Source organism: Oncorhynchus nerka, unplaced genomic scaffold, assembly GCF_034236695.1.
Source record: "Oncorhynchus nerka isolate Pitt River unplaced genomic scaffold, Oner_Uvic_2.0 unplaced_scaffold_1045, whole genome shotgun sequence".
In the NCBI taxonomy this organism is placed as follows: domain Eukaryota; kingdom Metazoa; phylum Chordata; class Actinopteri; order Salmoniformes; family Salmonidae; genus Oncorhynchus; species Oncorhynchus nerka.
Genome location: NW_027040264.1, coordinates 148,417 through 219,359, shown reverse-complemented (window position 1 = coordinate 219,359; position 70,943 = coordinate 148,417). Strand labels below are relative to the sequence as shown.

Below are 70,943 nucleotides of genomic sequence, written 5' to 3'. Positions count from 1 at the left end.
TAAACAGAGCACACACACGCATTCTACTCCATTTAGCTCATACACAGACTAATAACAGACTAATAACAGACTAAAAACATACTAATAACATACTAATAACAGACTAACAACAGACTAATAACAGACTAATAACAGACTAAAAACATACTAATAACATACTAATAACATACTAATAACAGACTAACAACATACTAACAACAGACTAATAACAGAATCATAACAGACTAATAGCAGACTAATAACAGACTAATAACTAATAACAGACTAATAACTAACAACAGACTAATAACAGACTAATAACAGACTAACAACAGACTAATAACAGACTAATAACTAATAACAGACTAATAACAGACTAATACAGACTAATAACAGACTAATAACAGACTAACAACAGACTAATAGCAGACTAATAACAGACTAATAACAGACTAATAACAGACTAATAACAGACTAATAACAGACTAATAACTAATAACAGACTAATAACAGACTAACAACAGACTAATAACAGACTAATAACAGACTAATAACAGACTAATAGCAGACTAATAACAGACTAATAACTAATAACAGACTAATAACAGACTAATAACAGACTAATAACAGACTAATAACAGACTAATAACAGACTAATAACAGACTAATAACAGACTAATAACAGACTAATAACAGACTAATAGACTAATAACAGACTAATAACTAATAACAGACTAATAGCAGACTAATAGCAGACTAATAACAGACTAATAGCAGACTAATAGCAGACTAATAACAGACTAACAACAGACTAATAGCAGACTAACAATAGACTAATAACAGACTAATAACAGACTGATAGCAGACTAATAACATACTAACAACAGACTAATAACAGACTAATAACAGACTAATAGCAGACTAATAACAGACTAAAAGCAGACTAATAACAGACTAACAACAGACTAATAACAGACTAATAACAGACTAATAGCAGACTAACAACAGACTAATAACAGACTAACAACAGACTAATAACAGACTAACAACAGGCTAACAAGTATATTGACACTGTATGCTGAACACTGTATGCTGAACACTGTATGCTGGAAACACTCGGTTTGTTTTTTTACAACAACAAAAATAACCACTCTTCGTTAGATATAAATACTGAGCTTGTTTTTGCATGAATTCCGCGACGCGGTTAGCTTTGAACAACTAGGCCCACTATTTCTTGTCCCGGAATTCCGTTTAACAGACAGCTTGAAGCCTGCTTGACAGAGCCGTTAACCTTAGCTAGCTAGCTAAACTGCTAGCTAAACTGCTAGACATCAAGCTAACAAAGTTAGTTTTCCAATGGAGCCCTCTTTGTCTGGAGAAGTAAATGAATGTTTCCAGAGCTGTAGGAGCTGTGTCTACTATGCTTGTTTCAGGACCAACTGGATCAATCACAGTTCCATTGAGGCAATTGTTTGCTTGCCGAGGATTATACAGTAGGATTGAAGTGGCTTCCTTAGACACTATATAAAGATCCATCATATCTGGCCCTGATCGCTCCCGGAATCGTGGCATTGCACGCTTCCAGCTGATTCTCTCTTCACAACTGGCTATGTGATTATTGTAGCTCAATGGGTGTAACTTTTGTTGACAATTTCAACACCTTGGAAAACAAAACACGTTTTATAAGGACGATGGGAACCACCCAAACTTTGGGTTCCTGGATCCTTTCACAGGCATTATATGGCTGCATTGAGGCAATGACTTATCAATGACCCAAGTCCAGCTCAGTTAATCCCTACCATTGTGATGCAGAGATGTCATAATGCTTCAGCAAATGCACATTAAGCCAGGGGCGTGGTAGACACAATGTAAGTAACTCTAAATGATGTCCCTCTAACTGCCCTGAATGCCTCTTCTGATCCTGCACAACTATTGTCTGCAGTAATCATGAGCCTATGAACCAGAGTTATACTGTTAGCGCTAAACCGGTGCCCTAGTAGGAAGTCCACTGTGTGCAGCTCACCCTGCACTAACAGAAATAACATGAGCATGTGTAACGGCTGTCGTGGTGGAAGCAGGTGAGGACCAAGGTGTAGCGTGGTACGGTTTGGCATTTTATTAAATATAACTGGAACACTAGATAACCAAGTAACAAAAGGCACAACCGAAACAGCTCCGTCAGGTGCAACACACACTAAATAGAAAATTCTGGTGGGAAGCTGCTATAGACCACCAAGTGCTAACAGTCAGTATCTGGATAACATGTGTGAAATGCTTGATAATGTATGTGATATCAACAGAGAGGTATATTTTCTGATTTAAATATTGACTGGCTTTATCAAGCTGCCCACTCAAGAAAAAGCTCAAACTGTAACCAGTGCCTGCAACCTGTTCTGTAGTGATTCATATGTTGTTGATGTAAAGAATATTTGTTGGTCTGTGGTGTAATGAGGAGCAACCAGACGCTGCTGGTCTGTGGTGTGTATGAGGAGCAAACCAGACGCTGCTGGTCTGTGGTGTGTAATGAGGAGCAACCAGCCGCTGCACTTGACGCATTTATGAAATTGCTTATCCCAGTTACTACTAAGCAATAACAACTACAAAAATGACTGTAAAAAACTGTTTTTCCCTGAATTGATGAGGAGTTGAAAATGGTATAGTTGGAGAGGAGAGGTATGGCAAATAAGGTCTGGCAGCCCAACTGATTGGCAAACGTACTACAAATTAAGAAATCATGTGACTAAACTGAATACAAAGAAGAAGAAACTACACTATGAAAAAAGATAAATTATATAAAGAATGATAGTAAAAAGCTCTTAAATTAAATGTTGGGCAGAAAGGTAAACTCCGCTCCATTATGTTTTCATTTGTATTCATTTAACTAGGCAAGTCAGTTAAAACCTCTTCGGGCTAGGGGGCGGTGTTTTCATGTCCGGATGAAAAGCGTGCCCAAAGTAAACAACCTGCTACTCAGGCCCAGAAGCTAGGATATGCATATCATTAGTAGATTTGGATAGAAAACACTCTGGAAGTTTCTCTACAACTGTTTGAATAATATCTGTGAGTATAACAGAACTGATTTGACAGGTGAAACCCCGAGCACAATCCATCCAGGGAAAAAAGTTTTGAGGTCAATCTGTTTTCTATTCAGATTTCTATGGTAAGCCAGTTTTATTAGAAATATGCTTGCAGTTGCTATTGCTTCCACTAGCTGTCAACAGTTTTTTTTTTAAATTGGTTGATGTTTTTCCTTGAGTAATGAATAAGTAGCCCTTTCCTTTTCTGGGTGTATATCCAAGTGGACTGTTTTGTTTGGGGCGTGTGACCTGTGTGGGTCAATCCATTTTTTTATTCGCCATCCACTCATTTTATTCACTATTGAACACAGTTCATCTGCCTTAAATTGTACGATTATTTACGTTTTAAAAATACCTAAAGTTGGATTAGGAAAGTTGTTGGAAATGTTTGGACAAAGTTTACAGGTAACTTATTACCATGTTGGGCGAGTTGGAACTGGTGTTCTTTTTAATCAAACGCGCCACATAAATTGACATTTTGGGGGATATAACGACGGAATTAATTGAACAAAAGGACCATTTGTGATGTTTATGGGACATATTGGAGTGCCAACAGAAGAAGACCTTCAAAGGTAAGGCATGAATTATATCGTTATTTCTGAGTTGTGTCGCGCCTGGAGGGTTGAAATATGAATGTCATGTGTTTGCTTTACGGAGGTGCTGTCCTCAAAAATCGCATGGTCTGCTTTCGCCTGCATCACAGGTAATGTTGTCCAGTCGATCCTGCTAATGGATCCGACCGGGAATGTGGGTGAAGGGATCCATAAGAATTAAGAATAAATTCCTTATTTACAGTGATGGCCTACCAAAAGGCAAAAAGGCTCTCCCTGTGGGGGCGGACTGGGATTTGAAAAGATTTTTAGAAAACATCACCAACAGAGAGACAGACAGAGAGCATGGGCCTCCTGATATAATACCAGTTGGATACATTTAGATAAACTAGAATTCTTTCACAAGGACTTATCAAAACCTTCTTTCCAAATCACAAATCCATACCTGAAACCTCGATTTTGGACAAAATTACCTAAATGGACTGTTACTACCTAATGATTATCAAGAAGAAACCCTTGTAACAACCAAAACCTGCGGGAGAATACAGCGGATTACAAATACCATCCAACACAAAATTTGATATTCAGTCTGAAATAAAAAAATGTAAAGACAATAATCTCTAGGTCATTTTGTTATATAAAGCTTAATAAATAAGGCTACTAAGCTACCAAGCTGCTAGGAAAGAAACAGACTTAAATTAGCATTGAAGTATATTTGTATTTATTATGGATCCACATTAGCTGATGCCAAAGCAGCAGCTACTCTTCCTTGGGTTTATTATGGATCCCCATTAGTTCCTGCCAAGGCAGCAGCTACTCTTCCTGGGGTTTATTATGGATCCCCATTAGTTCCTGCCAAGGTAGCAGCTACTCTTCCTGGGGTTTATTATGGATCCCCATTAGTTCCTGCCAAAGCAGCAGCTACTCTTCCTGGGGTTTATTATGGATCCCCATTAGTTCCTGCCAAAGCAGCAGCTACTCCTCCTGGGGTTTATTATGGATCCACACTAGTTCCTGCCAAAGCAGCAGCTACTCTTCCTGGGGTCCAGCAAAATTACACAGGCTGTAAAACAGTGATCACTAAGGTCATTACAGAAAACACCAGCTTCTAGTGTTAACAAAAAATGTGTGGAGTGAAAAACAAGTTTTAATGACTCCAACCTAAGTGTATGTAAACTGACTCAACCGGCAGATGTTAGTTGAAGGTATTGCCAACAGTTACATTACAGACGGCGGCAACAGCGGCATTACAGATTTGCGGCATGCACAGCGGCACATAGACGTTTGACGGCGGCAACAGCACACCAGCGGCAACACAGACGGCGGCATGGCGCAACAGCGGCATAGACGGCAGTGCACAGCGGCACACAGATTTGGGCATAACAGCGGCATAACAGACGGCGGCGGCAACAGCAACAGCGGCATACAGACGCGGATTTGCAGCATGCAACAGCGGCACACAGACGGCGGCAGACGGCGGCACACAGACGAACAGCGGCACGCACACAGCGGCACCAGACGGCAGACGGCATGCAACAGCGGCACAGAGACGGCGGCATGCAACAGCGGCACATAGACGGGGGATTTATGCAACAGCGGCAATAGACGGTGGCGCACAGACGGGTACAGACGGCGGCAGCATGCACAGCGGCACACAGACGGCGGACGGCGGCAACAGCGGCAGCGGCACAGACGGATTTGGGCGCAACAGCGGCACATAGACGTTAGACGGCGGCACAGCACCAGCGGCACACAGACGGCGGCACAGCAACAGCGGCACACAGACGGCGGCGGCACGCAACAGCGGCACAGACGGCGGCAATGCAACAGCGGCACACAGACGGCGGCACGCACAGCGGCACACAGACGGCGGCGTACAGCGGCGGACGGCGGCATGCAACAGCGGCACATAGACGTCAGACGGCGGCAACAGATTGCATGCAACAGCGGCACATAGACGGCGGTGCGCAACAGCGGCACAGACGGACGGCACAGCATGCACAGCGGCACACAGACGTCAGACAGCGGCACAGCAGACGGTGACGGTGCGCAACAGCGGCACACAGACGGCGGCGCGCAACAGCGGCACAGACGGCGGCATGCACAGCGGCACACAGACGGCGGTGCGCAACAGCGGCACACAGATGCGGCAACAGCATGCAACAGCGGCACACAGACGGCGGACGGCGGCACACACAGCGGCATACAGACGGCAGATCGGCACGCAACAGCGGCACACAGATCGGCGGCGCGCAACAGCGGCACATAGACGGCGGCAGGCAACAGCGGCACACAGACGGCGGCATGCACAGCGGCACACAGACGGCGGCGGCGGCACAGACGGCGGTGCAAACAGCGGCATACAGACGGCGGTAACAGCGGCACAGACGTTAGATTTGGCGCACAGCAGCAGGGCACATAGACGGCATTTGCACGCAATAGCGGCACATAGACGACGGCGGCAACAGCGGCATGACAGACGGCGGCATGCACAGCGGCACACAGACGGCGGCACGCAACAGCGGCACAGAGATTTGGCGGTGCAACAGCGGCACACAGACGGTGGCATGCAACAGCGGCATTACAGACGTTAGATGGCAACAGCATGCAACAGCGGCATAGACAGATTTGCAGGCAACAGCGGCATAAGACGGCGCAACAGCGGCACACAGACGGACGGCATGGCAACAGCGGCATTACAGATTTGGCGGCATGCAACAGCGGCATTAGACGGCGGCATGCACCAGCGGCAACAGCATGCAACAGCGGCATTACAGACGGCGGCACAGCAACAGCGGCACACAGCGGCATAGCGGCATTTTTCAGGTTTATGGCACAGCGGCACACAGACGGACGGCGGCAATAGCGGCATATAGACAGATCGGCGGCAGCATAACACGGCACAGACGGCGGCATAGCATAACAGCGGTATTATGCACAGACGTTAGACGGCGGCACAGCAACAGCGGCACACAGACGGATGGCGGCGGCATGCAACAGCGGCACATAGACGTTAGACGGCGGCAACTGTAACAGCGGCATTAGACGGCATACATAGACGTTGACGGCAACAGCATGCAACAGCGGCATAGACGTTAGACGGCGGCAACAGCATGCAACAGCGGCACAGACGTTGACGGCGGCACAGCGGCATGCACAGACGTTAGCGCGGCACAGGCGGCATGCACATGGCATAGACGGCGGCAGACAGCGGCAACAGCATGCACAGCGGCATATATGGCACATTAGACGGCGGCAGGCAACGGCGGCACAGACGGCGGCACAGCATGCAACAGCGGCATTACATAGACGTTAGATTTGCGGCAACATACGGCATGCACAGCGGCACATAGACGTTGGACGCACACAGCGGCATGCAGACAGCGGCGGCAGTAACAGACGGCACAGACGGCGGCACAGTAACAGCGGCATAGACGTTAGGCACAGCATGGCGGCATAGATTTAGATGGTGGCACAACAGCGGCACATAGACGGCATAGACAGGCACAGATCAACAGGCATGCACCAGCGGCATAGACGGATGGCGTACAGCATAACAGCGGCACATAGACGTCAGACGGCGGCACGCAACAGCGGCATACAGACGGCGGCGCGCAACAGCGGCACACAGACGCATAGACGGCGGCAACAGCAACAGCGGCATACAGACGTTGACGGCGGCAACAGCGCACAGCGGCACACAGACGTTCAGACGGCGGCAGCATACGCAACAGCGGCATAGACGGCGGCAGAACAGCGGCACAGACGCCAGACAGCGGCACATAGACGGCGGCATTAACAGCGGCACATAGACAGCATGCAACAGCGGCATATAGACGTTAGACGGCGGCAACAGCATGCAACAGCGGCATAGAGACGGCGGCAGGCAACAGCGGACGTGGCATATAGACGCCAGACGGCGGCACAGCATGCACAGCGGCGGTGCGCAACAGACGGCATAGATTTGCGGCAACAGCAGCGGCAACAGACGGCGGTGTTATACGGACATTAGACGGCGGCAAACAGCGGCAACAGACGGCACATTTACAGACGTCAGACGGCGGCATGCACAGCGGCATTACAGATATGGCACGTTATGCACAGCGGCATACAGACGGCGGTACATGCACAGCGGCACATAGACGTTTGATTTATACAACAGCACAGCGGCATTACAGACGGCGGCGGCATGCAACAGCGGCACATAGACGTCGGGACGGCGGCACAGCATGGCACAGCGGCACAGACATGACGGCACGACGGCGGCAGAGCATGCACAGCGGCACACAGACGCCAGACGCGGCAGCGCAACAGCGGCATAGACGGCACAGACGGCGGCAGTGCAACAGCGGCACAGACGTAGACGGCGGCACGGCAACAGCGGCACAGACGGCATGCAATAGCGGCACACGCGCAACAGCGGCACAGCATGCAGACGGCGGCATGCAACAGCGGCACATAGACGGCGGCGTAACAGCGGCACACAGACGGCGGCAACAGCGGCACACAGACGGATTTGGCACGAACAGCGGCACAGACGGCGGCATGCAACAGCGGCATATAGAGACGGCAACAGCATGCAACAGCGGCATACAGACGGCGGCAACAGCAACAGCGGCATACAGACGGCGGTACGCAACAGCGGCACACAGACGGCGGCATGCACACAGCGGCACATAGACGTTAGACGGCGGCATACAGACAGCGGCGGCATAGACGTTAGACGGCGGCAACAGCAACAGCGGCACAGACGGCGGCGGCAACAGCGGCACAGACGGCGGCACAACAGCGGCACATAGACGGCGGCAACAGCGGCACATAGACGGCGGCATACAGCGGCATACAGACGGGCGGCATGCATAACAGCGGCATTACAGACGGCGGCGCATGCAACAGCGGCACATAGATTTGTTGGTGCATGAACAGCGGCACACAGACGGCGGCGCAACAGCGGCACATAGACGTCAGACGGCGGCAACAGCATGCAACAGCGGCACATAGACGGGCGGCAACAGCGGCACATTAGACGGTCAGCACAGGGCAGGCAACAGCATGCATACAGACGGCACACAGACGGCGGCACAGCGGCACACAGACGGCAGTGCAACAGCGGCACATAGATCGGGCATACACAGCAACAGTGGCACACAGACGGCGTTTGGGCAACAGCAACAGCGGCACACAGACGGCGGCAATGCGCAACAGCGGCATACAGACGGCGGCACGCAACAGCGGCATAGACGGCGGCGCAACAGCGGCACAGACGTCAGACGGCGGCATGCAACAGCGGCATAGACGTAGACGGCACAGCATGCAACAGCGGCACAGACAGACGGCGGCGCAACAGCGGCACAGAGACGGCGGCACGCAACAGCGGCACATAGACGGCGGCGGCATGCAACAGCGGCACAGACGTTTGGGCATGCAACAGCGGCATTACGTTAGACGGCGGCACGCAACAGCGGCATAGACGGACGGCGGCAACAGCGGCACATAGACGGCGGCACATGACAGCGGCACACAGACGGCGCAACAGCGGCGGCATACAGCGGCACGTTAGACGGCGGCAACAGCAAACAGCGGCACACAGACGGCGGCAGGCAACAGCAGCACACAGACGGATTTGGCGGCACGCAACAGCGGCACATACAGACGGCGGCAGGCAACAGCGGCACACAGACGGCGGCGGCACACAGCGACGGCACAGGCATAGACGTTGACGGCGGCAACAGCGGCACACAGACGGCATGCACAGCGGCACAGACAGCATGCACAGCGGCATAGACAGACGGCGGCAACAGCATGCACATGGACGGCGGCGCAACAGCGGCAGACAGACGGCAACATGCACAGCGGCATAGACGGCGGCGCAACAGCGGCACACAGACGGCAGACGGTGGCACAGCATGCAAACAGACGTCAGATTTGCACGCAACAGCATAACAGCGGCAACAGCGGCAGATTTGCGGCAACAGCGGCATAGACGGCAGTGGCACAGCAGGCACGGACGGCATGCAACAGCGGCACACAGACGGCGGCAACAGCACAGACGGCATAGACGGCGGCACAGCATGCACAGCGGCACAGACGGCGGCGCAGCAACAGTGGCACAGACGCTCAGACGGCGGCATGCAACAGCGGCACAGACGGCGGCATGCAACAGCGGCATTACAGACAGCGGCGCATGCACAGCGGCACACAGACGGCGGCGGCAACAGCGGCATACAGACGGCGGCATGCAGGCATTACAGACGGCGGCATGCACAGCGGCACACAGACGTGCAACAGCGGCATAGACAGACGGCGGCAATGCAACAGCGGCACAGATCGTACAGACGGCGGCAACAGCAACAGCGGCATTACAGACGGCAGAACAGCGGCACAGACAGACGGCAGTGCACAGCGGCACAGACGGCGGCGCAAGCGGCACACAGACAGCGGCACAGACGGCAGTACAGACGGCGGTGCAACAGCGGCACACAGACGGCAGACGGCGGCAACAGCGGCACACAGACGTTAGACGGCGGCAACAACATGCAACAGCGGCACACAGACGGACGGCGGCACGCATGCACAGCGGCACACAGACGGACGGCGGCAACAGCGGCATAGACGGCAGCATGCACAGCGGCAGATTTAGGGCATGCAACAGCGGCACAGACGGCGGCACAGCAACAGCGGCATACAGACGCGTTGACGGCGGTGCGCAACAGCGGCACAGACGTCAGACGGCGGCATGCAACAGCGGCACAGACGTTAGACAGCGGCACACAGACGGCGGTGCGCAACAGCGGCACACAGACGGCGGCACGCAACAGCGGCACACAGACGGCGGCAGGCACAGCGGCACAGACGTTAGACGGCACAGCGGCATAGACAGACAGACGGCGGCATGGCACAGACGGCGGCATAGACAACAGCGGCACAGATTTGCGGCATGCAACAGCGGCACAGACGTTAGACGGCGGCATGCAACAGCGGCACATAGACGGCAGCGGCACAGCATGCACAGCGGCGGCATAGACAGATTACGGCGGCACGCAACAGCGGCATAGACGTTAGACGGCGGCATGCACAGCGGCACATACAGACGGCGGCATGCAACAGCGGCACAGACGTTAGACGGCGGTGCAACAGCGGCACAGAGACGGTGGCAGCAACAGCGGCACAGACGGCATGCAACAGCGGCACATAGACGGCGGATGCGCAACAGCGGCATACAGACGGCGGACGGCGGCAGCGGCACATAGACGGCGGCGGCAACAGCGGCAACAGACGGCATGCACAGACGGCAGATAGACGGCAACAGCATGCAACAGCGGCACACAGACGGCGGATGCATAACAGCGGCACATACAGACGGCATGCAACAGCGGCACACAGACGGCGGTGGCGCAACAGCGGCATAGACAGACGTTGACGGCGGCAACAGCATGCACAGCGGCATAGACGGCGGCGGCGGCAACAGCGGCACATAGACAGACGACGGCACAGCATTACACAGACGGCGGCATGCACAGCGGCATAGACGGCGGCATGCAACAGCGGCACACAGACGGCGGTGGCATGCAGCAAGGGCATAGACGGCGGCAACAGCAACAGCGGCACAGACGGCGGCAACAGCACAGCGGCACATAGACGGCGCAGAACAGCGGCATACAGCATGCAACAGCGGCATACAGACGCCAGACGGCGGCATGCAACAGCGGCACAGACGTTAGACGGCGGCAACAGCAACAGCGGCACAGACGTTTTCAGACGGCGGCAGCGCAACAGCGGCATAGACGTGGACGGCGCAACAGCGGCATACAGACGTTAGACGGCGGCAGACGCAACAGCGGCACACAGACGTTAGACGGCGGCAACAGCGGCACAGACGGCGGCAAGACGTTAGACAGTGGCACAGCATGCAACAGCGGCATTACAGACTGCGGTGCAACAGCGGCAATAGACGGCACATAGACGTTAGACGGCGGCATGCAACAGCGGCATAGACGGCGGTGGTCGCATAGACGGCGGCATGGCACAGCATGCAACAGACGGCATACAGACGTAACAGCGGCATAGACAGATTTGGCGGCAACAGCAACAGCGGCATACAGACGGATTTGGGCATGCAACAGCGGCACATAGACGGCAGCATTTAGACGTAACAGCGGCACACAGACGGCGGCATGCAACAGCGGCACACAGACGGCGGCAACAGCATGCAACAGCGGCACATAGACGGCGGTGCAGACGGCGGCAACAGCGGCAACAGACGGCATAGACGGCAGACGGCGGCATGCAACAGCGGCACATAGACGGCAGATTTGCGCAGCAGCATGCAACAGCGGCATGTAGACGTCAGACATACGGACGGCATGCAACAGCGGCATACAGACGTTGACGGCGGCACGCAACAGCGGCACATAGACGGGGCAGACAGCGGCACATAGACGGCGGCATGCAACAGCGGCACATAGACGGCGGCACAGCGGCAACAGCAGCACAGCGGCATATAGACGGCAGATAGACGGCGGCATGCAACAGCGGCATAGACAGACGTTGGCACAGCATGCAACAGCGGCACAGACGGCGGCAACAGAATTTGCGGCACAGACGTTTAGACGGCGGTAACAGCGGCATACAGACGGATGGCGGCAGCGGCAACAGACGGCATAGACGCAGACAGCGGCACACAGACGGCGGCATGCAATAGCGGCACATAGACGGCGGCGGCATAGCAACAGTACAGCACATATGGCAGACGTTCAGATTTGGCGGCATAGCAGACGTACGGCGGTGCAACATAGACGTTAGACGGCGGCAACAGCATGCACAGCGGCATACAGATTTGCAGCATGCAACAGCGGCACATAGACGGCGGCAGACAGCGGCAACAGCACAGAGCGGCACAGCAGACGCACAGCGGCATGCACAGACGGCATTGCAGACGGCACAGCGGCACACAGACGGCGACATGCACAGCGGCACACAGATTTGACAGCATGCACAGCGGCATATAGACAGACGGTGCGTAACAGCGGCATAGACGGCGGCATGCAACAGCGGCATACAGACGGCGGCAACAGCATGCACAGCGGCACATAGATTTGGCGGCAACAGCATGCACATGACGCATAGACGGCGGTGCGCAACAGCGGCATAGATTTAAGTCGGCATGCAACAGCGGCATTACAGACGGCGGCGGCATGCAACAGCGGCATAGACGGCGGCAACAGCAACAACAGCGGCACAGACGTTGACAGATTTGCGGCACAGCAACAGCGGCATACAGACGCCAGACAGCGGCACAGCACGGCAACAGCGGCACAGACGTTTGGCGGCGGCACATAGACGGCGGCATGACAGCGGCAGACGGCGGCATGCAACAGCGGCATATAGACGGCGGCATGCAACAGCGGCACATAGACGGCGGCACGGCGGCATACAGACGTCGACGGCGGCATGCACAGCGGCATAACATAGACGTTGGCAGACGGCGGCACAGACGGCGGTGCGTACAGCGGCACAGACGCAGACGGCGGCACGCACAGCGGCATACAGACGGCGGCATGCACAGCGGCACAGACGGTGGCGGTGCACACAGCGGCATACAGACGTTAGACGGCGGCATGCAACAGCGGCATAGACGGCGGCACAGCATGCAACAGCGGCACATAGACGTTAGACGGCAGACAGCGGCACATAGACGGGGGCATGCAACAGCGGCATACAGACGGCACAGCATGCAACAGCGGCACATAGACGTTAGATTTGCGGCATGCACAGCGGCATTACAGACGGCGACGGCACAGCGGCATTACAGACGGCGGCATGACGTTAGAGGCGGCAACAGCATGCACAGACGGCACATGCACAGACGGCATAGACGGCGGCAAACAGCGGCATAGACGGCATTACAGACGGCAGACGCAGACGGCGGCGCACAGCGGCATACAGACGGTGCATGACAGTGGCAGGACGCACAGCGGCATACAGACGGCAGACGGCGGCAGAACAGCGGCAGATAGATTTGCAACAGCATGCAACAGCGGCATATAGACGGTGGACAGCGGCACAGACGGCGGTGCAACAGCGGCATACAGACGGTGGCAACAGCAACAGCGGCATAGACGGCGGCAGGCAACAGCGGCACATAGACGGCGGCGGCAACAGCGGCATGCACAGATTTATGGCGGCACGGCATACAGATTTATGGCAACAGCACGCAATAGCGGCATACAGACGGGCGGTACGCATGCACAGCGGCATAGACGGCGGCAACAGCATGCACAAAGACGGCAGACATAGACGGCACATAGACGGCGGCATGCAACAGCGGCATACAGACGGCAGACGGCAGCGGCACATAGACGGCGGCACAACAGCGGCATACAGACGCAGACGGCATGCACAGCGGCACATAGACGGCGGCACAGCAACAGCGGCACATAGACGTTAGACGGCAACAGCACGCAACAGCGGCATACAGACGCGGCACAGCATGCAACAGCGGCATACAGACGGCGGCGGCAACAGCGGCACGGCGACGGCATAAGCGGCACATGACGGCGGCACGCACAGCGGCACATAGACGGTGGTCAGAACAGCGGCACACAGACGGTGGCATGCAACAGCGGCATAGACGCAGACGTTAGACGGCGGCACAGCACAGCGGCATATAGACGGCGCGCAACAGCGGCACACAGACGGCGGTGCACAGCGGCACACAGACGGCGGCATGCAACAGCGGCACACAGGCGGCAGCATGCACAGCGGCACATAGACGGCGGCGGCAACAGCGGCATATAGCATACAGCGCAGCGGCACGAGCATGCACAGCGGCACACAGACGGCGGCATGCAACAGCGGCACATAGACGGCGGCATGCACAGCGGCATACAGACGGCGGCGCGGCAACAGCGGCAACAGCGGCAGATAGACGGCATGCAACAGCGGCATACAGACGGCGGTAACAGCGGCATTACAGACGGCGGCAACAGCATGCAACAGCGGCACACAGACGGCGGTGCATGCACAGCGGCATATAGACGATGGCATGATTTGGCAACAGCGGCATACAGACGGCGGCATGCACAGCGGCACACAGACGGCGGCATGCAACAGCGGCATACAGACGGCAATGCAGCGGCAACAGACGGCGGCATGCAACAGCGGCATAGATTAGACGGCGGCATGCAACAGCGGCACATAGACGGCGGCAGGCAACAGCGGCAACAGACGTTAGACGGCGGCATGCACAGCGGCACATAGACGGCGGTGGCAACAGCGGCACATTAGACGGCGGTGCATGCACAGCGGCACATACGTTAGACGGCGGCAACAGCGGCATACAGACGGTGGTGCAACAGCGGCACATAGACGGCGGCACAGCGGCACATAGACGGCGGTATGCAACAGCGGCATAGACGGCGGCATGCAACAGCGGCACATAGACGTCAGACGGCGCGGCAACAGCGGCATAGACGCATGGCGGCACAGCAACAGCGGCATAGACAGACGGTGGCAGCGCAATAGACGGCGGCATGCAACAGCGGCATACGGCGGCAGCATGCACAGCGGCATAGACGGCGGCACGCAACAGCGGCATACAGACGGCGGCACAGCAACAGCGGCACACAGACGTTAGATGGCGGCACAGCATGCACAGCGGCACAGACGTGACGGCATGGTGCAACAGCGGCACAGACGGTGGCATGCAACAGCGGCATTAGACGGCGGCAGGTAACAGCGGCACACAGACGTTAGACGGCGGCATGCAACAGCGGCACACAGACGGCATGCAACAGACGGCATAGAGATTTATGCACAGCACGCAACAGCGGCACAGACGGGGCATGCAACAGCGGCATATAGACGTTTGGCGGCACGCAACAGCGGCATAGACGGGGCATGCACAGCGGCACATAGACGTTGACGGCATGCAACAGCGGCACACAGACGGCACAGCGGCATAGACGGCGGCGGCATGCACAGCGGCACACAGACGCCAGGTACAGCGGCAACAGACGGCGCACAGTAACAGCGGCATACAGACGTTAGACGGCGGCACAGCACAGTGGGCATAGACGGCGGCACGCACAGCGGCACATAGACGGCGGCGGGCACATGCGGCATTACAGACGGCAGGCATAGCAACAGCGGCGCAGACAGCGGCACATAGACGTTAGACGGCGGCATGCAACAGCGGCACACAGACGGCGGCATGCAACAGCGGCACAGATGCGGCAGCGGCAACAGCGGCATTACAGACGGCGGCACACATGTAACAGCGGGCATACAGACGTTAGGCATGGCACAGCGGCATACAGACGGCGGCAGATTTAGACGGCAGATGCAATACAGCATTAGACGGCGGCGTAACAGCGGCATACAGACGGCGGCACAGCGGCACAGACGGCGGCATGCAATAGCGGCACACAGACGGCGGCATGCACAGCGGCACATAGACGGGCGGCAGCACAGCAAACAGCGGCATACAGACGGCGGCAGCATGCACAGCGGCATAGACGTCAGACGGCGGCACACAGCGGCATAGACGGCATACAGACGGCGGCATAGACGGCGGCATGCACAGCGGCACATAGACGGCGGCATGCAACAGCGGCACACAGACGGCGGCAACACAGCATGCACAGCGGCACACAGACGTTAGACGGCGGCAGGCAACAGCGGCATAGACGGACGGCATGCAACAGCGGCACACAGACGGCGGTGCACAGCGGCACAGACGGCGGCAGGCAACAGCGGCACATACAGACGGCGGCATGCAACAGTGGCATATAGACGTTTGATTTGGCAACAGCAGCATTTTATGGCATGCACAGTGGCATTAGAGACGATTATGATGGCAGCATGCAACAGCGGCATACAGACGGCGGCAGCAACAGCGGCACATGACGACGGCGGCATGCAACAGCGGCACATAGACGACGCAGATTTAAGTGCAACAGCGGCATAGACGTTAGACGGCGGCATGCAACAGCGGCATACAGACGCATAGAGACGGCGGCAACAGCATGCAACAGCGGCACATAGACGTCAGACGGCGGCATGCAACAGCGGCATAGACGTTGACGGCAGGCACAGCGGCACAGACATGGCGGCAACAGCGGCACATACAGCGGCATTAGACGGCGCATACAGACAGCGGCATAGACGACGTGGACAACAGACGGCATTAGACGCGGTACAGCGGCACAGACGCCAGACGGCGGCATAGCAACAGCGGCACAGACGGCGGCAACAGCAACAGCGGCACAACAGCATGCACAGCGGCACACAGACGGCAGACATAGCGGCGTTTAGACGGCGGCATGCACAGCGGCATTACAGATAGACGGCGGCATGCAACAGCGGCATAGACGTTTAGACGGCATTTGCAGACAGCATGCAACAGCGGCACATAGACGGCGGATTTGCGCACAGCGGCATAGACAGACGGCGGCCGCAACAGCGGCATTACAGATTTGGCGGCACAGCGGCATACAGACGGCGGCATACAGCGGCATAACAGACGGCACAGACGCCAGACGGCACATAAACAGCGGCATTACAGACGCCAGAACGGCGGCAACAGACGACACAGCGCACACAGACGTTCAGACGGCGGCAACAGCATGCAGCGGCATACAGACGTTAGATTTATGGCATGCACAGCGGCATAGACGGCGGTATCGGCGGCAACAGACAACAGCGGCACAGAACCAGACGGCGGCAACAGCGGCATACAGACGGCGGTTTATGGCGGCACAGCATGCAACAGCGGCACATAGACGTCAGACGGCGGCACAGCATGCACAGCGGCATAGACGTTAGACGGCGGCACGCAACAGCGGCATAGACGGCGGCATGCACAGCGGCAACAGCATGCATGCAAGATACCTGGCAGATGCACAGCATATGAACAGCGGCACGACGGCACAGACGGCGGCATGCAACAGCGGCATAGACGTTAGGCGGCAGGCACAGCGGCATAGACAGCATGCAACAGCGGCACATAGACGGCATGACAGCGGCATAGAGCATGCACAGCGGCATACAGACGTTGACGGCGGCAACAGCGGCACACAGACATAGACGGCGGCAACAGATGCAACAGCGGCATACAGACGTCAGACGGCACATACAGCGGCAACAGCGGTAGACGGCGGCATGCAACAGCGGCATACAGACGGCAGACAGACGGCATGCACAGCGGCACACAGACGTCAGACGGCGGCATGCAACAGCGGCACATAGACGGCGGCACAGCAACAGCGGCACAGACGGCGGCATAACAGCGGCACAGACGGCAGCGGCAACAGACGCACACAGACGGCGGCATGCAACAGCGGCATAGACGTTAGACGGCGGCATGCATGCACAGCGGCACATAGACGACGGCATGCACAGCGGCATACAGACGGCGGTACGCAACAGCGGCACATAGACGTCAGACGGCATGCACAGCGGCACATAGACGGCGGCATGCAACAGCGGCACAGACGGCGGGCAACAGGCACAGCGGCACATAGACGACAGACGGCGGCAACAGCATGCACAGCGGCATAGACGGCAGACACAGCGGCACAGCATGCACGGCACATAGGCATTTAGCAGCATCAGACGGCGGCATGCACAGCGGCACACAGACGGCGGCATGCAACAGCGGCATACAGACGGCGGCGTTACGTAACAGCGGCATACAGACAGCAGGCGCAACAGACGGCATTACAGACGGCGGCAACAGCAACAGCGGCATACAGACGGCGGCAGGCAAACAGCGGCACAGACGGCAGAACAGCGGCATTACAGATTTACAGGCGCATAGACGACGGACGGCAACAGCATGCAACAGCGGCATTACAGACGTTAGATGGCACACGCAACGGCACACAGACGGCGGCATGCAACAGCGGCATACAGACGGCGGCGGCAACAGCACGCAACAGACGGCACAGCGATCGCCAGACGGCGGCAGGCAACAGCGGCACACAGACGGCAGACGGCAACAGCATGCAACAGCGGCATTACAGACGGACGGCGGCACAGCGGCACACAGGCACGACGCAGACGGCGGCACAGCGGCACAGACGGCAGATTTGCAACAGCGGCACACAGACGTTAGATTTATGGCAGACAGCGGCACACAGACGGCGGCACAGCGGCATTAGACGGCGTGCACAGCGGCACATAGACGGCGGCAGACGTTACGGCGGCAACAGCATGCAGACAGGCGGCAACAGCGGCACAGAGACGGCACGCAACAGCGGCACAGACGTTAGACGGCGGCATGCAACAGCGGCATACAGACGGACGGCGGCACAGCATGCAACAGCGGCATAGACGGCGGCATGCACAGCGGCACATAGACGGCGGCGCGTAACAGCGGCACATAGACGGCGGCGCGCAACAGCGGCATACAGACGGCGGCAGCATGCACAGCGGCATACAGATTTGGGCGTAACAGCGGCAACAGCGGCACAGCGGCACAGATTTGGCGGCAATGCAACAGCGGCACACAGACGGCAGGCATACAGACGGCATGCACAGCGGCACAGACGGCGGGTGCACAGCGGCATACAGACGCGGCATGCACAGCGGCATTAGACGGCGGCATGCAATTTGCGGCATACAGACGGCGGCAGACAGCGGCACACAGACGGCGCATATTACGACAGCGGCACACAGACGGCGGCGTACGCAACAGCGGCACAGAGACGGCGGTAACAGCGGCGACGGTGGGCACGCAACAGCGGCATACAGACGGCGGCAGACGGCGGCACAGCAGACGGCGGCATACAGCGGCACGTTGTGGCGGCAACAGCACAGCGGCAAGAGCGGCATGCACAGCGGCATAGACGGCGGCATGCAACAGCGGCATTACAGACGGCGGTACGCAACAGCGGCATAGACGGCGGCATGCAAGAGCGGCACACAGACGGCGGCATGCACAGCGGCACAGACGGACGGCAGCATGCAACAGCGGCACACAGACGGCGGCAGACGGCGGCATACAGACGGCGGCAACAGCACGCAACAGCGGCACACAGACGGCGGCGGCATGCACAGCGGCACACAGACGGCAGAACGGCGGCAGCATGCAACAGACGGCACATGACGCAACAGCGGCACACAGACGGCGGTGCAACAGCGGCACAGACGGCGGCAGCACAGCGGCACAGACAGACGGCAACAGCAACACGGCATAGATTTGGCGGCAACAGCGGCATACAGACGGCGGCACGTACAGCGGCACAGACGGTCAGATTTATGCAACAGCGGCATGGCACGGCGGTATAGATTTGGCGGCACAGCAACAGCGGCACATAGACGTTAGACGGCGGCATGCAACAGCGGCACATAGACGGCGGCATGCAACAGCGGCATACAGACGGCGGCGGCGGCAACAGCACAGCGGCATACAGACGGCGGCACGCAATAGCGGCACACAGACGGCATGCAACAGCGGCACACAGACGGCATGCAACAGCGGCATACAGACGGCGGCACGCAACAGCGGCATATAGACGGCGGCGGCAACAGCGGCATACAGACGGCGGCATGCACAGCGGCACAGACGGCGGCACAGCAACAGCGGCACAGCGACGATTAGCAACAGCGGCACAGACAGCGGCATACAGACGGCATACAGATCGGCACATAGACGGCGGCAACAGCGGCACAGACGGCGGCATGCACAGCGGCACAGACGGCGGTGCGCAACAGCGGCATACAGACGGCAGACAGCATGCACAGCGGCATACAGACGGCACATAGATCGGCACGACAGCATGCGGCGGCGCACAGCGGCACATAGACGTTACGCATGCAACAGCGGCATACAGACATGCACAGCGGCACATAGACGGCGGCACGTAACAGCGGCACATAGACGGCGGCATGCAGCGGCATACAGACGGCGGCGGTATGCAACAGCGGGCATACAGACGGCGGCAGGCACAGCGGCATACAGACGTCAGACGGCGGCACATAGACAGCGGCATACAGACGGCGGCATGCAACAGCGGCACATAGACGGCGGCATGCAACAGCGGCACATAGAGACGTTAGACGGCGGCGGTGAACAGCGGCATATAGACGGCGGCATGCACAGCGGCATATAGACGGCGGCACAGCATAACAGCGGCATACAGACGTTAGATTGGCGGCACGCAACAGCGGCACACAGACGGCGGACGGCAGCGGCATACAGACGGCGGCATGCAACAGCGGCACAGACGGCGGCATGCATAGACGGCGGCACACAGCGGCATTTACAGAGACGGCGGCATGCAACAGCGGCATACAGACGTCAGACGGCGGCAACAGCGGCACAGACGACAGACGTGCGGTGCAACAGCAGCACATAGACGGCGGCATGCAACAGCGGCATATAGACGGCGGTACAACAGCGGCACATAGACGGCAGATTTAACAGTGGCATACAGACGGCATGCAACAGCGGCACAGCAGACGGCGGCATGCAACAGCGGCATTACAGACGTCAGACGGCGGCACGTAACAGCGGCATACAGACGGCGGTAGGCGGCGCACAGCGGCATAGACGGCGGCGCACAGCGGCACATAGACGGTAGACGGCGGCACGCAACAGCGGCATAGACGACGGCGGCGCACAGCGGCACATAGACGGCGGGCACATAGACGGCATGCAACAGCGGCATACAGACGGTGGCATGCACAGCGGCACATAGACGGCGCACAGCATGCAATAGCGGCATACAGACGGCGGCGGCATGCAACAGCGGCATAGACGGCGGCAACAGCGGCACAGACGGCGGCATGCAACAGCGGCACACAGACGGCAACAGCAACAGCGGCATACGTTAGACGGCGGCACAGCAACAGCGGCACAGACGGTGGCACAACAGCGGCATATAGACGGCGGCAACAGCGGCATTACAGACGGCAGCATGCACAGCGGCACAGACGGCGGCAGCGGCATTACAGACGGCGGGCACAGACGGCATACAGACGGCGGCATGCAACAGCGGCACAGACGGCGGCACAGCATGGCAACAGCGGCATACAGACGTCGGCGGCGGCATAACAGCGGCATACAGACGGCGGCAGCACAGCGGCATACAGACGGTGGCATGCAACAGCGGCACAGACGGCACACAGCGGCACATAGACAGACGGCGGCATGCAACAGCGGCATAGATTGCTAGACGGCGGCATGCAACAGCGGCACAGACGTTAGACGGCGGCATGCAACAGCGGCATATACAGACGGCATACAGATTTGCGGCATGCAACAGCGGCATAACAGACGGCGGCATGCAACAGCGGCACACAGACGGCACAACAGCGGCATAGACGGCGGCAACAGCGGCACGTTACGGCGGCATGCAACAGCGGCACATAGACGCATGACAGCGGCATAGACGTAGACAGCACCTGGCAATGATTTGCGCATGACAGCGGCATACAGACGGCAGCACGGCGGCAACAGGCATAATTTTTTGCGCATGCAACAGCGGCATATGACGGCGGCAGAACAGCGGCATACAGCATGGCAACAGATCGGCATATAGACGTTGACGGCGGCATGCACAGCGGCATATAGACGTTAGACGGAACGGCATGCACAGTGGCATAGACGTTAGACGGCATGCCAGTGGCAATAGACGTTAGATGGTGGTATGTTGGCAAGTGGATATAGATGTTAGATGGTGGACTAGATGGACACAGTACCACACAACACAGCACAGTAGGTGACACAGTACCAACACTGCACAGTAGGTGGCGGCATGCACAAACAACGTGTGAATGCCATGATACCGAAGAAGAAGAAGCAGCAGCTCTGGCAAAGATGTTTATGACTAACCCAAGATAGACCACAGCCTGTTGTTTCCAATGGGGAAAAATTAGTCACAGTGGGCAGGCCATGCATTGAGGGGCAGAGCCAAGAACGACGCAACGAGATCCTATTTGCTGGTTCTAGGAAATATTTGCATATTTCCGTTAGGGAACGCCTACTCTGTGAAGTGCGTGTGTGCAAAATCTCAATTTGCCCATGCGCTCCTTCGAAACAACGCAAATGTTTTTTTAAATGTTGGCAAAGGATAAGGTCTACAAAACTTAGTCCACTTGTATCGTAACAGATTGACGTTTTGGGAACAGAAAACTGTATTGATAATCAATTGTTTCATCGATGAGAACATTTGCAGAATTTCGGCCAAAATCCAACTCTTTCCATCTTCTCCACTACTGGCCACTTTCCTCTCACTACCCTATTTGGTAGTGAGAGGAAACCCCAAGCGGATGCTTCACATTTATACATCCGGTGAAATATCTGTCTCGTTCTATTTGTGGCTCTGCGAAAGGCAAGAACGATGAATACTATGCATCTGCAGAGAGGCATCACCGTAAATACTGTACGGACAATGCAGAAACCAGTTTGACTATAAATCAGCTTTGCTAAAACGCCCAATCAGGAAAAAGCTAAACCCGGAAGTAATTTATCCAGCTGTTGGTGTGTGTGTGTGTGTGTGAGAGAGAAACATAGAGAGAGAAACAGAGAGAGAGGAGATGGTGGTTGTTTGTGGCTTTCTTTGGGATGAAAATAATACACCGTATAAAAATGTAACCGACGACATAAATCCACGTCTGGTCTCGAACAAGGAACATTGTGGTAAGAAGCGACAGATCACGTTAAGTTAGTTTGGCCAGTGAGCTTAGCTATGCTAACAGAATTGGCAGTGTTGTCACAGATACAAACATCGTATAAACATCTTTTGGTATTGTTATGCTAACCGGTTAGCTAGCTTTGATTTAGCTAGAAACAACTGTTGGTCAATTAGGGCAAAAATAACAACCGGTGTAACATGTTGTCAATGTTAACTAACGTTAATCACGACTCGTGAAGAGTGATGACTTTCTTCTTTGTTTGAATGGTTTGCTGTAGTTCATATTTGTAGCTGGGCTTAGCTACTGTATTTGACCATTTTAATCCGTTTAGACACCCGCTGTTGTGTGTCTGTCGCTCAAAACAGATATGGCGAATGTTGTGTGTTCGGGAATAATCACGTTTCACACCATGAGTTACTAGTAACGTTAGCTACTAAAGAAACAATAATAAATATTCCTCAGAAAGTAGTTGATCAAATGAATTGCTAGTAGATCAGATATGACCGGTGTTCTTCTCGTAACACAGTAAATCAAAGAGACGATGTGGACTGGATCAGAACAATGTGGTATGTGTGAGTAGTCAGTGACAGGTTATGACTATCAGAGCATGTAACAGCCTGCTAGTCTTGGCTATTTAAAGAGTGTATGGGTGTGACCGTAGCCAGGCTTTGTAGACAACATACCAGACCGGACTATTAGGAGATGAGTGAGTTTCCTCAACTGCAGAGGAAGGTGGAACTTGACTGAATGATACCTGATACTACATCCACGGTTGTGCTGTTTCTCTACCTTTGTTGTGTGGACAGCTGCACTCTAGACATGACAGCATCCTAAAAGGCTCCCCATTCCCTTTATAGTGTCATTTGGGATGCACACTATGTTATTCAGGGCAAGCTCATTGTGACTCTTGGCGTCTAAATGCTCAGCCTAGTTAACATTAAACCTGGCCTGACCATTATACACAAATGACACATTTGGCCTTTAGACTCAAGTAGTTTAATGTGTCTGTACATCCAGATAGGGGTGTGGGAGAAAGCTACATAGACACATGTGTGTTTGTGTCCCCATCAGGGAAATATGCTCTTGTGGAAGGCATAGACGCCAGTGTGCAGATCTGGGTTGCATCTGTGGTAATACACACACATACACACACACACACACACACACACACTTGGCACTCCACCACCTCACATTGCTGACACACTTCTGTGGCTCGTGGTCTAACATGGTGTGTGTCTGCGCAGGTATTTGGGCCTGGATGAGGTCTTGTAGCCAACCATGTTCCCCTGCTCCACCACAACACAGTAGACCAGAGGAGAGTAGACAGACAGTAGAATTCAATGTCATTGTGAAGAGGTCAAGGTCATTGTGAAGAGGACAAGGTCATTGTGAAGAGGACACTGTGAAGAGGACACTGTGAGGTGAGTTACATATGGTTAGTGTGTTGTGGAGATGGCTATTAGACCTAGTTTAAATACTACTAGTTCTACACACCATACAGACAGAGGCCAGGGCTTCCTGTAAGGCCAGGGCTTCCTGTAAGGCCAGGGCTTCCTGTAAGGCCAGGGCTTCCCTGTAGGGGGCTTCCTGTAAGGCCAGGGCTTCCTGTAGGGCTTCCTGTAAGGCCAGGGCTTCCTGTAAGGCCAGGGCTTCCTGTAAGGCCAGGGCTTCCTGTAGGCCAGGGCTTCCTGTAGGCTAGGGCTTCCTGTAGGCTAGGGCTTCCTGTAGGCTAGGGCTTCCTGTAGGCCAGGGCTTCCTGTAGGCCAGGGCTTCCTGTAGGCTAGGGCTTCCTGTAGCCCAGGTCTGGTGTCTGTCTACTACAGTTATGTTGAGGGTAACCTGTAGCCCAGGTCTGGTGTCTACTACAGTTATGTTGAGGGTAACCTGTAGCCCAGGTCTGGTGTCTACTACAGTTATGTAGGGGGATAACCTGTAGCCCAGGTCTGGTGTCTACTACAGTTATGTAGGGGGTAACCTGTAGCCCAGGTCTGGTGTCTGTCTACTACAGTTATGTAGGGGGTAACCTGTAGCCCAGGTCTGGTGTCTGTCTACTACAGTTATGTAGGGGTAACCTGCAGCCCAGGTCTGGTGTCTGTCTACTACAGTTATGTAGGGGGTAACCTGTAGCCCAGGTCTGGTGTCTGTCTACTACAGTTATGTAGGGGTAACCTGTAGCCCAGGTCTGGTGTCCTGTCTGGTGTCTGTCTACTACAGTTATGTAGGGGTAACCTGTAGCCCAGGTCTGGTGTCTGTCTACTACAGTTATGTAGGGGGTAACCCTGTAGCCCAGGTCTGGTGTCTGTCTACTACAGTTATGTAGGGGGTAACCTGTAGCCCAGGTCTGGTGTCTGTCTACTACAGTTATGTAGGGGGTAACCTGTAGCCCAGGTCTGGTGTCTGTCTACTACAGTTATGTAGGGGGTAACCTGTAGCCCAGGTCTGGTGTCTGTCTACTACAGTTATGTAGGGGTAACCTGTAGCCCAGGTCTGGTGTCTGTCTACTACAGTTATGTAGGGGTAACCTGTAGCCCAGGTCTGGTGTCTGTCTACTACAGTTATGTAGGGGGTAAGGTCTGGTGTCTGTCTACTACAGTTATGTAGGTGGTAACCTGCTGCGCAGATTATTTGGTGTTGGTATTTATCAGGATCCCCATTAGCCACTGCAAAAGCATCAGTTACTCTTCCAAGGATCCACATGAAACATGACATGATGCATAGTACAGAACATTATTAGTCGAGGACTGAAATACATACATTTAAAACATCACACAGTCTACATGTTAGCACACACACACACAATATCTAGGTCCAATACATAACACAGTGTAAATATGTATGAAATGGGACTGTGAAGAGACACGGCCCTATGTGCAGTAAGGTGTTATTTTATCTGGTACCCTGAGTTACCTGGGTTACCTGGGTTACCAGAGAGTTCCATGTAGTCATGGCTCGATTTAATACGGTGTGTTTCCCCGGCCTCTGTTCTGGACCCGGGGACTGTGAAGAGACCTCTGGTTGAATGTCTTGTACCCGATGAGTGTCTGAACTGTGAAGAGACCTCTGGTTGAATGTCTTGTACCTGATGAGTGTCTGAACTGTGAAGAGACCTCTGGTTGAATGTCTTGTACCCGATGAGTGTCTGAACTGTGAAGAGACCTCTGGTTGAATGTCTTGTACCCGATGAGTGTCTGAACTGTGAAGAGACCTCTGGTTGAATGTCTTGTACCTGATGAGTGTCTGAACTGTGAAGAGACCTCTGGTTGAATGTCTTGTACCCGATGAGTGTCTGAACTGTGAAGAGACCTCTGGTTGAATGTCTTGTACCCGATGAGTGTCTGAACTGTGAAGAGACCTCTGGTTGAATGTCTTGTACCCGATGAGTGCTGTACTAGGGGTGATGCTCTGACGAGGTCAGATACCTAGGCTGTACTAGGGGCGATGCTCTGACGAGGTCAGATACCTAGGCTGAACTAGGGGTGATGCTCTGATGAAGTCAGATACCTAGGCTGTACTAGGGGCGATGCTCTGACGAGGTCAGATACCTAGGCTGTACTAGGGATGATGCTCTGACGAGGTCAGATACCTAGGCTGTACTTAACCCACATGACCAGCACTGAAACTAGGCTAGTTGTTGCTGTGGTGACCTGCACGGACACTGGGCTAGTTGTTGCTGTGGTGACCTGCACGGACACTAGGCTAGTCGTTGCTGTGGTGACCTGCACGGACACTAGGCTAGTTGTTGCTGTGGTGACCTGCACTGACACTAGGCTAGTTGTTGCTGTGGTGACCTGCACTGACACTAGGCTAGTTGTTGTTGTGGTGACCTGCACTGACACTAGGCTAGTTGTTGCTGTGGTGACCTGCACTGACACTAGGCTAGTTGTTGCTGTGGTGACCTGCACTGACACTAGGCTAGTTGTTGTTGTGGTGACCTGCACTGACACTAGGCTAGTTGTTGTTGTGGTGACCTGCACTGACACTAGGCTAGTTGTTGTTGTGGTGACCTGCACTGACACTAGGCTAGTTGTTGTTGTGGTGACCTGCACTGACACTGGGCTAGTTGTTGTTGTGGTGACCTGCACTGACACTAGGCTAGTTGTTGCTGTGGTGACCTGCACTGACACTGGGCTAGTTGTTGCTGTGGTGACCTGCACTGACACTGGGCTAGTTGTTGCTGTGGTGACCTGCACTGACACTGGGCTAGTTGTTGCTGTGGTGACCTGCACTGACACTGGGCTAGTTGTTGCTGTGGTGACCTGCACGGACACTAGGCTAGTTGTTGCTGTGGTGACCTGCACTGACACTAGGCTAGTTGTCGCTGTGGTGACCTGCACTGACACTAGGCTAGTTGTTGTTGTGGTGACCTGCACTGACACTAGGCTAGTTGTTGCTGTGGTGACCTGCACGGACACTAGGCTAGTTGTTGCTGTGGTGACCTGCACTGACACTAGGCTAGTTGTTGTTGTGGTGACCTGCACTGACACTAGGCTAGTTGTTGTGGTGACCTGCACTGACACTAGGCTAGTTGTTGCTGTGGTGACCTGCACTGACACTGGGCCTAGTTGTTGTTGTGGTGACCTGCACTGACACTGGGCTAGTTGTTGCTGTGGTGACCTGCACTGACACTAGGCTAGTTGTTGTTGTGGTGACCTGCATTGACACTAGGCTAGTTGTTGTGGTGACCTGCACTGACACTAGGCTAGTTGTTGCTGTGGTGACCTGCACTGACACTAGGCTAGTTGTTGCTGTGGTGACCTGCACTGACACTAGGCTAGTTGTTGCTGTGGTGACCTGCACTGACACTAGGCTAGTTGTTGCTGTGGTGACCTGCACTGACACTGGGCTAGTTGTTGCTGTGGTGACCTGCACTGACACTAGGCTAGTTGTTGTTGTGGTGACCTGCACTGACACTAGGCTAGTTGTTGCTGTGGTGACCTGCACTGACACTGGGCTAGTTGTTGCTGTGGTGACCTGCACTGACACTAGGCTAGGCCTATATATGCTGTCATTGTTCTGAAACATAACTTACCGTGTACAATTGTCCAGACAGCACTTTCACACCCCCATTAAAAATAGCTTTTCTGGGGTTTAAAATCATTATCTTGACATTCAAAACCCCTGTAATACACAATATGTGATGGAGCCACACACTAGGGGTCACGCTGAAAGTCCTGAGACATTTAGATTCCTGGTCTATTCCTGTGTGGTAGTGATGGTACCAGGTGTCAGGTTGATTCCTGGTTCTATTCCTGTGTGGTAGTGATGGTACCAGGTGTCAGGTTGATGCTTGGTTCTATTCCTGTGTGGTAGTGATGGTACCAGGTGTCAGGTTGATGCTTGGTTCTATTCCTGTGTTGTAGTGATGGTACCAGGTTGATTCCTGGTTCTATTCCTGTGTGGTAGTGATGGTACCAGGTGTCAGGTTGATGCTTGGTTTTATTCCTGTGTTGTAGTGATGGTACCAGGTTGATTCCTGGTTCTATTCCTGTGTGGTAGTGATGGTACCAGGTGTCAGGTTGATGCTTGGTTCTATTCCTGTGTTGTAGTGATGGTACCAGGTATTTTCCTGGTTCTATTCCTGTGTTGTAGTGATGGTACCAGGTACCAGGTTGATTCCTGGTCTTCTATTCCTGTGTTGTAGTGATGGTACCAGGTTGATTCCTGGTTCTATTCCTGTGTTGTAGTGATGGTACCAGGTACCAGGTTGATTCCTGGTTCTATTCCTGTGTTGTAGTGATGGTACCAGGTTGATTCCTGGTTCTATTCCTGTGTAGTAGTGATGGTACCAGGTACCAGGTTGATTCCTGGTTCTATTCCTGTGTTGTAGTGATGGTACCAGGTTGATTCCTGGTTCTATTCCTGTGTTGTAGTGATGGTACCAGGTACCAGGTTGATTCCTGGTTCTATTCCTGTGTGGTAGTGATGGTACCAGGTTGATTCCTGGTCTATTCCTGTGTTGTAGTGATGGTACCAGGTTGATTCCTGGTTATATTCCTGTGTGGTAGTGATGGTACCAGGTACCTGGTTGATTCCTGGTTCTATTCCTGTGTTGTAGTGATGGTACCAGGTTGATTCCTGGTTCTATTCCTGTGTTGTAGTGATGGTACCAGGTTGATTCCTGGTTCTATTCCTGTGTGGTAGTGATGGTACCAGGTTGATTCCTGGTTCTATTCCTGTGTTGTAGTGATGGTACCAGGTTGATTCCTGGTTCTATTCCTGTGTGGTAGTGATGGTACCAGGTTGATTCCTGGTTCTATTCCTGTGTTGTAGTGATGGTACCAGGTGTCAGGTTGATTCCTGGTTCTATTCCTGTGTGGTAGTGATGGTACCAGGTACCAGGTTGATTCCTGGTTCTATTCCTGTGTGGTAGTGATGGTACCAGGTTGATGCTTGGTTCTATTCCTGTGTTGTAGTGATGGTACCAGGTACCAGGTTGATTCCTGGTTCTATTCCTGTGTTGTAGTGATGGTACCAGGTTGATTCCTGGTTCTATTCCTGTGTAGTAGTGATGGTACCAGGTACCAGGTTGATTCCTGGTTCTATTCCTGTGTTGTAGTGATGGTACCAGGTTGATTCCTGGTTCTATTCCTGTGTGGTAGTGATGGTACCAGGTTGATTCCTGGTTCTATTCCTGTGTGGTAGTGATGGTACCAGGTTGATTCCTGGTTCTATTCCTGTGTTGTAGTGATTTTACATTTACATTTAAGTCATTTAGCAGACGCTCTTGTCCAGAGCGACTTACAAATTGGTGCATTCACCTTATGACATCCAGTGGAACAGTAGTGCATCTAAATCTTTTAAGGGGGAGGGGGGGTGAGAGGGATTACTTTATCCTATCCTAGGTATTCCTTAAAGAGGTGGGGTTTCAGGTGTCTCCGGAAGGTGGTGATTGACTCCGCTGTCCTGGCGTCGTGAGGGAGTTTGTTCCACCATTGGGGGGCCAGAGCAGCGAACAGTTTTGACTGGGCTGAGCGGGAACTGTACTTCCTCAGTGGTAGGGAGGCGAGCAGGCCAGAGGTGGATGAACGCAGTGCCCTTGTTTGGGTGTAGGGCCTGATCAGAGCCTGGAGGTACTGAGGTGCCGTTCCCCTCACAGCTCCGTAGGCAAGCACCATGGTCTTGTAGCGGATGCGAGCTTCAACTGGAAGCCAGTGGAGGGAGCGGAGGAGCGGGGTGACGTGAGAGAACTTGGGAAGGTTGAACACCAGACGGGCTGCGGCGTTCTGGATGAGTTGTAGGGGTTTAATGGCACAGGCAGGGAGCCCAGCCAACAGCGAGTTGCAGTAATCCAGACGGGAGATGACAAGTGCCTGGATTAGGACCTGCGCCGCTTCCTGTGTGAGGCAGGGTCGTACTCTGCGGATGTTGTAGAGCATGAACCTACAGGTACCAGGTTGATTCCTGGTTCTATTCCTGTGTGGTAGTGATGGTACCAGGTTGATTCCTGGTTCTATTCCTGTGTTGTAGTGATGGTACCAGGTTGATTCCTGGTTCTATTCCTGTGTGGTAGTGATGGTACCAGGTTGATTCCTGGTTCTATTCCTGTGTTGTAGTGATGGTACCAGGTGTCAGGTTGATTCCTGGTTCTATTCCTGTGTGGTAGTGATGGTACCAGGTACCAGGTTGATTCCTGGTTCTATTCCTGTGTTGTAGTGATGGTACCAGGTACCAGGTTGATTCCTGGTTCTATTCCTGTGTTGTAGTGATGGTACCAGGTTGATTCCTGGTTCTATTCCTGTGTTGTAGTGATGGTACCAGGTTGATTCCTGGTTATATTCCTGTGTAATAGTGATGGTACCAGGTACCAGGTTGATTCCTGGTCTATTCTTGTGTGGTAGTGATGGGTACCAGGTACCAGGTGTGAATCTTGGTTCTATTCTATCTGCTTTACAGATTCATATTATCAACATGGGCTTTACACTAGTGTGTTATTGCCTTTTCAGAACATCTGGTATTGGAGTGGGACTGTCTCTGTTAGGGAGAGGAAGGCAGAAGGGCTGGGAACTGATGGACATAATGCTTTATAGCCTCTAGACTGATGGACATAATGCTTTATGGCCTCTAGACTGATGGACATAATGCTTTATAGCCTCTAGACTGATGGACATAATGCTTCATAGCCTCTAGACTGATGGACATAATGCTTTATAGCCTCTAGACTGATGGACATAATGCTTTATAGCCTCTAGACTGATGGACATAATGCTTTATAGCCTCTAGACTGATGGACATAATGCTTTATAGCCTCTAGACTGATGGACATAATGCTTTATAGCCTCTAGACTGATGGACATAATGCTTCATAGCCTCTAGACTGATGGTCATAATGCTTTATAGCCTCTAGACTGATGGACATAATGCTTTATAGCCTCTACACTGATGGTCATAATGCTTTATAACCTCTAGACTGATGGACATAATGTTTTATAGCCTCTAGACTGATAGACATAATGCTTTATAGCCTCTAGACTGATGGACATAATGCTTTATAGCCTCTAGACTGATGGACATAATGCTTTAAAGCCTCTACACTGGACATAATGCTTTATAGCCTCTAGACTGATGGACATAATGCTTTATAGCCACTAGACTGATGGACATAATGCTTTATAGCCTCTAGACTGATGGACATAATGCTTTATAGCCTCTAGACTGATGGACATAATGCTTTATAGCCTCTACACTGATGGACATAATGCTTTATAGCCTCTACACTGATGGACATAATGCTTTATATCCTCTAGACTGATGGACATAATGCTTTATAGCCTCTAGACTGATGGACATAATGCTTTATAGCCTCTACATTTACATTTACATTTAAGTCATTTAGCAGACGCTCTTATCCAGAGCGACTTACAAATTGATGGACATAATGCTTTATAGCCTCTACACTGATGGACATAATGCTTTATAGCCTCTAGACTGATGGACATAATGCCGTATAGCCTCTAGACTGATGGACATAATGCTTTATAGCCTCTAGACTGATGGTCATAATTCTTTATAGCCTCTAGACTGATGGACATAATGCTTTATAGCCTCTAGACTGATGGACATAATGCTTTATAGCCTCTAGACTGATGGACATAATGCTTTATAGCCTCTACACTGATGGACATAATGCTTTATAGCCTCTAGACTGATGGACATAATGCTTTATAGCCTCTAGACTGATGGACATAATGCTTTATAGCCTCTAGACTGATGGACATAATGCTTTATAGCCTCTAGACTGATGGACATAATGCTTTATAGCCTCTAGACGGATGGACATAATGCTTTATAGCCTCTAGACTGATGGACATAATGCTTTATAGCCTCTGACTGATGGACATAATGCTTTATAGCCTCTAGACTGATGGACATAATGCTTTATAGCCTCTAGACTGATGGACATAATGCTTTATAGCCTCTAGACTGATGGACATAATGCTGTATAGCCTCTAGACTGATGGACATAATGCTTTATAGCCTCTAGACTGATGGTCATAATGCTTTATAGCCTCTAGACTGATGGACATAATGCTTTATAGCCTCTAGACTGATGGACATAATGCTTTATAGCCTCTAGACTGATGGACATAATGCTTTATAGCCTCTAGACTGATGGACATAATGCGATGACCCTTACTGTCAGGCAGTAAGCAGGCGCTGGTCAGTGGAACCAGGCAGCAGACAGTAAGCAGGCGCTGGTCAGCAGAACCAGGCAGCAGGTGCTGGTCAGTGGAACCAGGCAGCAGACAGTAAGCAGGTGCTGGTCAGCAGAACCAGGCAGTAAGCAGGCGCTGGTCAGTGGAACCAGGCAGCAGACAGTAAGCAGGCGCTGGTCAGCAGAACCAGGCAGTAAGCAGGCGCTGGTCAGTGGAACCAGGCAGCAGACAGTAAGCAGGTGCTGGTCAGTGGAACCAGGCAGCAGGTGCTTGTCAGTGGAACCAGGCAGCAGACAGTAAGCAGGTGCTGGTCAGCGGAACCAGGCAGTAAGCAGGCGCTGGTCAGTGGAACCAGGCAGTAAGCAGGCGCTGGTCAGTGGAACCAGGCAGCAGACAGTAAGCAGGCGCTGGTCAGTGGAACCAGGCAGCAGACAGTAAGCAGGCGCTGGTCAGTGGAACCAGGCAGCAGACAGTAAGCATGTGCTGGTCAGTGGAACCAGGCAGCAGACAGTAAGCAGGTGCTGGTCAGCGGAACCAGGCAGTAAGCAGGTGCTGGTCAGTGGAACCAGGCAGCAGGCGGTGGTGGTCAGTGGAACCAGGCAGCAGACAGTAAGCAGGTGCTGGTCAGTGGAACCAGGCAGCAGGTGCTGGTCAGCAGAACCAGGCAACAGGTGCTGGTCAGCGGAACCAGGCAGCAGACAGTAAGCAGGTTCTGGTCAGCAGAACCAGGCAGCAGACAGTAAGCAGGTGCTGGTCAGTGGAACCAGGCAGCAGGCGCTGGTCAGTGGAACCAGGCAGCAGACAGTAAGCAGGCGCTGGTCAGTGGAACCAGGCAGCAGGCGCTGGTCAGTTGAACCAGGCAGCAGGCGCTGGTCAGTTGAACCAGGCAGCAGGCGCTGGTGAGTTGAACCAGGCAGCAGGCGCTGGTCAGTTGAACCAGGCAGCAGGCGCTGGTCAGCAGAACCAGGCAGCAGGCGCTGGTCAGCGGAACCAGGCAGCAGGCGCTGGTCAGTGGAACCAGGCAGCAGACAGTAAGCAGGCGCTGGTCAGTGGAACCAGGCAGCAGACAGTAAGCAGGCGCTGGTCAGTGGAACCAGGCAGCTGGTCAGTGGAACCAGGCAGCTGGTCAGTGGAACCAGGCAGCAGGCGCTGGTCAGTGGAACCAGGCAGCAGGTGCTGGTCAGTGGAACCAGGCAGCAGGCGCTGGTCAGTGGAACCAGACAGTAAGCAGGCAGCAGGTGCTGGTCAGCAGAACCAGGCAGCAGGTGCTGGTCAGTGGAACCAGGCAGCAGGTGCTGGTCAGTGGAACCAGGCAGGAGGTGCTGGTCAGCAGAACCAGGCAGCAGACAGTAAGCAGGTGCTGGTCAGCGGAACCAGGCAGCAGGTGCTGGTCAGTGGAACCAGGCAGCAGACAGTAAGCAGGTGCTGGTCAGCAGAACCAGGCAGCAGACAGTAAGCAGGTGCTGGTCAGTGGAACCAGGCAGCAGGTGCTGGTCAGCAGAACCAGGCAGCAGACAGTAAGCAGGTGCTGGTCAGCAGAACCAGGCAGCAGACAGTAAACAGGTGCTGGTCAGTGGAACCAGGCAGCAGGCGCTGGTCAGTGGAACCAGGCAGCAGACAGTAAGCAGGCGCTGGTCAGTGGAACCAGGCAGCAGGCGCTGGTCAGTGGAACCAGGCAGCAGGCGCTGGTCAGTGGAACCAGGCAGCAGACAGTAAGCAGGCGCTGGTCAGTGGAACCAGGCAGCTGGTCAGTGGAACCAGGCAGCAGACAGTAAGCAGGTGCTGGTCAGTGGAACCAGGCAGCAGGTGCTTGTCAGTGGAACCAGGCAGCAGACAGTAAGCAGGTGCTGGTCAGCGGAACCAGGCAGTAAGCAGGCGCTGGTCAGTGGAACCAGGCAGTAAGCAGGCGCTGGTCAGTGGAACCAGGCAGCAGACAGTAAGCAGGCGCTGGTCAGTGGAACCAGGCAGCAGACAGTAAGCAGGCGCTGGTCAGTGGAACCAGGCAGCAGACAGTAAGCATGTGCTGGTCAGTGGAACCAGGCAGCAGACAGTAAGCAGGTGCTGGTCAGCGGAACCAGGCAGTAAGCAGGTGCTGGTCAGTGGAACCAGGCAGCAGGCGGTGGTGGTCAGTGGAACCAGGCAGCAGACAGTAAGCAGGTGCTGGTCAGTGGAACCAGGCAGCAGGTGCTGGTCAGCAGAACCAGGCAACAGGTGCTGGTCAGCGGAACCAGGCAGCAGACAGTAAGCAGGTTCTGGTCAGCAGAACCAGGCAGCAGACAGTAAGCAGGTGCTGGTCAGTGGAACCAGGCAGCAGGCGCTGGTCAGTGGAACCAGGCAGCAGACAGTAAGCAGGCGCTGGTCAGTGGAACCAGGCAGCAGGCGCTGGTCAGTGGAACCAGGCAGCAGGCGCTGGTCAGTGGAACCAGGCAGCAGGCGCTGGTCAGTGGAACCAGGCAGCAGGCGCTGGTCAGTTGAACCAGGCAGCAGGCGCTGGTCAGTTGAACCAGGCAGCAGGCGCTGGTCAGCAGAACCAGGCAGCAGGCGCTGGTCAGTGGAACCAGGCAGCAGGCGCTGGTCAGTGGAACCAGGCAGCATGCGCTGGTCAGTGGAACCAGGCAGCAGACAGTAAGCAGGCGCTGGTCAGTGGAACCAGGCAGCAGACAGTAAGCAGGCGCTGGTCAGTGGAACCAGGCAGCTGGTCAGTGGAACCAGGCAGCTGGTCAGTGGAACCAGGCAGCAGGCGCTGGTCAGTGGAACCAGGCAGCAGGTGCTGGTCAGTGGAACCAGGCAGCAGGCGCTGGTCAGTGGAACCAGACAGTAAGCAGGCAGCAGGTGCTGGTCAACAGAACCAGGCAGCAGGTGCTGGTCAGTGGAACCAGGCAGCAGGTGCTGGTCAGTGGAACCAGGCAGGAGGTGCTGGTCAGCAGAACCAGGCAGCAGACAGTAAGCAGGTGCTGGTCAGCGGAACCAGGCAGCAGGTGCTGGTCAGTGGAACCAGGCAGCAGACAGTAAGCAGGTGCTGGTCAGCAGAACCAGGCAGCAGACAGTAAGCAGGTGCTGGTCAGTGGAACCAGGCAGCAGGTGCTGGTCAGCAGAACCAGGCAGCAGACAGTAAGCAGGTGCTGGTCAGCAGAACCAGGCAGCAGACAGTAAGCAGGTGCTGGTCAGTGGAACCAGGCAGCAGGTGCTGGTCAGTGGAACCAGGCAGCAGGCAGTAAGCAGGCACTGGTCAGTGGAACCAGGCAGCAGACAGTAAGCAGGCGCTGGTCAGCAGAACCAGGCAGCAGGTGCTGGTCAGTGGAACCAGGCAGCAGGTGCTGGTCAGTGGAACCAGGCAGGAGGTGCTGGTCAGCAGAACCAGGCAGCAGACAGTAAGCAGGTGCTGGTCAGCGGAACCAGGCAGCAGGTGCTGGTCAGTGGAACCAGGCAGCAGACAGTAAGCAGGTGCTGGTCAGCAGAACCAGGCAGCAGACAGTAAGCAGGTGCTGGTCAGTGGAACCAGGCAGCAGGTGCTGGTCAGCAGAACCAGGCAGCAGACAGTAAGCAGGTGCTGGTCAGCAGAACCAGGCAGCAGACAGTAAGCAGGTGCTGGTCAGTGGAACCAGGCAGCAGGTGCTGGTCAGTGGAACCAGGCAGCAGGCAGTAAGCAGGCACTGGTCAGTGGAACCAGGCAGCAGACAGTAAGCAGGTGCTGGTCAGTGGAACCAGGCATTAGACAGTAAGCAGGCGCTGGTCAGTGGAACCAGGCAGCAGGCGCTGGTCAGTGGAACCAGGCAGCAGACAGTAAGCAGGCGCTGGTCAGTGGAACCAGGCAGCAGGCGCTGGTCAGTGGAACCAGGCAGCAGACACTGGTCAGTGGAACCAGGCAGCAGGCAGTAAGCAGGCGCTGGTCAGTGGAACCAGGCAGCAGGCGCTGGTCAGTGGAACCAGGCAGCAGGTGCTGGTCAGCAGAACCAGGCAGCAGACAGTAAGCAGGTGCTGGTCAGTGGAACCAGGCAGCAGGTGCTGGTCAGCAGAACCAGGCAGCAGACACTGGTCAGTGGAACCAGGCAGCAGGCAGTAAGCAGGCGCTGGTCAGTGGAACCAGGCAGCAGGCACTGGTCAGTGGAACCAGGCAGCAGGCAGTAAGCAGGCGCTGGTCAGTGGAACCAGGCAGCAGGCGCTGGTCAGTGGAACCAGGCAGCAGACAGTAAGCAGGCGCTGGTCAGCGGAACCAGGCAGCAGGCAGTAAGCAGTCGCTGGTCAGCAGAACCAGGCAGCAGGCAGTAAGCAGGCGCTGGTCAGCAGAACCAGGCAGCAGGTGCTGGTCAGTGGAACCAGACAGCAGGTGCTGGTCAGTGGAACCAGACAGCAGGTGCTGGTCAGCGGAACCAGGCAGCAGGTGCTGGTCAGCAGAACCAGGCAGCAGGTGCTGGTCAGTGGAACCAGACAGCAGGTGCTGGTCAGTGGAACCAGGCAGCAGGTGCTGGTCAGCAGAACCAGGCAGCAGACAGTAAACAGGTGCTGGTCAGCGGAACCAGGCAGCAGGTGCTGGTCAGTGGAACCAGGCAGCAGGTGCTGGTCAGCAGAACCAGGCAGCAGACAGTAAGCAGGTGCTGGTCAGCAGAACCAGGCAGCAGACAGTAAGCAGGTGCTGGTCAGTGGAACCAGGCAGCAGACAGTAAGCAGGTGCTGTTCAGCAGAACCAGGCAGCAGACAGTAAGCAGGTGCTGGTCAGTGGAACCAGGCAGCAGGTGCTGGTCAGTGGAACCAGGCAGCAGACAGTAAGCATGCGCTGGTCAGTGGAACCAGGCAGCAGGCGCTGGTCAGCAGAACCAGGCAGCAGGCAGTAAGCAGGCGCTGGTCAGCAGAACCAGGCAGCAGGCGCTGGTCAGCAGAACCAGGCAGCAGGCAGTAAGCAGGCGCTGGTCAGTGGAACCAGTCAGCAGATAGTAAGCAGGCGCTGGTCAGTGGAACCAGACAGTAAGCAGTAAGCAGGCGCTGTTCAGTGGAACCAGGCAGCAGGTGCTGGTCAGTGGAACCAGGCAGCAGGCGCTGGTCAGCAGAACCAGGCAGCAGGCAGTAAGCAGGCACTGGTCAGTGGAACCAGGCAGCAGACAGTAAGCAGGCGCTGGTCAGTTGAACCAGGCAGCAGACAGTAAGCAGGCGCTGGTCAGTGGAACCAGGCAGCAGACAGTAAGCAGGTGCTGGTCAGTGGAACCAGGCAGCAGGCGCTGGTCAGTGGAACCAGGCAGCAGGCGCTGGTCAGTGGAACCAGGCAGCAGACAGTAAGCAGGCGCTGGTCAGTGGAACCAGGCAGCAGGCGCTGGTCAGCAGAACCAGGCAGCAGGCGCTGGTCAGTGGAACCAGGCAGCAGGCAGTAAGCAGGCGCTGGTCAGTGGAACCAGGCAGCAGGCGCTGGTCAGCAGAACCAGGCAGCAGGCGCTGGTCAGTGGATCCAGGCAGCAGGCGCTGGTCAGTGGAACCAGGCAGTAAGCAGTAAGCAGGCGCTGGTCAGTGGAACCAGGCAGCAGACAGTAAGCAGGTGCTGGTCAGTGGAACCAGGCATTAGACAGTAAGCAGGCGCTGGTCAGCAGAACCAGGCAGCAGGCGCTGGTCAGTGGAACCAGGCAGCAGGCAGTAAGCAGGCGCTGGTCAGTGGAACCAGGCAGCAGGCGCTGGTCAGCGGAACCAGGCAGTAAGGCGCTGGTCAGTGGAACCAGGCAGCAGACAGTAAGCAGGTGCTGGTCAGTGGAACCAGGCAGCAGACAGTAAGCAGGTGCTGGTCAGTGGAACCAGGCAGCAGACAGTAAGCAGGTGCTGGTCAGTGGAACCAGGCAGCAGGCGCTGGTCAGTGGAACCAGGCAGCAGACAGTAAGCAGGCGCTGGTCAGTGGAACCAGGCAGCAGACAGTAAGCAGGTGCTGGTCAGTGGAACCAGGCAGCAGGCGCTGGTCAGTGGAACCAGGCAGCAGACAGTAAGCAGGCGCTGGTCAGCAGAACCAGGCAGCAGGTGCTGGTCAGCAGAACCAGGCAGCAGGCGGTGGTCAGTGGAACCAGGCAGCAGACAGTAAGCAGGCGCTGGTCAGTGGAACCAGGCAGCAGACAGTAAGCAGGTGCTGGTCAGTGGAACCAGGCAGCAGACAGTAAGCAGGTGCTGGTCAGTGGAACCAGGCAGCAGGCAGTAAGCAGGCGCTGGTCAGTGGAACCAGGCAGCAGGCGCTGGTCAGTTGAACCAGGCAGCAGGCGCTGGTCAGTTGAACCAGGCAGCAGGCGCTGGTCAGTTGAACCAGGCAGCAGGCGCTGGTCAGCAGAACCAGGCAGCAGGCGCTGGTCAGTGGAACCAGGCAGCAGGCGCTGGTCAGTGGAACCAGGCAGCAGGCGCTGGTCAGTGGAACCAGGCAGCAGACAGTAAGCAGGCGCTGGTCAGTGGAACCAGGCAGCAGACAGTAAGCAGGCGCTGGTCAGTGGAACCAGGCAGCTGGTCAGTGGAACCAGGCAGCTGGTCAGTGGAACCAGGCAGCAGGCGCTGGTCAGTGGAACCAGGCAGCAGGTGCTGGTCAGTGGAACCAGGCAGCAGGCGCTGGTCAGTGGAACCAGACAGTAAGCAGGCAGCAGGTGCTGGTCAACAGAACCAGGCAGCAGGTGCTGGTCAGTGGAACCAGGCAGCAGGTGCTGGTCAGTGGAACCAGGCAGGAGGTGCTGGTCAGCAGAACCAGGCAGCAGACAGTAAGCAGGTGCTGGTCAGCGGAACCAGGCAGCAGGTGCTGGTCAGTGGAACCAGGCAGCAGACAGTAAGCAGGTGCTGGTCAGCAGAACCAGGCAGCAGACAGTAAGCAGGTGCTGGTCAGTGGAACCAGGCAGCAGGTGCTGGTCAGCAGAACCAGGCAGCAGACAGTAAGCAGGTGCTGGTCAGCAGAACCAGGCAGCAGACAGTAAGCAGGTGCTGGTCAGTGGAACTAGGCAGCAGGTGCTGGTCAGTGGAACCAGGCAGCAGGCAGTAAGCAGGCACTGGTCAGTGGAACCAGGCAGCAGACAGTAAGCAGGCGCTGGTCAGCAGAACCAGGCAGCAGGTGCTGGTCAGTGGAACCAGGCAGCAGGTGCTGGTCAGTGGAACCAGGCAGGAGGTGCTGGTCAGCAGAACCAGGCAGCAGACAGTAAGCAGGTGCTGGTCAGCGGAACCAGGCAGCAGGTGCTGGTCAGTGGAACCAGGCAGCAGACAGTAAGCAGGTGCTGGTCAGCAGAACCAGGCAGCAGACAGTAAGCAGGTGCTGGTCAGTGGAACCAGGCAGCAGGTGCTGGTCAGCAGAACCAGGCAGCAGACAGTAAGCAGGTGCTGGTCAGCAGAACCAGGCAGCAGATAGTAAGCAGGTGCTGGTCAGTGGAACCAGGCAGCAGGTGCTGGTCAGTGGAACCAGGCAGCAGGCAGTAAGCAGGCACTGGTCAGTGGAACCAGGCAGCAGACAGTAAGCAGGCGCTGGTCAGTGGAACCAGGCAGCAGGCGCTGGTCAGTGGAACCAGGCAGCAGACAGTAAGCAGGCGCTGGTCAGCGGAACCAGGCAGCAGGCAGTAAGCAGTCGCTGGTCAGCAGAACCAGGCAGCAGGCAGTAAGCAGGCGCTGGTCAGCAGAACCAGGCAGCAGGTGCTGGTCAGTGGAACCAGACAGCAGGTGCTGGTCAGTGGAACCAGACAGCAGGTGCTGGTCAGTGGAACCAGGCAGCAGGTGCTGGTCAGCAGAACCAGGCAGCAGGTGCTGGTCAGTGGAACCAGACAGCAGGTGCTGGTCAGTGGAACCAGGCAGCAGGTGCTGGTCAGCAGAACCAGGCAGCAGACAGTAAACAGGTGCTGGTCAGCGGAACCAGGCAGCAGGTGCTGGTCAGTGGAACCAGGCAGCAGGTGCTGGTCAGCAGAACCAGGCAGCAGACAGTAGGGTGCTGGTCAGCAGAACCAGGCAGCAGACAGTAAGCAGGTGCTGGTCAGTGGAACCAGGCAGCAGACAGTAAGCAGGTGCTGTTCAGCAGAACCAGGCAGCAGACAGTAAGCAGGTGCTGGTCAGTGGAACCAGGCAGCAGGTGCTGGTCAGTGGAACCAGGCAGCAGACAGTAAGCATGCGCTGGTCAGTGGAACCAGGCAGCAGGCGCTGGTCAGCAGAACCAGGCAGCAGGCAGTAGCAGGCGCTGGTCAGCAGAACCAGGCAGCAGGCGCTGGTCAGCAGAACCAGGCAGCAGGCAGTAAGCAGGCGCTGGTCAGTGGAACCAGTCAGCAGATAGTAAGCAGGCGCTGGTCAGTGGAACCAGACAGTAAGCAGTAAGCAGGCGCTGGTCAGTGGAACCAGGCAGCAGGTGCTGGTCAGTGGAACCAGGCAGCAGGCGCTGGTCAGCAGAACCAGGCAGCAGGCAGTAAGCAGGCACTGGTCAGTGGAACCAGGCAGCAGACAGTAAGCAGGCGCTGGTCAGTGGAACCAGGCAGCAGACAGTAAGCAGGCGCTGGTCAGTGGAACCAGGCAGCAGACAGTAAGCAGGTGCTGGTCAGTGGAACCAGGCAGCAGGCGCTGGTCAGTGGAACCAGGCAGCAGGCGCTGGTCAGTGGAACCAGGCAGCAGACAGTAAGCAGGCGCTGGTCAGTGGAACCAGGCAGCAGGCGCTGGTCAGTGGAACCAGGCAGCAGGCGCTGGTCAGTGGAACCAGGCAGCAGACAGTAAGCAGGAGCTGGTCAGTGGAACCAGGCAGCAGACAGTAAGCAGGTGCTGGTCAGTGGAACCAGGCAGCAGGCGCTGGTCAGCGGAACCAGGCAGTAAGGCGCTGGTCAGCAGAACCAGGCAGCAGGCAGTAAGCAGGCGCTGGTCAGTAGAACCAGGCAGCAGGCAGTAAGCAGGCGCTGGTCAGTGGAACCAGGCAGCAGGCGCTGGTCAGTGGAACCAGGCAGCAGACAGTAAGCAGGCGCTGGTCAGCGGAACCAGGCAGCAGGCAGTAAGCAGTCGCTGGTCAGCAGAACCAGGCAGCAGGCAGTAAGCAGGCGCTGGTCAGTGGAACCAGGCAGCAGGCGCTGGTCAGCGGAACCAGGCAGCAGGCGCTGGTCAGCAGAACCAGGCAGCAGGCGCTGGTCAGTGGAACCAGGCAGCAGGCAGTAAGCAGGCGCTGGTCAGTGGAACCAGGCAGCAGGCGCTGGTCAGCAGAACCAGGCAGCAGGCGCTGGTCAGTGGATCCAGGCAGCAGGCGCTGGTCAGTGGAACCAGGCAGTAAGCAGTAAGCAGGCGCTGGTCAGTGGAACCAGGCAGCAGACAGTAAGCAGGTGCTGGTCAGTGGAACCAGGCAGCAGACAGTAAGCAGGTGCTGGTCAGTGGAACCAGGCAGCAGACAGTAAGCAGGTGCTGGTCAGTGGAACCAGGCAGCAGGCGCTGGTCAGTGGAACCAGGCAGCAGACAGTAAGCAGGCGCTGGTCAGTGGAACCAGGCAGCAGACAGTAAGCAGGTGCTGGTCAGTGGAACCAGGCAGCAGGCGCTGGTCAGTGGAACCAGGCAGCAGACAGTAAGCAGGCGCTGGTCAGCAGAACCAGGCAGCAGGTGCTGGTCAGCAGAACCAGGCAGCAGGCGGTGGTCAGCAGAACCAGGCAGCAGGTGCTGGTCAGCAGAACCAGGCAGTAAGCAGGCGCTGGTCAGTGGAACCAGGCAGTAAGCAGGCGCTGGTCAGTGGAACCAGGCAGCAGGCGCTGGTCAGCAGAACCAGGCAGCAGACAGTAAGCAGGCGCTGGTCAGCGGAACCAGGCAGCAGACAGTAAGCAGGCGCTGGTCAGTGGAACCAGGCAGCAGACAGTAAGCAGGCGCTGGTCAGTGGAACCAGGCAGCAGACAGTAAGCAGGCGCTGGTCAGTGGAACCAGGCAGCAGGTGCTGGTCAGTGGAACCAGGCAGCAGACAGTAAGCAGGCGCTGGTCAGTGGAACCAGGCAGTAAGCAGGCGCTGGTCAGTGGAACCCAGGCAGCAGGCAGTAAGCAGGCGCTGGTCAGTGGAACCAGGCAGCAGACATTAAGCAGGTGCTGGTCAGTGGAACCAGGCAGCAGGCAGTAAGCAGGCGCTGGTCAGTGGAACCAGGCAGCAGACAGTAAGCAGGCGCTGGTCAGTGGAACCAGGCAGCAGACAGTAAGCAGGCGCTGGTCAGCAGAACCAGGCAGCAGGCAGTAAGCAGGTTCTGGTCAGTGGAACCAGGCAGCAGACAGTAAGCAGGTTCTGGTCAGTGGAACCAGGCAGCAGACAGTAAGCAGGCGCTGGTCAGTGGAACCAGGCAGTAAGCAGGTGCTGGTCAGTGGCAGCAGACAGTAAGCAGGTGCTGGTCAGTGGAACCAGGCAGCAGACAGTAAGCAGGCGCTGGTCAGTGGAACCAGGCAGCAGGTGCTGGTCAGCAGAACCAGGCAGCAGACAGTAAGCAGGCGCTGGTCAGCAGAACCAGGCAGCAGGCAGTAAGCAGGTGCTGGTCAGTGGAACCAGGCAGCAGGCAGTAAGCAGGTGCTGGTCAGTGGAACCAGGCAGCAGGCGCTGGTCAGTGGAACCAGGCAGCAGACAGTAAGCAGGCGCTGGTCAGTGGAACCAGGCAGCAGACAGTAAGCAGGTGCTGGTCAGTGGAACCAGGCAGCAGACAGTAAGCAGGTGCTGGTCAGTGGAACCAGGCAGCAGGCAGTAAGCAGGCGCTGGTCAGTGGAACCAGGCAGCAGGCGCTGGTCAGTGGAACCAGGCAGCAGGCGCTGGTCAGTTGAACCAGGCAGCAGACAGTAAGCAGGTGCTGGTCAGTGGAACCAGGCAGCAGACAGTAAGCAGGTGCTGGTCAGCGCAACCAGGCAGTAAGCAGGCGCTGGTCAGCGGAACCAGGCAGCAGGGCTCTAACTGGGCCTTGTGCTTTGGGAGTTGAGAGTTCAAGGTTGACTCACCTCTGGGTGTATGACTGATGTTTTAGGGGAGACCGAGAGAAGCTTCAGAAGGATTTATTCAAAGATTCTACCACATTCAGTCCAAATAAAGTCCAATAGTTTGCCTGTGGTCCTGTCGTTAATGGACTTGACAGCACAGCAAGGGTGGAACACTATTTTGTGGAGCTGTGAAATAGACTTTTGGTAAATGACTATTTCTGATGCCTTTTCTCTCCATCTCTGTCCTCTCCTTCCTTCCAGTGCAGGATGCAGTCTTCAGGCCACCGGCAGCGTGACACAGAGCAGCACCAACCCCTGCTGTCAGCTGACGATGACCCTGAGGCTGGGGCACGCCCTCTGTGTCCTCCGGCTGACCAGGACGGCCTGTGGTTTATCCAGGACAGCTGTGGTATAGTCTGTGGTGTGGTGACCTGGTTGTTGGTCCTCTACGCTGACTTTGTGGTCAATCTGGTGATGCTGCTGCCAAACAAGAGCTTGTGGTACTCCGTGATCAACGGAGCGCTGTTTAACTTCCTGGTCGTCATGGCGCTGGCCTCGCATCTACGGGCCATGCTGTCAGACCCGGTGAGAAGTTGGAGGGGGGGGGGAGGGAGCAGACGGAAGGAGAGACAAGACAGGAGGAAGGAAGGAGAGACAAGATAGGGGGAGGAAGGGGAGACAAGACAGGGGGGAGGAAGGGGAGACAAGACAGGGGGAGGAAGGAGACAAGACAGGGGGAGGAAGGGGAGACAAGACAGGGGGAGGAAGGGGAGACAAGACAGGGGGAGGAAGGAGAGACAGGACGGGGGGAGGAAGGAGAGACGGGACGGGGGAGGAAGGAGAGACGGGACAGGGGGAGGAAGGAGAGACGGGACAGGGGGAGGAAGGAGAGACAAGACGGGGGAGGAAGGAGAGACAGGACGGGGAGGAAGGAGAGACGGGACGGGGGAGGAAGGAGAGACGGGACGGGGGAGGAAGGAGAGACGGGGACGGGGGAGGAAGGAGAGACAGGACGGGGGAGGAAGGAGAGAGACAGGATAGGGGAGGAAGGAGAGACGGGACAGGGGGGAGGAAGGAGAGACGGGACAAGGGGGAGGAAGGGAGAGACGGACAAGGGGGAGGAAGGAGAGACGGGACAGGGGGAGGAAGGAGAGACGGGACAGGGGGAGGAAGGAGAGACAAGATGGGGGAGGAAGGAGAGACGGGACGGGGAGGAAGGAGAGACGGGACGGGGAGGAAGGAGAGACGGGACGGGGGAGGAAGGAGAGACGGGACAGGGGGGAGGAAGGAGAGATGGGACAGGGGGGAGGAAGGAGAGACGGACAGGGGGAGGAAGGAGAGACGGGACAGGGGGAGGAAGGAGAGACAAGATGGGGAGGAAGGAGAGACAGGACAGGGGGAGGAAGGAGAGACGGGACAGGGGGAGGAAGGAGAGACAAGACAGGGAGGAGGAAGGAGAGACAAGACCATGGGGAGGAAGGAGAGACAAGACCATGGGGAGGAAGGAGAGACAAGACAGGGAGGAGGAAGGAGAGACAAGACGGGGAGGAAGGAGAGACCAGACGGGGGAGGAAGGAGAGACCGGACAGGGGGAGGAAGTAGAGACGGACAGGGGGGAGGAAGGAGAGACAGGACGGGGGAGGAAGGAGAGACGGGACGGGGAGGAAGGAGAGACGGGACAGGGGGAGGAAGGAGAGACGGGACAGGGGGGAGGAAGGAGAGACGGGACAGGGGGAGGAAGGAGAGACGGGACAGGGGGAGGGAAGGAGAGACGGACCATGGGGAGGAAGGAGAGACAAGACCATGGGGAGGAAGGAGAGACAAGACCATGGGGAGGAAGGAGAGACAAGACAGGGAGGAGGAAGGAGAGACAAGACCATGGGGAGGAAGGAGAGACAAGACAGGGAGGAGGAAGGAGAGACAAGACGGGGGAGGAAGGAGAGACCAGACGGGGGGAGGAAGGAGAGACCGGACAGGGGGAGGAAGTAGAGACGGGACAGGGGGAGGAAGGAGAGACAAGATGGGGGAGGAAGGAGAGACGGGACAGGGGGAGGAAGGAGAGACGGGACGGGGGGAGGAAGGAGAGACGGGACGGGGGAGGAAGGAGAGACAGGACGGGGGGAGGAAGGAGAGACAGGATAGGGGAGGAAGGAGAGACGGGACAGGGGGAGGAAGGAGAGACGGACAAGGGGGAGGAAGGAGAGACGGGACAAGGGGGAGGAAGGAGAGACGGACAGGGGGAGGAAGGAGAGACGGGACAGGGGGAGGAAGGAGAGACGGGACAGGGGGAGGGGAAGGAGAGACGGGACGGGGGAGGAAGGAGAGACGGGACGGGGGAGGAAGGAGAGACGGGACGGGGAAGGAAGGAGAGACGGGACAGGGGGGAGGAAGGAGAGACGGGACAGGGGGGAGGAAGGAGAGACGGGACAGGGGGAGGAAGGAGAGACGGGACAGGGGGAGGAAGGAGAGACAAGATGGGAGGAAGGAGAGACAGGACAGGGGGAGGAAGGAGAGACGGGACAGGGGGAGGAAGGAGAGACGGGACAGGGGGAGGAAGGAGAGACGGGACAGGGGGAGGAAGGAGAGACGGGACAGGGGGAGGAAGGAGAGACGGGACAGGGGGAGGAAGGAGAGACGGGACAGGGGAGGAAGGAGAGACGGGACAGGGGGAGGAAGGAGAGACAAGATGGGAGGAAGGAGAGACAGGACAGGGGGAGGAAGGAGAGACGGGGACAGGGGGAGGAAGGAGAGACGGGACAGTGGGGAGGAAGGAGAGACGGGACAGGGGGGGAGGAAGGAGAGACGGGACAGTGGGGAGGAAGGAGAGACGGGACAGGGGGAGGAAGTAGAGACGGGACAGGGGGAGGAAGGAGAGACAAGATGGGGGAGGAAGGAGAGACAGGACAGGGGGGAGGAAGGAGAGACGGGACAGGGGGAGAGAAGGAGAGACGGGACAGGGGGGAGGAAGGAGAGACGGGACAGGGGGAGGAAGGAGAGACGGGACAGGGGGGAGGAAGGAGAGACGGACAGGGGGAGGAAGGAGAGACGGGACAGGGGGAGGAAGGAGAGACGGGACAGGGGGAGGAAGGAGAGACGGACAGGGGGGAGGAAGGAGAGACCGGACAGGGGAGGAAGGAGAGACCGGACAGGGGGAGGAAGTAGAGACGGGACAGGGGGAGGAAGTAGAGACGGGACAGGGGGAGGAAGGAGAGACAAGACCATGGGGAGGAAGGGAGAGACAAGACCATGGGGAGGAAGGAGAGACAAGACCATGGGGAGGAAGGAGAGACAAGACAGGAGGAGGAAGGAGAGACAAGACGGGGAGGAAGGAGAGACCAGACGGGGGGAGGAAGGAGAGACCGGACAGGGGGAGGAAGTAGAGACGGGACAGGGGGGGAGGAAGGAGAGACAGGACGGGGGGAGGAAGGAGAGACGGGACGGGGGGAGGAAGGAGAGACGGGACAGGGGGAGGAAGGAGAGACGGGACAGGGGGAGGAAGGAGAGACGGGACAGGGGGAGGAAGGAGAGACGGGACAGGGGGAGGAAGGAGAGACGGGACAGGGGGAGGAAGGAGAGACAAGATGGGGAGGAGGAAGGAGAGACAAGACGGGGAGGAAGGAGAGACCAGACGGGGAGGAAGGAGAGACCGGACAGGGGGGAGGAAGTAGAGACGGGACAGGGGGAGGAAGGAGAGACAAGATGGGGGAGGAAGGAGAGACGGGACAGGGGGGAGGAAGGAGAGACGGGACGGGGAGGAAGGAGAGACGGGACGGGGGAGGAAGGAGAGACAGGACGGGGGGGGAGGAAGGAGAGACAGGATAGGGGAGGAAGGAGAGACGGGACAGGGGGAGGAAGGAGAGACGGGACAAGGGGGGAGGAAGGAGAGACGGACAAGGGGAGGAAGGAGAGACGGACAGGGGGAGGAAGGAGAGACGGGACAGGGGGAGGAAGGAGAGACGGGACAGGGGGAGGAAGGAGAGACGGGACGGGGGAGGAAGGAGAGACGGACGGGGGAGGAAGGAGAGACGGGACGGGGAAGGAAGGAGAGACGGGACAGGGGGAGGAAGGAGAGACGGGACAGGGGGAGGAAGGAGAGACGGGACAGGGGGAGGAAGGAGAGACGGGACAGGGGGAGGAAGGAGAGACAAGATGGGGAGGAAGGAGAGACAGGACAGGGGGAGGAAGGAGAGACGGGACAGGGGGAGGAAGGAGAGACGGGACAGGGGGGAGGAAGGAGAGACGGACAGGGGGAGGAAGGAGAGACGGGACAGGGGGAGGAAGGAGAGACGGGACAGGGGGAGGAAGGAGAGACGGGACAGGGGGAGGAAGGAGAGACGGGACAGGGGGAGGAAGGAGAGACAAGATGGGGAGGAAGGAGAGACAGGACAGGGGGAGGAAGGAGAGACGGGACAGGGGGGAGGAAGGAGAGACGGGACAGTGGGGAGGAAGGAGAGACGGGACAGGGGGGAGGAAGGAGAGACGGGACAGTGGGGAGGAAGGAGAGACGGGACAGGGGGAGGAAGTAGAGACGGGACAGGGGGGGGAGGAAGGAGAGACAAGATGGGGGAGGAAGGAGAGACAGGACAGGGGGAGGGAAGGAGAGACGGGACAGGGGGAGGAAGGAGAGACGGGACAGGGGGAGGAAGGAGAGACGGGACAGGGGGGAGGAAGGAGAGACGGGACAGGGGGAGGAAGGAGAGACGGGACAGGGGGAGGAAGGAGAGACGGGACAGGGGGAGGAAGGAGAGACGGGACAGGGGGAGGAAGGAGAGACGGGACAGGGGGGAGGAAGGAGAGACCGGACAGGGGGAGGAAGGAGAGACCGGACAGGGGGAGGAAGTAGAGACGGGACAGGGGGAGGAAGTAGAGACGGGACAGGGGGAGGAAGGAGAGACAAGACCATGGGGAGGAAGGAGAGACAAGACCATGGGGAGGAAGGAGAGACAAGACCATGGGGAGGAAGGAGAGACAAGACAGGGAGGAGGAAGGAGAGACAAGACGGGGAGGAAGGAGAGACCAGACGGGGGGAGGAAGGAGAGACCGGACAGGGGGAGGAAGTAGAGACGGGACAGGGGGAGGAAGGAGAGACAGGACGGGGGAGGAAGGAGAGACGGGACGGGGGAGGAAGGAGAGACGGACAGGGGGAGGAAGGAGAGACGGGACAGGGGGAGGAAGGAGAGACGGGACAGGGGGAGGAAGGAGAGACGGGACAGGGGGGAGGAAGGAGAGACGGGACAGGGGGAGGAAGGAGAGACAAGATGGGGGAGGAAGGAGAGACGGGACAGGGGGGAGGAAGGAGAGACAAGATGGGGGAGGAAGGAGAGACGGGACAGGGGGAGGAAGGAGAGACGGGACGGGGGAGGAAGGAGAGACGGGACGGGGGGGAGGAAGGAGAGACAGGATAGGGGAGGAAGGAGAGACAGGACGGGGAGGAAGGAGAGACGGGACGGGGGAGGAAGGAGAGACGGGACAGGGGGAGGAAGGAGAGACGGGACAGGGGGAGGAAGGAGAGACGGGACAGGGGGAGGAAGGAGAGACGGACAGGGGGAGGAAGGAGAGACGGGACAGGGGGAGGAAGGAGAGACAAGATGGGGAGGGAAGGAGAGACAGGACAGGGGGAGGAAGGAGAGACGGGACAGGGGAGGAAGGAGAGACGGGACAGTGGGGAGGAAGGAGAGACGGGACAGGGGGGAGGAAGGAGAGACGGACAGTGGGGAGGAAGGAGAGACGGGACAGGGGGAGGAAGTAGAGACGGGACAGGGGGGAGGAAGGAGAGACAAGATGGGGAGGAAGGAGAGACAGGACAGGGGGAGGAAGGAGAGACGGGACAGGGGGAGGAAGGAGAGACGGGACAGGGGGGAGGAAGGAGAGACGGGACAGGGGGAGGAAGGAGAGACGGGACAGGGGGAGGAAGGAGAGACGGACAGGGGGAGGAAGGAGAGACGGGACAGGGGGAGGGGAAGGAGAGACGGGACAGGGGGAGGAAGGAGAGACGGACAGGGGGAGGAAGGAGAGACCGGACAGGGGGAGGAAGGAGAGACCGGACAGGGGGGAGGAAGTAGAGACGGGACAGGGGGAGGAAGTAGAGACGGGACAGGGGGAGGAAGGAGAGACAAGACCATGGGGAGGAAGGAGAGACAAGACCATGGGGAGGAAGGAGAGACAAGACCATGGGGAGGAAGGAGAGACAAGACAGGGAGGAGGAAGGAGAGACAAGACGGGGAGGAAGGAGAGACCAGACGGGGGGAGGAAGGAGAGACCGGACAGGGGGAGGAAGTAGAGACGGGACAGGGGGGAGGAAGGAGAGACAGGACGGGGGAGGAAGGAGAGACGGGACGGGGAGGAAGGAGAGACGGGACAGGGGGAGGAAGGAGAGACGGGACAGGGGGAGGAAGGAGAGACGGGACAGGGGGAGGAAGGAGAGACGGGACAGGGGGAGGAAGGAGAGACGGGACAGGGGGAGGAAGGAGAGACAAGATGGGGAGGAAGGAGAGACGGGACAGGGGGAGGAAGGAGAGACAAGATGGGGAGGAAGGAGAGACGGGACAGGGGGAGGAAGGAGAGACGGGACGGGGGAGGAAGGAGAGACGGGACGGGGGGAGGAAGGAGAGACAGGATAGGGGAGGAAGGAGAGACAGGACGGGGGGAGGAAGGAGAGACGGGACGGGGGAGGAAGGAGAGACGGGACGGGGAGGAAGGAGAGACGGGACAGGGGGGAGGAAGGAGAGACGGGACAGGGGGGGAGGAAGGAGAGACGGGACAGGGGGAGGAAGGGAGAGACAAGATGGGGAGGAAGGAGAGACAGGACAGGGGGAGGAAGGAGAGACGGACAGGGGGAGGAAGGAGAGACGGGACAGGGGGAGGAAGGAGAGACTGGACAGGGGGAGGAAGGAGAGACAAGACTGGGGAGGAAGGAGAGACCAGACGGGGGGAGGAAGGAGAGACCGACAGGGGGGGAGGAAGGAGAGACGGGACAGGGGGGAGGAAGGAGAGACAAGATGGGGAGGAAGGAGAGACAGGACAGGGGGAGGAAGGAGAGACGGGACAGGGGGAGGAAGGAGAGACGGGACAGGGGGAGGAAGGAGAGACGGGACAGGGGGAGGAAGGGAGAGACGGGACAGGGGGGAGGAAGGAGAGACGGGACAGGGGGAGGAAGGAGAGACCAGACGGGGGGAGGAAGGAGAGACCGGACAGGGGGAGGAAGGGAGAGACCGGACAGGGGGAGGAAGTAGAGACGGGACAGGGGGGAGGAAGGAGAGACAAGACCATGGGGAGGAAGGAGAGACAAGACCATGGGGAGGAAGGGAGAGACAAGACCATGGGGAGGAAGGAGAGACAAGACCATGGGGAGGAAGGAGAGACAAGACCATGGGGAGGAAGGAGAGACAAGACCATGGGGAGGAAGGAGAGACAAGACAGGGAGGAGGAAGGAGAGACCGGACAGGGGGAGGAAGTAGAGACGGGACAGGGGGAGGAAGGAGAGACGGGACGGGGAGGGGAAGGAGAGACGGGACGGGGAGGAAGGAGAGACGGACAGGGGGAGGAAGGAGAGACGGGACAGGGGGAGGAAGGAGAGACGGGGACAGGGGGAGGAAGGAGGAGACGGGACAGGGGGAGGAAGGAGAGACGGGACAGGGGGAGGAAGGAGAGACGGGACAGGGAGGGAAGGAGAGAGACAGGGGAGGACAGGGGACGGAGGAAGGAAGGAGAGACGGGACAGGGGGAGGAAGGAGAGACGGGACAGGGGGAGGAAGGAGAGACGGACAGGGGGGAGGAAGGAGAGACAAGACAGGGGGAGGAAGGAGAGACAAGACCATGGGGAGGAAGGAGAGACAAGACCATGGGGAGGAAGGAGAGACAAGACTCATGGGGAGGAAGGAGAGACAAGACCATGGGGAGGAAGGAGAGACAAGACCATGGGGAGGAAGGAGAGACAAGACCATGGGGAGGAAGGAGAGACAAGACCATGGGGAGGAAGGAGAGACAAGACAGGGAGGAGGAAGGAGAGACAAGACGGGGAGGAAGGAGAGACCAGACGGGGGGAGGAAGGGAGAGACCGGACAGGGGGAGGAAGTAGAGACGGACAGGGGGAGGAAGGAGAGACAAGATGGGGGAGGAAGGAGAGACGGACAGGGGGAGGAAGGAGAGACGGGACATGGGGGAGGAAGGAGAGACGGGACAGGGGGGAGGAAGGAGAGACGGGACAGGGGGAGGAAGGAGAGACGGGACAGGGGGAGGAAGGAGAGACGGGACAGGGGGAGGAAGGAGAGACGGGACAGGGGGAGGAAGGAGAGACGGGACAGGGGGAGAAGAGAGACAAGACGGGGGAGGAAGGAGAGACCAGACGGGGGGAAGGAGAGACAAGACAGGGGGAGGAAGGAGAGACAAGACGGGGGAGGAAGGGAGAGACCAGACGGGGGAGGAAGGAGAGACCAGACCATGGGGAGGAAGGAGAGACAAGACCATGGGGAGGAAGGAGAGACAAGACCATGGGGAGGAAGGAGAGACAAGACCATGGGGAGGAAGGAGAGACAAGACCATGGGGGGAGGAAGGAGACAAAGACCATGGGGAGGAAGGAGAGACAAGACAGGGAGGAGGAAGGAGAGACAAGACCATGGGGAGGAAGGAGAGACAAGACCATGGGGAGGAAGGAGAGACAAGACCATGGGGAGGAAGGAGAGACAAGACCATGGGGAGGAAGGAGAGACAAGACCATGGGGAGGAAGGAGGAGGACAGGGAGGAGGAAGGAGAGACAAGACGGGGAGGAAGGAGAGACCAGACGGGGGAGGAAGTAGAGACGGGACAGGGGGAGGAAGGAGAGACGGGACGGGGGAGGAAGGAGAGACGGGACGGGGGAGGAAGGAGAGACGGGACAGGGGGAGGAAGGAGAGACGGGACAGGGGGAGGAAGGAGAGACGGGACAGGGGGAGGAAGGAGAGACGGGACAGGGGGAGGAAGGAGAGACAAGATGGGGGGAGGAAGGAGAGACGGGACAGGGGGAGGAAGGAGAGACGGGACAGGGGGAGGAAGGAGAGACGGGACAGGGGGAGGAAGGAGAGACGGGACAGGGGGAGGAAGGAGAGACAAGACTGGGGGGAGGAAGGAGAGACCAGACGGGAGGAAGGAGAGACCGGACAGGGGGAGGAAGTAGAGACGGGACAGGGGGGAGGAAGGAGAGACAAGATGGGGAGGAAGGAGAGACAGGACAGGGGGAGGAAGGAGAGACGGGACAGGGGGAGGAAGGAGAGACGGGACAGGGGGAGGAAGGAGAGACAAGGGACAGGGGGAGGAAGGAGAGACGGGACAGGGGGGAGGAAGGAGAGACGGGACAGGGGGAGGAAGGAGAGACGGGACAGGGGGAGGAAGGAGAGACCAGACGGGGGAGGAAGGAGAGACCAGACAGGGGGAGGAAGGAGAGACCGGACAGGGGGGAGGAAGGAGAGACGGGACAGGGGGGAGGAAGGAGAGACAAGACCATGGGGAGGAAGGAGAGACAAGACCATGGGGAGGAAGGAGAGACAAGACCATGGGGAGGAAGGAGAGACAAGACCATGGGGAGGAAGGAGAGACAAGACCATGGGGAGGAAGGAGAGACAAGACCATGGGGAGGAAGGAGAGACAAGACCATGGGGAGGAAGGAGAGACAAGACCATGGGGAGGAAGGAGAGACAAGACAGGGAGGAGGAAGGAGAGACAAGACGGGGAGGAAGGAGAGGACCAGACGGGGGAGGAAGGAGAGACCGGACAGGGGGGGGGAAGTAGAGACGGGACAGGGGGGAGGAAGGAGAGACAAGATGGGGGAGGAAGGAGAGACGGGACAGGGGGAGGAAGGAGAGACGGGACAGGGGGGAGGAAGGAGAGACGGACAGGGGGAGGAAGGAGAGACGGGACAGGGGGAGGAAGGAGAGACGGGACAGGGGGAGGAAGGAGAGACAAGACGGGGGAGGAAGGAGAGACCAGACGGGGGAGGAAGGAGAGACCGGACAGGGGGAGGAAGTAGAGACGGGACAGGGGGAGGAAGGAGAGACAAGACAGGGGGAGGAAGGAGAGACAAGACAGGGGGGGAGGAAGGAGAGACAAGATGGGGGAGGAAGGAGAGACCAGACGGGGGGAGGAAGGAGAGACAAGACCATGGGGAGGAAGGAGAGACAAGACCATGGGGAGGAAGGAGAGACAAGACCATGGGGAGGAAGGAGAGACAAGACCATGGGGAGGAAGGAGAGACAAGACCATGGGGAGGAAGGAGAGACAAGACAGGGAGGAGGAAGGAGAGACAAGACCATGGGGAGGAAGGAGAGACAAGACCATGGGGAGGAAGGAGAGACAAGACCATGGGGAGGAAGGAGAGACAAGACCATGGGGAGGAAGGAGAGACAAGACAGGCGGGAGGATGAGAGACAAGACGGGGGGAGGAAGGAGAGACAAGACGGGGGGAGGAAGGAGAGACCAGACGGGGGGAGGAAGGAGAGACCAGACAGGGGGAGGAAGGAGAGACCAGACAGGGGGAGGAAGGAGAGACCAGACAGGGGGGAGGAAGGAGAGACCAGACAGGGGGGAGGAAGGAGAGACCAGACAGGGGGGGAGGAAGGAGAGACAAGACAGGGGGAGGGAGGAGAGACAAGACCATGGGGGAGGAAGGAGAGACAGACCGGGGGAGGAAGGAGAGACAAGACCGGGGGAGGAAGGAGAGACCAGACAGGGGGGAGGAAGGAGAGACAAGACAGGGGGAGGGAGGAGAGACAAGACCATGGGGGAGGAAGGAGAGACAGACCGGGGGAGGAAGGAGAGACGAGACCGGGGGAGGAAGGAGACGAGACAGGGGGAGGAAGGAGAGACAAGACAGGGGGAGGAAGGAGAGACGAGACAGGGGGAGGAAGGAGAGACGAGACAGGGGGAGGAAGGAGAGACGAGACAGGGGGGAAGGAAGAGACGAGACAGGGGGAGGAAGGAGAGACGAGACAGGGGGGAGGAAGGAGAGACCAGACAGGGGGGAGGAAGGAGAGACCAGACGGTGGGAGGAGAGAGAGAGAGACCAGGCGGTGGGAGGAGAGAGAGAGAGACCAGGCGGTGGGAGGAGAGAGAGAGAGACCAGGCGGTGGGAGGAGAGAGAGAGAGAGGCAACGCGTCGGGAGGAAGGAGAGAGAGAGAGACCAGGCGGTGAGAGGAGAGAGAAACCAGGCGGTGGGAGGAAGGAGAGAGAGAGACCAGGCGGTGGGAGGGAGGAGAGAGAGAGGCAACGCGGTGGGAGGAAGGAGAGAGAGAGACCAGGCAGTGGGAGGAGAGAGAGAGAGAGGCCAGGCAGTGGGAGGAAGGAGAGAGAGACCAGGCGGTGGGAGGAAGGAGAGAGAGAGAGACCAGGCGGTGGGAGGAAGGAGAGAGAGACCAGGCGGGAGGAAGGAGAGAGAGACCAGGCGGTGGGAGGAAGGAGAGAGAGAGAGACCAGGCGGTGGGAGGAAGGAGAGAGAGAGAGACCAGGCGGTGGGAGGAAGGAGAGAGAGACCAGGCGGTGGGAGGAGAGAGAGAGAGAGACCAGGCGGTGGGAGGAAGGAGAAAGAGAGACCAGGCGGTGGGAGGAAGGAGAGAGAGACCAGGCGGTGGGAGGAAGGAGAGAGAGACCAGGCGGTGGGAGGAAGGAGAGAGAGAGAGACCATGCAGTGGGAGGAAGGAGAGAGAGAGACCAGGCGGTGGGAGGAAGGAGAGAGAGAGACCAGGCGGTGGGAGGAGAGAGACCACGCGGTGGGAGGAGAGAGAGACCAGGCGGTGGGAGGAAGGAGAGAGAGAGAGACCAGGCGGTGGGGAGGAGAGAGAGACCAGGCGGTGGGAGGAAGGAGAGAGAGACCAGGCGGTGGGAGGAAGGAGAGAGAGACCAGGCGGTGGGAGGAAGAGAGAGAGACCAGGCGGTGGGAGGAGAGAGAGAGAGACCAGGCGGTGGGAGGAGAGAGAGAGAGACCAGGCGGTGGGAGGAGAGAGAGAGAGACCAGGCGGTGGGAGGAGAGAGAGAGACCAGGCGGTGGGAGGAAGGAGAGAGAGAGACCAGGCGGTGGGAGGAGAGGAGAGACCAGGCGGTGGGAGGCTCTGGTCATTGGAGCGGTTGTCAACTTCCTGGCTGTCATGGCCCTGGCATCGCACCTCAGAACGATGAGACGTCTGTCTCTGTGAGGACGGGGGGGTGACTCTCCCTGCTCTCTGGGAGAAGGAGACTGTCTCCTGGCAGGTTGAGGAGGGACGACAGGGACTGACTCTCTCTGGGAGAAGGAGACTGTCTCCTGGCAGGGTGAGGAGGGACGACATGGACTGACTCTCTCTGGGAGAAGGAGACTGTCTCCTGGCAGGGTGAGGAGGCTAACTGGCTGGCTGGCTGGCTGACTGACTGACTGACTGACTAGTGCTGTAGGGACTGACTGAATCTATAGATTGATGTTTCCTCTCCTCAGGGTAAAGACTATATAGATTGATGTTTCCTCAGGGTAAAGACTATATAGATTGATGTTTCCTCAGGGTAAAGACTATATAGATTGATGTTTCCTCTCCTCAGGGTAAAGACTATATAGATTGATGTTCCCTCTCCTCAGGGTAAAGACTATATAGATTGATGTTTCCTCAGGGTAAAGACTATATAGATTGATGTTTCCTCCCCTCAGGGTAAAGACTATATAGATTGATGTTTCCTCAGGGTAAAGACTATATAGATTGATGTTTCCTCTCCTCAGGGTAAAGACTATATAGATTGATGTTTCCTCTCCTCAGGGTAAAGACTATATAGATTGATGTTTCCTCAGGGTAAAGACTATATAGATTGATGTTTCCTCAGGGTAAAGACTATATAGATTGATGTTTCCTCAGGGTAAAGACTATATAGATTGATGTTCCCTCAGGGTAAAGACTAGGTTGTTTCATGTATAGAATAGACAGGACATTGAAGAGTCTCTGAAGCCTGTTTGTGTCCGTCGTGTTCTGATGTTGGTCTGACCCCTCCCGTCAGGGGGCGGTTCCTAAGGGCAACGCCACCAAAGAGTACATGGACAGTCTGCAGCTGAAACCTGGAGAGGTCATCTATAAATGTCCCAAGTGTTGCAGCATCAAGCCACAGAGGGCCCATCACTGCAGGTAGACACCATGACAGAGATGGTATAGATATCTATAGATACGTATCACATCAAGACACAGAGGGCTCATCACTACAGGTAGACACCATGACAGAGATGATATAGATCTCTATAGATACGTATCACATCAAGCCACAGAGGGCTCATCACTGCAGGTAGACACCATGACAGAGATGGTATAGATCTCTATAGATACGTATCACATCAAGCCACAGAGGGCTCATCACTGCAGGTAGACACCATGACAGAGATGGTATATTTATCTATAGAGACGTATCACATCAAGCCACAGAGGGCTCATCACTGCAGGTAGACACCATGACAGAGATGGTATAGATATCTATAGATACGTACTGCAGGTGAGGGATACTCAGTGGCTTAAGGTGTCCGCATGCTTCCCAGACTAAACAGTTTGTGCCTACAGTACCAGTCAAAAGTTTTAGAACACCTACTCATTCAAGGGTTTTTCTTTATTTTTACTATTTTCTACATTGTAGAATAATAGTAAAGACATCAAAACTATGAAATAACACATATGGAATCATGTAGTAACCAAAAAATGTGTTAAACAAATCAAAATAGATTTTAGATTCTTCAAAGAAGCCACCCTTTGCCTTTGCCTGATGACACCTTTGCACACTCTTGGCATTCTCTCAACCAGCTTCATTAGGTAGTCACCTGGAATGCATTTCAATTAACAGGTGTGCCTTGTTAAAAGTTCATTTGTGGAATTTCTTTCCTTCTTAATGCGTTTGAGCCAATCAGTTGTGTGTTTGAGCCAATCAGTTGTGTGTTTGAGCCAATCAGTTGTGTGTTTGAGCCAATCAGTTGTGTTGTGACAAGGTAGGGAAGAAGTTAGCCCTATTTGATAAAAGACCAAGTCCATATTATGGCCAGAACAGCTTAAATAAGCAAAGAGTAACGACAGTCCATCCTTACTTTAAGACATGAAGGTCAGTCAATACGGAACATTTCAAGAACTTTTAAAGTTTCTTCAAGTGCAGTTGCAAAAATCATCAAGCGCTATGATGAAACTGGCTCTCATGAGGACCGCCACAGGAAAGGAAGACCCAGAGTTCCCTCTGCTGCAGAGGATAAGTTCATTAGAGTTAACTGGCTCTCATGAGGACCGCCACAGGAAAGGAAGACCCAGAGTTACCTGTCTCTCATGAGGACCGCCACAGGAAAGGAAGACCCAGAGTTACCTCTGCTGTAGAGGATAAGTTCATTAGAGTTAACTGTCTCTCATGAGGACCGCCACAGGAAAGGAAGACCCAGAGTTACCTCTGCTGCAGAGGATCAGTTCATTAGAGTTACCAGCCTCAGAAATTGATGCCCACATAAATGCTTCAGTTCAAATAACAGACACATCTCAACATCAACTGTTCAGAGGAGACTGTGTGAATCAGGCCTTCATGGTCGAATTGCTGCAGAGAAACCACTACTAAAGGACACCAATAAGAAGAAGAGATTTGCTTGGGCCAAGAAACACGAGCAATGGACATTTAGACTGGTGGAAATCTGTCCTTTGGTCTGATGTGAGATTTTTGGTTCCAACCAATGTGAATTTGTGAGACGCAGAGTAGGTGAACGGATGATCTCCGGATGTGTGGTTCCCACCGTGAAGCATGGAGGAGGAGGTGTGATGGTGTGGGGGTGCTTTGCTGGTGACACTGTCAGTGATTTATTTAGAATTCAAGGCACACTTAACCAGCATGGCTACCACAGCATTCTACAGCGATACACCATCCCATCTGGTTTGCGCATAGTGGGATTATAATTTGTTTTTCAACAGCACAATGACCCAACACACCTCCAGGCTGTGTAAGGGCTATTTGACCAAGAAGGAGAGTGATGGAGGGCTGCATCAGATGACCTGGCCTACACAATCACCCAACCTCAACCCAATTGAGATGGTTTGGGATGAGTTGGACTGCAGAGTGAAGAAAAGCAGCCAATAAGTGCTCAGCATATGTGGGATCTCATTCAAGACTGTTGGAAAAGCATTCCAGGTGAGGCTGGTTGAGATAATACAAAAAGTGTGCAAAGGGTGGCTATTTTGAAGAATCTCAAATATAAAATATACTTTGACTTGTTTTACACTTTTTTTTGGTTACCACATGATTCCATACATGTTATTCCATAGTTTTGATGTCTTCACTATTATTCTACAATGTAGAAAATAGTAAAACACTCATTCAGGGTTCACCTACACACACACACACACACACACACACACACACACACACACACACACCACACACAGAGAGCACAGCGGGTAAGGGAAGAGCCTGACAAACCAACTGGCTCACACCGTCTTAACACTGGTTAGGCCAATAGCTTCTCTAGTTAATGTCCATTACTCCTTCTAGTTGGGGTTCAACTTGTCTTTACCATCTAATACATTGTGTATGTGTGTCACTGCATGTATTGGCTACTGTCTGTCACCTTGCAGTTTGTACAGTTGTACAGTCATATAGTCACACATTTCTTCCAGGGTCTTTGTCAAAGGAATTAATGTAGGTTTTCCATCTCTCCTCGCCTGCAGTATCTGTAAGCGCTGTATCCGTAAGATGGACCACCACTGTCCCTGGGTCAACAACTGTGTCGGGGAGAAGAACCAGCGCTTCTTTGTGCTCTTCACTGTAAGTACCTTCTGTCAGGTCCTACCGTACCTCAGTGTAGGGGGAGTCCTACAATACCTCATTATGTCAGGTCGTACCATACGACTATCCTACTCTGCCTTGTTGGCCTCTGGAGTTAGCGACTGCAAGAGCAGAAAGAGTCTCTTAACAACAAGGAACTTTGGTCCCAATGAGATCAACATCCGATGAGCTTCTCCTTCACGTCTCTATGGATTAAAATGACAATTTTTTGATCCTACCTCAGTGTAGGGGGGATCCTTCCTGACTGTACCTCATTATGTCAGGTCCTACCATACCTCAGTGTAGGGGGAGTCCTTCCTGACTGTACCTCATTATGTCAGGTCCTACCATACCTCAGTGTAGGGGGAGTCCTTCCTGACTGTACCTCATTATGTCAGGTTCTACCATACCTCAGTGTAGGGGGGGATCCTTCCTGACTGCACCTCATTATGTCAGGTCCTACCGTACCTCATTATGTCAGGTCCTACAATACCTCATTATGTCAGGTCCTACCATACCTCATTATGTCAGGTCCTACCATACCTCATTATGTCAGGTCCTACAATACCTCATTATGTCAGGTCACCGTACCTCAGTGTAGGGGGGATCCTTCCTGACTGTACCTCATTATGTCAGGTCCTCAGTGTAGGGGGGATCCTTCCTGACTGCACCTCATTATGTCAGGTCCTCAGTGTACTGTACCTCATGTCAGGTCAGGTCCTCAGTGTAGGGGAATCCTTCCTGACTGTACCTCATTATGTCAGGTCCTCAGTGTAGGGGGAGTCCTTCCTGACTGTACCTCATTATGTCAGGTCCTCAGTGTAGGGGGATCCTTCCTGACTGTACCTCATTATGTCAGGTTCTACCATACCTCAGTGTAGGGGATCCTTCCTGACTGTACCTCATTATGTCAGGTCCTACCACTCAGTGTAGGGGATCCTTCCTGACTGTACCATTATGTCAGGTCCTACCATACCTCAGTGTAGGGGAGCCTTCCTGACTGTACCTCATTATGTCAGGTCCTACCATACCTCAGTGTAGGGGGATCCTTCCTGACTGTACCTCATTATATTCAGGTCCTACCGTACCTCAGTGTAGGGGGATCCTTCCTGACTGTACCTCATTATGTCAGGTCCTACCATACCTCAGTGTAGGGGGATCCTTCCATGTACCTCATTATGTCAGGTCCTCAGTGTGGGGGAAATCCTTCCTGACTGTACCTCATTATGTCAGGTCTACCGTCCTCAGTGTGTAGGGGGGATCCTTCCTGACTGTACCTCATTATGTCAGGTCTCAGTGTAGGGGAGCCTTCCTGACTGTCATTATTTCAGGTCCTCAGTGTAGGGGGATCCTTCCTGACTGTACCTCATTATGTCAGGTCCTACCGTACCTCAGTGTAGGGGGGATCCTTCCTGACTGTACCTCATTATTTCAGGTCCTACCATACCTCAGTGTAGGGGGAGATCCTTCCTGACTGTACCTCATTATGTCAGGTCCTACCATACCTCAGTGTAGGGGGAGATCCTTCCTGACTGTACCTCATTATGTCAGGTCCTCAGTGTAGGGGGATCCTTCCTGACTGTACCTCATTATGTCAGGTCCTCAGTGTAGGGGGGATCCTTCCTGACTGCACCTCATTATGTCAGGTCCTCAGTGTAGGGGGGATCCTTCCTGACTGTACCTCATGTCAGGTCCTCAGTGTAGGGGGGGAATCCTTCCTGACTGTACCTCATTATGTCAGGTCCTCAGTGTAGGGGGAGTCCTTCCTGACTGTACCTCATTATGTCAGGTCCTCAGTGTAGGGGGAGTCCTTCCTGACTGTACCTCATTATGTCAGGTCCTCAGTGTAGGGGGATCCTTCCTGACTGTACCTCATTATGTCAGGTTCTACCATACCTCAGTGTAGGGGGGATCCTTCCTGACTGTACCTCATTATGTCAGGTCCTACCATACCTCAGTGTAGGGGGAGTCCTTCCTGACTGTACCTCATTATGTCAGGTTCTACCATACCTCAGTGTAGGGGGGATCCTTCCTGACTGCACCTCATTATGTCAGGTCCTACCGTACCTCATTATGTCAGGTCCTACAATACCTCATTATGTCAGGTCCTACCATACCTCATTATGTCAGGTCCTACCATACCTCATTATGTCAGGTCCTACAATACCTCATTATGTCAGGTCACCGTACCTCAGTGTAGGGGGGATCCTTCCTGACTGTACCTCATTATGTCAGGTCCTCAGTGTAGGGGGGATCCTTCCTGACTGTACCTCATTATGTCAGGTCCTACCATACCTCAGTGTAGGGGGGAATCCTTCCTGACTTTACCTCATTATGTCAGGTTCTACCATACCTCAGTGTAGGGGGGAATCCTTCCTGACTGTACCTCAGTGTAGGGGGGGAATCCTTCCTGACTGTACCTCATTATGTCAGGTCCTACCGTACCTCAGTGTAGGGGGGATCCTTCCTGACTGTACCTCATTATTTCAGGTCCTCAGTGTAGGGGGAATCCTTCCTGACTGTACCTCATTATGTCAGGTCCTCATTATGTCAGGGATCCTTCCTGATTGTCACCCCATCATTATGTCAGGTCCTACCCTCATTATGTCAGGTCACCGTCAGTGTAGGGGGATCCTTCCTGACTGTACCTCATTATGTCAGGTCCTCAGTGAGGGGGATCCTTCCTGACTGTACCTCATTATGTCAGGTCCTCAGTGTAGGGGGAATCCTTCCTGACTTTACCTCATTATGTCAGGTTCTACCATACCTCAGTGTAGGGGGGAATCCTTCCTGACTGTACCTCAGTGTAGGGGGGGAATCCTTCCTGACTGTACCTCATTATGTCAGGTCCTACCGTACCTCAGTGTAGGGGGATCCTTCCTGACTGTACCTCATTATTTCAGGTCCTCAGTGTAGGGGAATCCTTCCTGACTGTACCTCATTATGTCACGTCCTACCGTCCTCAGTGTAGGGGAGCCTTCCTGACTGTACCTCATTATGTCAGGTCCTACAGTGTAGGGGATCCTTCCTGACTGTACCTCATTATGTCAGGTCCTACCCATATCTCAGTGTAGGGATCCTTCCTGACTGTACCTCATTATGTCAGGTCCTACCATATCTCAGTGTAGGGGATCCTTCCTGACTGTACCTCATTATGTCAGGTCCTACCATACCTCAGTGTAGGGGGATCCTTCCTGACTGTACCTCTTTATGTCAGGTCCTACCATACCTATGTCAGGGGGGATCCTTCCTGACTGTACCTCATTATGTCCCTCAGTGTAGGGGGATCCTTCCTGACTGTACCTCATTATGTCAGGTTCTACCATACCTCAGTGTAGGGGGACTGATCAGTGTAGGGGATCCTTCCTGACTGTACCCTCATTATGTCAGGTCCTCAGTGTAGGGGAGCCTTCCTGACTGTACCTCATTATTTCAGGTCCTCAGTGTAGGGGGGATCCTTCCTGACTGTACCTCATTATTTCAGGTCCTCAGTGTAGGGGGGGAGCCTTCCTGACTGTACCTCATTATGTCAGGTCCTACCATACCTCAGTGTAGGGGGGAGCCTTCCTGACTGTACCTCATTATGTCAGGTCCTACCATACCTCAGTGTAGGGGGGATCCTTCCTGACTGTACCTCATTATGTCAGGTCCTCAGTGTAGGGGGGATCCTTCCTGACTGTACCTCATTATGTCAGGTCCTCAGTGTAGGGGGGATCCTTCCTGACTGTACCTCATTATGTCAGGTCCTCAGTGTAGGGGGATCCTTCCTGACTGTACCTCATTATGTCAGGTCCTCAGTGTAGAGGGGATCCTTCCTGACTGTACCCTCATTATGTCAGGTCACTACAGTGTAGGGGGATCCTTCCTGACTGTACCTCATTATGTCAGGTCCTCATACCCTCAGTGTAGGGGATCCTTCCTGACTGTACCTCAATATGTCAGGTCCTACCATACCTCAGTGTAGGGGGATCCTTCCTGACTGTATCATTATGTCAGGTCCTACCATACCTCAGTGTAGGGGGATCCTTCCTTCCTGACTGTACCTCATTATGTCAGGTCCTCAGTGTAGGGGGATCCTTCCTGACTGTACCTCATTATGTCAGGTCCTACCAGTACCTCAGGGGGAGCCTTCCTGACTAGGGGGGATCCTTCCTGACTGTACCTCATTATGTCAGGTCCTACCATACCTCAGTGTAGGGGGATCCTTCCTGACTGTACCTCATTATGTCAGGTCCTCAGTGTTAGGGGGATCCTTCCTGACTGTACCTCATTAGGGGGATCCTTCAGGTCCTCAGTGTAGGGGTCCTTCCTGACTGTACCTCAGTGTCCTCAGGGGATCCTTCCTGACTGTACCTCATTATGTCAGGTCCTACCATACCTCAGTGTAGGGGGATCCTTCCTGACTGTACCTCAGTGTAGGGGGATCCTTCCTGACTCCTTCAGGTCCTGACTGACTGTACCTCATTATTTCAGGTCCTCAGGTCCTTCCTGACTGTACCTCATTATTTCAGGTCCTCAGTGTAGGGAGCCTTCCTGACTGTACCTCATTATGTCAGGTCCTACCATACCTCAGTGTAGGGGGAGCCTTCCTGACTGTACCTCATTATGTCAGGTCCTAGCATACCTCAGTGTAGGGGGATCCTTCCTGACTGTACCTCATTATGTCAGGTCCTCAGGTCCTTCCTGAGTGTCAGGGGGGGGGGATCCTTCCTGACTGTACCTCATTATGTCAGGTCCTCAGTGTAGGGGGGAATCCTTCCTGACTGTATCTCATTATTTCAGGTCCTCAGTGTAGGGGGGATCCTTCCTGACTGTACCTCATTATGTCAGGTCCTCAGTGTAGGGGGGGTCCTTCCTGACTGTACCTCATTATGTCAGGTCCTCCGTAGTGTAGGGGATCCTTCCTGACTGTACCTCATTATGTCAGGTCCTACCATACCTCAGTGTAGGGGGGACCTTCCTGACTGTACCTCAGTGTAGGGGGATCCTTCCTGACTGTACCTCATTATGTCAGGTCCTCAGTGTAGGGGGATCCTTCCTGACTGTACCTCATTATGTCAGGTCCTACCATACCTCAGTGACTAGGGGGGATCCTTCCTGACTGTACCTCATTATGTCAGGTCCTACCAGTGTAGGGGGATCCTTCCTGACTGTACCTCATTATGTCAGGTCCTCAGTGTTAGGGGGTCCTTCCTGACTGTACCTCAGTGTAGGGGGATCCTTCCTGACTGTACCTTGTAGGGGGTCCTTCCTGACTGTACCTCATTATGTCAGGTCCTCAGTGTAGGGGGGATCCTTCCTGACTGTACCTCATTATGTCAGGTCCTACCATACCTCAGTGTAGGGGGAATCCTTCCTGACTGTACCTCATTATGTCAGGTCCTCAGTGTAGGGGGGGATCCTTCCTGACTGTACCTCATTATATCAGGTCCTACCGTACCTCAGTGTAGGGGGATCCTGTAGGGGGGGATCCTTCCTGACTGTACCTCATTATGTCAGGTCCTCAGTGTAGGGGGGATCCTTCCTGACTGTACCTCATTATGTCAGGTCCTACCATACCTCAGTGTAGGGGGGAATCCTTCCTGAATGTACCTCATTATGTCAGGTCCTACCATACCTCAGTGTAGGGGGAGTCCTTCCTGACTGTACCTCATTATGTCACGACTGTGTAGGGGGAATCCTTCCTGACTGTACCTTTATGTCAGGTCCTACCATACCTCAGTGTAGGGGGATCCTTCCTGACTGTACCTCATTATGTCAGGTCTCAGTCCTTCCTGATGTATCAGGTCCTCAGTGTAGGGGGATCCTTCCTGACTGTACCTCATTATGTCAGGTCCTCAGTGTAGGGGGGATCCTTCCTGACTGTACCTCATTATGTCAGGTCCTCAGTGTAGGGGGGATCCTTCCTGACTGTACCTCATTATGTCAGGTCCTACCATACCTCAGTGTAGGGGGAATCCTTCCTGACTGTACCTCATTATGTCAGGTCCTACCGTACCTCAGTGTAGGGGGGATCCTTCCTGACTGTACCTCATTATGTCAGGTCCTACCGTACCTCAGTGTAGGGGGAGTCCTTCCTGACTGTACCTCATTATGTCAGGTCCTACCGTACCTCAGTGTAGGGGGGATCCTTCCTGACTGTAATTCATTATGTCAGGTCCTCAGTGTAGGGGATCCTTCCTGACTGTACCTCATTATGTCACGCCCTCCCGTACCTCAGTGTAGGGGATCCTTCCTGACTGTACCTCATTATGTCAGGTCCTACCATACCTCAGTGTAGGGGGGATCCTTCCTGACTGTACCTCATTATGTCAGGTCCTACCGTACCTCAGTGTAGGGGGGATCCTTCCTGACTGTACCTCATTATTTCAGGTCCTCAGTGTAGGGGGGATCCTTCCTGACTGTACCTCATTATGTCAGGTCCTCAGTGTGGGGATCCTTCCTGACTGTACCTCATTATGTCAGGTCCTACCATACCTCAGTGTAGGATCCTTCCTGACTGTACCTCATTATGTAAGGTCCTCAGTGTAGGGAATCTTCCTGACTGTACCTCATTATGTCAGGTCCTACCATACCTCAGTGTGAGAGGATCCTTCCTGACTGTACCTCATTATTTCAGGTCCTCAGTGTAGGGGGAGTCCTTCCTGACTGTACCTCATTATGTCAGGTCCTCAGTGTGTAGGGATCCTTCCTGACTGTACCTCATTATGTCAGGTCCTCAGTGTAGGGGGAGTCCTTCCTGACTGTACCTCATTATTTCCAGGTCCTCAGTGTAGGGGATCCTTCCTGACTGTACCTCATTATGTCAGGTCCTCAGTGTAGGGGGATCCTTCCTGACTGTACCTCATTATGTCAGGTCCTACCATACCTCAGTGTAGGGGATCCTTCCTGACTGTACCTCATTATGTCAGGTCCTACCATATCTCCAGTGTAGGGGATCCTTCCTGAATGTACCTAATTATGTCAGGGTCCTACCATATCTCAGTGTAGGGGAGCCTTCCTGACTGTACCTCATTATGTCAGGTCCTACCATACCTCAGTGTAGGGGATCCTTCCTGACTGTACCCTCATTATGTCAGGTCCTACCATACCTCAGTGTAGGGATCCTTCCTGACTGTACCTCATTATGTCAGGTCCTACCATACCTCAGTGTAGGGGGATCCTTCCTGACTGTACCTCATTATGTCAGGTCCTCAGTGTAGATCCTTCCTGACTGTACCTCATTATGTCAGGTTCTACCATACCTCAGTGTAGGGGGATCCTTCCTGACTGTACCTCAGTGTGGGGGATCCTTCCTGACTGTACTCATTATCAGGTCCTCAGTGTAGGGGATCCTTCTGACTGTACCTCATTATTTCAGGTCCTCAGTGTAGGGGAGCCTTCAGACTGTACCTCAGTGTAGGGGGGAGCCTTCCTGACTGTACCTCATTATGTCAGGTCCTACCATACCTCAGTGTAGGGGGAATCCTTCCTGACTGTACCTCATTATGTCAGGTCCTACCGTGTGTAGGGGGAATCCTTCCTGACTGTACCTCATTATGTCAGGTCCTACCATACCTCAGTGTAGGGGAGCCTTCCTGACTGTACTCATTATGTCAGGTCCTACCATACCTCAGTGTAGGGGGATCCTTCCTGACTGTACCTCATTATGTCAGGTCCTTAGTGTAGGGGATCCTTCCTGACTGTACTCGATATGTCAGGTCCTCAGTGTAGGGGGAATCCTTCCTGACTGTACCTCATGGGTTCAGGTCCTCAGTGTAGGGGGGATCCTTCCTGACTGTACCTCATTATGTCAGGTCCTTAGTGTAGGGGGATCCTTCCTTCTGTACCTCATTATGTCAGGTCCTCAGTGTGGGGATCCTTCCTGACTGTACCCTCGTGTGTCAGGTCACCATCCTCAGTGTAGGGGGATCCTTCCTGACTGTACCTCATTATGTCAGGTCCTGTACCTCAGTGTAGAGGGATCCTTCCTGACTGTACACTCATTATGTCAGGTCCTACCGTACCTCAGTGTAGGGGATCCTTCCTGACTGTACCTCATTATGTCAGGTCCTACCGTACCTCAGTGTAGGGGGGAGCCTTCCTGACTGTACCTCAGTGTAGGGGGGATCCTTCCTGACTGTACCTCATTATGTCAGGTCCTCAGTGTAGGGGGGATCCTTCCTGACTGTACCTCATTATGTCAGGTCCTACCGTACCTCTGTAGGGGAGCCTTCCTGACTGTACCTCAGTGTAGGGGATCCTTCCTGACTGTGCCTCATTATGTCAGGTCACCGTACCTCAGTGTAGGGGGATCCTTCCTGACTGTACCTCATTATGTCAGGTCCTCAGTGTTAGGGGGGATCCTTCCTGACTGTACTCCCAGTGTAGGGGATCCTTCCTGACTGTACCTCAGTGTAGGGGTCCTTCCTACTGTACCTCATTATGTCAGGTCCTCAGTGTAGGGGGGTCCTTCCTGACTGTACCTCATTATCAGGTCCTCAGTGTAGGGGGGGATCCTTCCTGACTGTACCTCATTATATCAGGTCCTACCGTACCTCAGTGTAGGGGGATCCTGTAGGGGGGGATCCTTCCTGACTGTACCTCATTATGTCAGGTCCTCAGTGTAGGGGGGGATCCTTCCTGACTGTACCTCATTATGTCAGGTCCTACCATACCTCAGTGTAGGGGGATCCTTCCTGACTGTGCCTCGTATGTCGGGGTCTACCGTACCTCAGTGTGAGGGGGGATCCTTCCTGACTGTACCTCATTATGTCAGGTCCTACCGTACCTCAGTGTAGGGGGAGTCCTTCCTGACTGTACCTCATTATGTCAGGTCCTACCGTACCTCAGTGTAGGGGGGATCCTTCCTGACTGTAATTCATTATGTCAGGTCCTCAGTGTAGGGGGATCCTTCCTGACTGTACCTCATTATGTCACGTCCTACCGTACCTCAGTGTAGGGGGATCCTTCCTGACTGTACCTCATTATGTCAGGTCCTACCATACCTCAGTGTAGGGGGGATCCTTCCTGACTGTACCTCATTATGTCAGGTCCTACCGTACCTCAGTGTAGGGGGGATCCTTCCTGACTGTACCTCATTATTTCAGGTCCTCAGTGTAGGGGGGATCCTTCCTGACTGTACCTCATTATGTCAGGTCCTCAGTGTAGGGGGGATCCTTCCTGACTGTACCTCATTATGTCAGGTCCTACCATACCTCAGTGTAGGGGGATCCTTCCTGACTGTACCTCATTATGTAAGGTCCTCAGTGTAGGGGGAATCCTTCCTGACTGTACCTCATTATGTCAGGTCCTACCATACCTCAGTGTAGGGGGGATCCTTCCTGACTGTACCTCATTATTTCAGGTCCTCAGTGTAGGGGGAGTCCTTCCTGACTGTACCTCATTATGTCAGGTCCTCAGTGTAGGGGGATCCTTCCTGACTGTACCTCATTATGTCAGGTCCTCAGTGTAGGGGGAGTCCTTCCTGACTGTACCTCATTATTTCAGGTCCTCAGTGTAGGGGGATCCTTCCTGACTGTACCTCATTATGTCAGGTCCTCAGTGTAGGGGGGATCCTTCCTGACTGTACCTCATTATGTCAGGTCCTACCATACCTCAGTGTAGGGGGGATCCTTCCTGACTGTACCTCATTATGTCAGGTCCTACCATATCTCAGTGTAGGGGGATCCTTCCTGACTGTACCTAATTATGTCAGGTCCTACCATATCTCAGTGTAGGGGGAGCCTTCCTGACTGTACCTCATTATGTCAGGTCCTACCATACCTCAGTGTAGGGGGGATCCTTCCTGACTGTACCTCATTATGTCAGGTCCTACCATACCTCAGTGTAGGGGGATCCTTCCTGACTGTACCTCATTATGTCAGGTCCTACCATACCTCAGTGTAGGGGGGATCCTTCCTGACTGTACCTCATTATGTCAGGTCCTCAGTGTAGGGGGGAATCCTTCCTGACTGTACCTCATTATGTCAGGTTCTACCATACCTCAGTGTAGGGGGATCCTTCCTGACTGTACCTCAGTGTAGGGGGATCCTTCCTGACTGTACCTCATTATTTCAGGTCCTCAGTGTAGGGGGGATCCTTCCTGACTGTACCTCATTATTTCAGGTCCTCAGTGTAGGGGGGAGCCTTCCTGACTGTACCTCAGTGTAGGGGGGAGCCTTCCTGACTGTACCTCATTATGTCAGGTCCTACCATACCTCAGTGTAGGGGGAATCCTTCCTGACTGTACCTCATTATGTCAGGTCCTACCGTACCTCAGTGTAGGGGGAATCCTTCCTGACTGTACCTCATTATGTCAGGTCCTACCATACCTCAGTGTAGGGGGGAGCCTTCCTGACTGTACCTCATTATGTCAGGTCCTACCATACCTCAGTGTAGGGGGGATCCTTCCTGACTGTACCTCATTATGTCAGGTCCTTAGTGTAGGGGGGATCCTTCCTGACTGTACCTCATTATGTCAGGTCCTCAGTGTAGGGGGGAATCCTTCCTGACTGTACCTCATTATTTCAGGTCCTCAGTGTAGGGGGGATCCTTCCTGACTGTACCTCATTATGTCAGGTCCTTAGTGTAGGGGGGATCCTTCCTGACTGTACCTCATTATGTCAGGTCCTCAGTGTAGGGGGAATCCTTCCTGACTGTACCTCATTATTTCAGGTCCTCAGTGTAGGGGGGATCCTTCCTGACTGTACCTCATTATGTCAGGTCCTCAGTGTAGGGGGGATCCTTCCTGACTGTACCTCATTATGTCAGGTCCTCAGTGTAGAGGGGATCCTTCCTGACTGTACCTCATTATGTCAGGTCACCGTACCTCAGTGTAGGGGGGATCCTTCCTGACTGTACCTCATTATGTCAGGTCCTACCATACCTCAGTGTAGGGGGGATCCTTCCTGACTGTACCTCATTATGTCAGGTCCTACCGTACCTCAGTGTAGGGGGGATCCTTCCTGACTGTACCTCATTATGTCAGGTTCTACCGTACCTCAGTGTAGGGGGGAGCCTTCCTGACTGTACCTCAGTGTAGGGGGGATCCTTCCTGACTGTACCTCATTATGTCAGGTCCTCAGTGTAGGGGGGATCCTTCCTGACTGTACCTCATTATGTCAGGTCCTACCGTACCTCTGTAGGGGGGAGCCTTCCTGACTGTACCTCAGTGTAGGGGGATCCTTCCTGACTGTACCTCATTATGTCAGGTCCTACCGTACCTCAGTGTAGGGGGGGATCCTTCCTGACTGTACCTCATTATGTCAGGTCCTCAGTGTTAGGGGGGGGTCCTTCCTGACTGTACCTCAGTGTAGGGGGGATCCTTCCTGACTGTACCTCAGTGTAGTGGGGTCCTTCCCTACTGTACCTCATTATGTCAGGTCCTCAGTGTAGGGGGGATCCTTCCTGAATGTACCTCATTATGTCAGGTC

General features: G+C 55.4%; 2 protein-coding genes across 4 annotated transcripts; one reads left to right on the top strand and one right to left on the bottom strand.

Annotated features, from left to right (window-relative positions):
- Nucleotides 1-17,257: 17,257 nt before the first annotated feature.
- On the bottom strand, nucleotides 17,258-18,127 carry LOC135570193 (keratin-associated protein 4-12-like). The gene has a single exon (XM_065016299.1). It carries the CDS (start codon nucleotides 18,125-18,127, stop codon nucleotides 17,258-17,260), a length of 870 nt encoding a protein of 289 aa, XP_064872371.1.
- A 4,832-nt stretch (nucleotides 18,128-22,959) lies between these two features.
- Nucleotides 22,960-59,742, top strand: LOC135570195 (palmitoyltransferase ZDHHC7-like). Of its 3 annotated transcripts, XM_065016301.1 has the most exons (6): nucleotides 22,960-23,252; nucleotides 24,320-24,378; nucleotides 24,493-24,669; nucleotides 44,038-44,361; nucleotides 56,761-56,885; nucleotides 59,433-59,742. In XM_065016301.1, the coding sequence occupies exons 4-6, from the start codon at nucleotides 44,044-44,046 to the stop codon at nucleotides 59,716-59,718; spliced, it is 729 nt and encodes a 242-aa protein (XP_064872373.1). In that variant the 5' UTR covers nucleotides 22,960-23,252; nucleotides 24,320-24,378; nucleotides 24,493-24,669; nucleotides 44,038-44,043; the 3' UTR covers nucleotides 59,719-59,742. The 3 variants fall into 3 exon arrangements, with proteins under 3 accessions (XP_064872373.1, XP_064872374.1, XP_064872375.1); XM_065016302.1 differs by lacking the exon at nucleotides 24,320-24,378; XM_065016303.1 differs by lacking the exons at nucleotides 24,320-24,378; nucleotides 24,493-24,669.
- The last annotated feature ends 11,201 nt before the right edge of the window (nucleotides 59,743-70,943 follow it).

Coding starts and splice junctions, on each gene's coding strand:
- LOC135570193 (XM_065016299.1), bottom strand. CDS start 18,127: ATGTGCCGCTGTGCCTGTTGCCCGCCGTCTGTGCCGCTGTTGCATGCC.
- LOC135570195 (XM_065016303.1), top strand. CDS start 44,044: ATGCAGTCTTCAGGCCACCGGCAGCGTGACACAGAGCAGCACCAACCC. Junction 44,362..56,760: donor GGGCCATGCTGTCAGACCCG/GTGAGAAGTTGG, acceptor CCCTCCCGTCAG/GGGGCGGTTCCTAAGGGCAA. Junction 56,886..59,432: donor CAGAGGGCCCATCACTGCAG/GTAGACACCATG, acceptor CCTCGCCTGCAG/TATCTGTAAGCGCTGTATCC.